The sequence below is a fragment of the Paramormyrops kingsleyae genome, chromosome 1 (assembly GCF_048594095.1).
Source record: "Paramormyrops kingsleyae isolate MSU_618 chromosome 1, PKINGS_0.4, whole genome shotgun sequence".
Taxonomy (NCBI): domain Eukaryota; kingdom Metazoa; phylum Chordata; class Actinopteri; order Osteoglossiformes; family Mormyridae; genus Paramormyrops; species Paramormyrops kingsleyae.
Genome location: NC_132797.1, coordinates 51600483 through 51669556, shown reverse-complemented (window position 1 = coordinate 51669556; position 69074 = coordinate 51600483). Strand labels below are relative to the sequence as shown.

Sequence of the window (69074 nt, the reverse complement as noted above, 5' to 3'; positions counted from 1 at the left end):
ACAACCATGCCACTCTCAAAATTGCTTAAATCACCTTTCTTTCCCATTCTGACATTCAGTTTGGAGTTCAGGAGATTGTCTTGACCAGGACCACACCCCTAAATGCATTGAAGCAACTGCCATGTGATTGGTTGATTAGATAATTGCATTAATGAGAAATTGAACAGGTGTTCCTAATAATCCTTTAGGTGAGTGTATATTTTCTAACATAGCATTCTACTATGAAATTACATGAGGTATAGAAGTTACAGCCTGCATAAAGAGTTGCCCTGATTTTTCTATTATCAATACAGCGGGAGACAGAGAAACACACTCACAAAGATCCAGTAAGGGAACAGCATGAGAAACAGAACAGTGATCCCTCAATACCATAGCAGCACCAGTAGGGATGGTGTCCAAAACTATGAAGAATTCCTTGGGGCTTATAGGAGTACCGATAGCATTGAGAAATTCTGAATAATTACAGAGATGACAATTGTTATTTATTAGTTGAGTGAATAAAAATATATTGTTTTTAAACCAGTTCTCAAAAAATACATAACTCAAAAAAATTAAAGAAACACTTATTAATCAGAGTATAGCATTAAATCAATTAAACTTCTGGTATATTGACCTGATCAGATAATTAGCAGATGGGGTTTTTAATCAGTTTCAGTTGCTTTAGAGTTAATGAAATTAACAACAGGTGCACTAGAGGGGCAACAATGAGATGACCCCAAAATAGGAATGGTTCGACAGGTGAAGGCCACTGACATTTTTTCCTCCTCTTTTCTGACTGTTTTTTCACTAGTTTTGCATATAGCTATGGTCAGTGTCACTACTGGTAGTATGAGGCGATACCTGCACCCTTCACAGGTTGCATGGATAGTCCAACTCCTCCAGGATGGCGAATCAATATGTGCCATTGCCAGAAGGTTTGCTGTGTTTCCCAGCACAGTCTCAAGGGCATGGAGGAAATTCCAGGACAGAAGCAATTGGACAGGGCCGTAGAAGGTCCCTAACCCATCACTAGGACCGGTATCTTCTGTTTTGTACAAGGAGGAACAGGATGAGCACTGCCAGAGCCCTACAAAATTACCTCAAGCAGGCCACTGGTGTGAATTTCTCTGACCAAACAATCAGAAACGGGCTTCATGTGGGTGGCTTGAGGGCCCGACGTCCTCTTGTGAGCCCTGTGCTCACTGCCCGGTACCATGGAGCTCGATTGGCACGATCTGTGATTCTCACAGATGAGAGCACGTTCACCCTGAGCAGATGTGCCAGACGTGAAAGGTCTGGAGACTGTGGAGAACGTTATGCTGCCTGTAACATTGCTTGTCATGACCGGTGTGGTGGTGAGTCAGTGATGGTCTGGGGAGGCATATCAATGGCAGGAATACACAGACCTCTACGGGCTAGACAACAGCACATTGACTGCCATTAGATATCGGAGTGAAATCCTTGGACCCATTGTCAGACCCTACACTGGTGCAGTGGGTCCTGGGTGCCTCATGCAGCAAGAGAATGAAGGCAGTTCCTGGAAGATGAAGGAATTGATACCATTGACTGGCCCCCAAGCTCACCTGACCTAAATCCAATAGAACACCTCTGTGACATTATGTTTTGGGTCCATCTGACGCCGCCAGGTTGCACCTCAGACTGTCCAGGAGCTCAATGATGCCCTGGTCCAGATCTATGTCAGGCACCATACCAACTACTGAGTATGATTTTGAGTTGCTCCAATGAAATTTCAACAAAATGGACTAGCCTGCCGCATCATTTTTTCACTTTGATTTTCAGGGTATGTTTGAATTCAGCCCTCTGTAGGATAATTTTCATTTCCATCAAACGATGTGGCATCCTTTTGTTTCTAACACATTACCCAGTCAGTATCAGTATTGATATCCAGCATATTTTTTTCCCTTTAAGATCTGAAGTGTTTCTTTAATTTTTTTTTGAGCACTGTATATTTGAATTTATAAAGGACGTTCCTGTTGTTCCAAATAAAATATTTGTATGGGGAAAACTGTGCTTATAGATAAGACACCAAGACAGCAACATTTCTCTATGAAAGTTTGATGGGTATTTTAAAAACATAATAATATGCAAATAGAAAGTTTTAGACCACCTGCTTTAGAAAAAACATAAGAAATAGTGTTCCAAATAGAAGCCAAGTCCTTTTAAAACTTTATTTTAGGTTGTAAAATCTATAAAATTTAGCATACCATTTTGTCAGTATTCATTATTACTAGTGCTGTCAAACGATTAAAATTTTTAATCACATTAATCAAAGGGTTGCTGTGGATTAATCTCAATTAATCATGATTAAATTTCATTCATTTTTAATCTATATTAATTACATTTCATTTTGTATGAGCAAACAGACTCAAGAAAAAAGGGAATATATATGCACTTAACATGTTTATTGAACATCTGAACACGAGTCGGATGCATTCCATCTGCCACAGAAGTGCAATACCATAGACCCATATCAAAAAGCAAGATTTTTTGCTTAGCCGGACAACTTGTCGGATTTAAGGTACCACAGTTTAAATGGTCTTCATCTTCGTTCACTTACAATTAGCCCGAACTACCGTAAATCCGACAAATAATCCGACTAATCATGAAATTCAATTCTAGCCAGGTTAATTGCCATTGTTAGCAATATCAGTTGATAACACATTATGCGCGGTGCTTTACGTAGCAACACGTCCACAGATAAGTTGGACAGTATAGTGTGTGCGACCGATTTAATGAGCCACAAATGAGAAGCAGTGCTTAAACAGTATAAAACTACAACTTTCCCTTCTGTTGATAAAGGGCGCAGCCATCTTGGATTCTGAACTCCGCTGTCCGGCTTTTCTGCTCAGGAACCAGGAAATGACGCGCGGCGCATTGGAGGAGCCGTGGGCGGGGTCTGGTCAGCAAGGCGGAGCCAAGATGCAGCCAGCGAATGACGACGAGGGAGGGAGGTCCGGAGCGGAGTCGAAGGAGCGGCGGAGGAATGAGCAAGGGGGCAGACTTCCGAAGAACCCGTAGGCTTCCCCTGGAAACTTACGGCACATAACACAGCGCACCGCTCATGGAACTTGTGCGAGCACAGTCTTATGAACTTTGTTGAACTTTGACCGCTGCTCGCTGTGACGCATTGTCTCGCGATCAATAGAAAGTTAGAAACAAGGCACCGAACCGGGCACAGAAAACTAAATGGAGGAAAAACTTATATTGTCCCTGTCTGAGTTCCCAGAGCCATATCACACAAGCATAGAATCTTTTTGAATGTGAAATATACATTGTCGCTACTGACCGCAAGCCAAAATGACAGGAGAGAGTTTTGAAAACCATGCCTACTCTTTGCGCAGAAGCCTCGCGGCGAGCACAGCGCATGCTGCGTTCGGTCTGAAACCAACTTTAGCCTATTAAGGACCATATAAGCCTGATTAAGGTAGGGTTGGAATGAAAACATTCTGGCAAAGGGGGCACCAGAAACAGGATTGAGAACCACTGCCCTATCCCTAAGACTAAGCCCAGACATCCTGTGGAGGAATCTCATTCTTTCGGTCGCTACGCATAACAATAGGTGAGGCTAGGAGCATAGACTGACAGGTAAATCAAAAGCTTTGCATTCCAGCTCAGCTCCACATTCGCCACAACAGAACGGTACAGCATCTACATTACTGCTGATGCAGCATCAATCTTTCTGCTCTCCCGCTCCCTTCTTCCCTCACTCGTGAATCAGACCCCAAGATACTTAAAACTCCTCCACCCGAGGCAATTGATCCCCACCAGGAGAGGGCAATCCCCCCTTTTCCAGTAATGAACTACGGCCTCAGATTTGGAAGTGCTGATCCTCATCCTAGCCACCTCACACTGCATGCGGTAGGTCACAGCCTGACGAGGCCAACATCCACATCATCTGGAAAAAGACGTGACCCCCTCTGCCCTTCAGCTATGCGTATGAGTTCTGTCCATAAAAGTTATGAACAGAACCAGTGACAAAGGGCAGCCTTGGTGGAGTACAACACCCACTGGGAACGAGTCTGACTTACCAAACCAAACTCACTCTCATTTTATATTGGGACCTGATGGCTCATAGAAATGGATCCTGTACCCCACACTACTGGAGCATCCCCCACAGGACACCCTAAGGGACACAATCATTTGCCTTTTTCAAGTCCACAAAACATATGTAGACCAATTGGGCAAACCCTCTGGTATCCTTGTGAGGGTAAAGAGCTGATCCTGTATTCTGCAACCAGAACAGAATTCGCATTGTTCCTCCTGAATAAAAGATGCACCAACAGCCAGTTCTAGCTGATGATTGGTTCGTCGAGGGTCCTGCCTTCGACTGCCACCTGATCTACATTGCACCCGACTCCCATGGTTTTGGCAGCAGGTGGAATTCTCACAGGATGGCGGATCCATGTTACTCCTTCGGGTGATGCCTGGCTAGGTCCCATGGGTGGAGGGGCAGCCACCAGGTGCTCGCCATCAGCCCCCCCCCCTCCCCCCTGCAGCCCAGGCTCCAGAGCAAGGGCCCGGTCTCCCCAAAGTGCACAACATTTTCAAAATATAATGGTCCTCAATCAAATATTACATAAGGAGACCTGTTTTCTGGGGGATAGGCAGTGTTAAATGAGAGTTCATATCAATTAACTGATAGTTTAGGTTATAGCAAGTTACGTGAAGTTATTATATATGAATATGCCTTACTGAATGAATTTAGGTCTATATCATAAGAACATTACAGAGCAGTAAAATACCATGGGTATGAAGCATGTAATATAAGGTTATTTGTAACCATATGTAGCAGAGCAGTCCACAAGACCCTGAGTCCAATGAATAACTGAGTACCAGAGCATGTGAGCGGAGTGGAGCGGTGAGAATTTCCGCTCCTCGTTCACGAGGCTGTTGACTCCGCCCGATCCTCTGCTCTTATTCGCACTAAGCCGCTCCGCTCAACACCGCTCCTCACTCCACTAAAATTTCCTCCCGCTCCAGTCAAATCGCTCCACGCTCACTCCAGTTTAAAAGAGGGACAAATAATCTGCATGCCTAACAAACGTCACCTTAAACCGAAGCCTTATATCATAAAGAAATATGAGCAACGGCAACATTGCCAGTCAGAACAGAAAATATTTATTTTTAAGCAACTTATAGGCAACAACGGACGGGTTTGGCAATGGCATTCCACACAAAAATAGGCTTAAAAATAAAGGAATCAGTGGGCTTAGTAGCCTAAAGAATATACAGGCACATTTTAAATTCCTCAATTTTTTTCTGTTGATGCTGCTGCTGCGTCTCTATAAAATAAAATTTCACTGACAGCGTTACGTGAAATTAAGAAAAATCCTATTAGACCTACTTTGAATGACAAAACGAATTTGATTACCAATATTTACTTTATAGACTTTTATACTTTAATTTACTTTATAGACTTGGTATGCTGCAACCATATAAAACTTGCTCACGTTTTGCTCTGGCTTCCGCCTGTTTGCGTAGCACATTCTCATGTTTCTGAGAAAAGTGATTCCAAAGTAAATCTTTACTCACTGAAACAGTTTCACCACATTGTTGTTCTTGCTCTACATTATTGTCATCTATACATTTAATAATTAAGAATAGTACACTTGTATGATCTATCAGTTTCCTTTGTGAAATACTTTGCGAATTCCATCTCGGCCAATTTGTGTAACAGTCTTGATAATTGTACAGATGAATTCTTGGTAGATCTGGCCACGCCTCAGAGTCTTAGTGTGAGCCGTATCGCAGCGAAACTGGAGCGAGACAGAGCGACCGCTCCAGCCTTAATTAAAAAACCGCTCCGTGCTCTGACCAAATTCCGCCCACTCCGCTCCTCGCTCACGCTCCGCTCCACTCCGCTCACATGCTCTGCTGAGTACACAACCCCAGAAATTTCACCCAGGGAATGTACCAAGAATGGTGGAATTGGGTCCCAAGCACAGAGGTTCAGTGAACCGAAGTGGGCCATTAGTATTTTTATTACACTCCAAAACAAAATAATCATGTACACAAAGAAAAACCACTCACATTAGGGAGCTCAGGAAGTAGCATCAATTAACCCACCCCAGGCTGGGCCTTTGTAAATACTCAGGTGCTCTGGTGCTCACACGTTCACACAAGGTGGGCTAAAACTAAGTGATCTACACCACACAAAGTGAGGGCCACCACCACTAGCAGGGAGGAATCTGATCTGGCAGCTCTAGGCCACCAACCCTGATACACAGAGAAGACAAAGGTGTTAAATACCACCTTATGCCCCCTGATGCCTTCACTACTGTCCAAGGTGAATACGAAACAAAATAAACCCAAAAAGAACAAAAGAAAAAAAAATACAAATACAAAATAATCAAAACACCCCCAATCACAGGGCAATCATAAAAAAAGAATAACGAAAAAAAAAAACTAAAAGAAAAAAATCACTGCATACAAAGCAATTAACTAATTAACATGCAGGCTGCCCTACAAAAGAAAATCACAATTAAAACAAATGATGTAAAAAGTCCAGGTATCACCCGCCCGCACAGGGGTACTCCCTGCACCAACACCAGTCGATGCAAGACAGCTTGGCGCACATGGGTGAACCACAGAGATCACGTCGTATAACCATCGAAAAAGGTATAAAAGATAAAACAGCAGCAAACTTGAAATATATTATAGCAGTCAAAATTGCATTAACATTACATGAATCCCACCAAAACAGTACAATTTAGCTGCTGCAAGCTTACATGAACTACAAAACATCTCGCTACTGCGCATCATGCTTACTGCCAAACATCCCGACATACAACAGTGATTTAAAGGGACAGTTGAGAAGTCGACACCTCTCCTCGAGCCGACACCTTATCATGGTGGAGGGGTCTGCGTGTTCCAATGATCCCAGGAGACGAAGTGTCGCTCATTAGACCCCTTATAATGAGAAACAACATGGACACACGTTTTCCCTCCCCCGGACGTGGGTCACCGGGGCCCCCCCAGGAGCCAGGCCTAGGGGTGGGGCTCGATGGTGAGCGCCTGGTGGGTCCCCCCTCCAAATGGGCTCCCCACCTGTAGGAGGGGCCAAAGGGGTCAGGTGCAATGTGAGTTGGGCAGTGGCCGAAGGCGGAGACCTCGGTGGTCTGATCCTCGGCTGCAGAAGCTAGCTCAAGGGAAATTCCATTGTCACCTCTCTGGCGGGGAAGGAGCCTAAGTTGGTGTGCGAGGTTGTAAGATTCCTACTAGATATAGTCAAGCTCACCTCGACGCACAGCTTGGGCTCTGGAACCAGTCTCCTTCAGGGGGGTTGGACCCTCTTCCACTCTGGAATTGCTCGCGGGGAGAGGTGCCAAGCAGGGGTGGGCATACTTATTCCTCCCTGGCTGGGTGCCTGTGCATTGAGGTTTACCGCGGTGGACAAGAGGGTAGCCTCCCTTCGTCTTCAGGTGGGAGACTGGTTCTGACTGTTGTTTGTGCTTATGTGCCAAATGGCAGTTTAGAATACCCACCCTTTTTGGAATCCTTGGAAGGGGTGTTGGAGAGCACTCCTCCTGGGGACTCTCTTGCTTTGCTGGGGGACTTCAATGCTCATGTGGGCAGTGACAGTAAGACCTGGAGAGGCGTGATTGGGAGGAACGCCCCCCCCCCGATCTGAACCCGAGTGGTGTTTTGTTATTGGACTTCTGTGCTCATCATGGATTGTCCATAATGAACACCATGTTCAAGCATAAGGGTGTCCATATGTGCACTTGGCACCAAGACACCCTAGGCCGCAGTTCAATGATCAACTTTGTGGTCGTGTCATTGGACTTGCGGCTGCATGTATTGGACACTCGGGTGAGGAGAGGGGCGGAGCTCCACTGGTGGGGGAGGAAGCCGGTCACGCCTGGCAGGCCCAAGCATATAGTGAGGGTCTGCTGGGAATGTCTGGTGGAATCCCCAGTCAGAAGGAACTTCAACTCCTACCCACCAAACATCAGACATCTGTCAGACGTGCAGATCATATCTAGATGGGGTCGGTCGGTCCAGAACCATATCTGGATGTCTACACGATTTGCAAATCAGATGCAGTATCTGCACGTCTAACACTGACCCCTCTTGAACATAGATGTGTATTTCAAGCTGAATGTCTAGGTAGGCGACTTATGGACATTTGCAGACAGATCGTCAATTCCATGTAAACATTGTCAGCGTCAATTCTGGTCGTCTTTTAATGTTTTAAAATGTCCAAAAATAAACTGCTACATGTAAGCAAATCCCATAATCGCAATCACAACAGAACAATTGGCCAAGTTCTGTTGCCGGAGCGCAAAAAAAAAAAAAACAAAGCCAACACTGTCGCGCATGCGCTCTTGTGAGCGCGGGAACGACTTCCATTTTGCAGTAAAGTGGCTGTGAGAAACTGCACATCGTTGAGGACAGTATAGTGGACAGGTTTTTTTTTTTTTATTTTTTTTATTTTTTTTTTTTATTCCCTCCTCCACCCCCCCCTCTGCGGGGGACTACTTTATCTGTATCTATTTATTTATTTATTTATTAATTTATTTTATTTTTATTATTATTTATTAATTTATTTTTTATTTTATTTTATATTTTTATTTACTTCCTCAAAAGAAGGAGAGGGAGGGGGGGGACAAAGGAGAAGGAGGGAAGAGAGAGAGAGGGAGAGAGGGGAATGGAAAGAAAACAGAAAAAAAACAAAAGAGAAAAAAAAAAAAAAAGAAAAAACAAAACAGATAATCTGCTTCCATGCCTGCTGAAAAGAGAAAGACAACATACAACATCTGTACTAATCACAACGACCATCAAACGTTAAATGTTGTTGAACAGCACACACAACCAGCCTTACAACCCATGCCCAGAAACAACAGCCGATCAAGACAGTGTGTGTCCGTGAGCATGTGTCCGTGAGCACCTGTGTGTCAGCGCGCTGGTGTTCCTAAGGTTTCTCCATGTAATTGTCTAGTAGTGTGTGTGGGGAGCCACAGCCCCGCCCACCCAGGACATGAAGTCGACACAGAGGAGACCCGGGCCCCAGATATCCAGAGGCCCCCCAGGGCACGGGAACCCCAGGAGAACCACCGCAGGGACAATTGCAGCCCCCACCGAGAAAAGGGCAGAGGAGCGCTCCGGAGGGGGGCCATCCGGCAGCCACATCGCAGGAGCCCCAGGGGGCCGTGGCAGCGAGCACGCAGGCCCCGCCAGTGGCCGGCCACACCAGGGCAGACCGGACCCCGGGCCCAGAGATCCAAGGGCCCCCCCACCCCCCAGCCAGGGCCCCGACAGAGCCGGAAGGGCCAGGCCCCGGCAGGCAACCGCCGAGTGTGAGCCAGCACACACCAGAGCATCCAGCCCCGGACATCGAGAACCACCAACGCATCGGCGGCCGGGGGCCCCATCCACCAGCAGGGAGTGTGGCGGGGGGGAATAGAGCCTGAGATGTTATTTCAGGTGGAGTCTAAGACCCAACCTGACACATACGTATAGACAAACAGGCGTACACATACACAAGCATACGTTCCCACCCTCATGCACACATAAACAAATATTCACCCATTCGCCCAACATGAAGACACAGAAATGAACGCCGTACGCACATTCACACTCCCCATATATACTCTATACTCCGAGATCTAGGCACCACCGCCCCCAGAGGGGCAATCCGCCACCAGACCTCGGAGATGGATCCCTTTTTTCCTCTGGCATGGGGACAAGAAGACCACCCCGGACCCCACAGCAGCCGAGAAGCCCACCAGCCCAGACCCTGACCGGACGGCCAGCTCCTCCCAGCCCCCGGCCCCAGATGGTGAACAGAGAACGGGGGTGTGAAAAGACCCCATGCTTCCCTCCGCCCTCTCATAGTATAGTGGACAGGTTTAAATTTTAAGGTAAGTAGTATTTAGCATTGTTTAGTTGTGTACATTGTTTAATAATCGCATTCCTGACTTTTTGCAAACCAATATGTCCACATAATTAATCTGAAGGTAAGACACACATCTGTACATATGGAACTCCAAAGTGTTCAAAAGTATGAAATATATGAGAATGATATTGTGAAATACAGCTCATTCTTGTGAAATATATTGCATTATGTTATACAAATTTACTTATTGTGAAATATGATTTCATATTTTTAAATATATTTTTAGCGCTAAAAAAAAAAGCCGACACCGTCGCGCATGCGCTCTTGTGAGCGCGGGAACGACTCTTCCATTTTGCAGTAAAGCGGAAAACGTTAAGTATTTCATCATTCAGCATCATGAAATGATGAAAAACAGCATTATGAAATAAATACTGACTTTGAAAAAAAAAATTAAATCATATTTCACAATAATAAGTAGTGCTGGGCAATAAAACTTTCTTGATTTTTTATTGATAAAAAATGAGGACGATCACGATGATACACACAGACTATAAAACTCGATCAACCAAGTTTGCTCCATTTTAGAGAATGCGCTGAGACAGACAACTTGATGGCCTATCGAGCAGAGGTTTACTGAACACCAGCACAACAGCCAATCACCGACAACGTTGTCATTTTGCCCATCCTCCCTTAAAGAAGCAATGGGTGCGTTCGACTTGGGCTTAGGTCTGTCTGCAGCTGACGCGACAAGGAAAGCGATCTGCCGGCGGCTGCAAGGGTGGAGTATAAACTGACTGAAGCCAAGTCGGACAACTTCTACTCCTCGTAGTCTGTGAGACCTGACTGCAATGGCAGCACTGCCAGGAGGGTGTCGATAATGCTGCATTCCATTTGCCCTCGAAACTCGGATTCCGAGTCGGATTCCGAGTTTTGAAGCCGGAAGTGACGACATGCACGCTCCCGTCTCTCAAAGATCCGAGAAAGTTGTTATTGTCATGTACAGAGTACAATGCAATTCTTACTTGAATGCCTTCTTCACAGACTGGACGATTAAACAAATAAAGCAGCGCAACATTACAGTAACTAACAATAAATAAACCACTAACTTATGTGTACTGTTAAAGCATTTATGTAATTTATTTAAACTTTATTTTACCAGGTAAATGAACTGAAAACCAGTTCTCACTCCTTTACGTGCTTTTCGGGAGAAATAGCAGATAATGCATTGGAACTTCCTGGGCTACAAACGTCATGCGTGTGACTAAAATCTTCAGCCAATAAGGGCAAAGTTATGTCGTCTTGGAGGCGGTTCCAGTTTTTGCTGCACGGTCTGTCTCAAGTCGTCTTGCTCTCGCGAGGATTTTGTACAATGTGACATGGTGACGCGTGGTGACGTTTTGCAGCGCCGGACAAAAAAGTCTAACCATGATTTGGCATTTTTTTGAATTAGCGTTTTTTGTTTGTTTTAGATACTTTTCTACCTCAGAATTTAAAAAAGTTTTTAAGAGACCAAGAATAGAGGAAGATACTTGTTGCAGTTAGTTGTGTCCTGCTTTTTTTTTTTTTTGCCCTTTAACATATTTGCAATATTATACAGTTTTGCACATTGTTACATTATTACATCATATGGTTTTGTTCATTTGAGCTGTTTCTTTGAATACTTGAAAATCAATAACCTTTTATCATTTTAATGGAATTTTGTATGTAAACAGTAAAATTTGTTGGAAAATAACTATTTATTTACTAATATTGTTTATTTCAATGTATTCATTCTATTTGTCAGAATAGTGTTATTTTTATTATTTTGATTATTACATGGAACAGCATTGTGAAACTATAACACTGATAATTATCGATATCGGTCAAAACAGGAATAAATATCGTGATAATTTTTTTTTGCCATATCGCCCAGCTCTAATAATAAGTAAATTTATATAACAGAATGCAATATATTTCAAAATAATGAGCTGTATTTCACAATATCATTCTCATGTACACTCACCTAAAGGATTATTAGGAACACCACACTAATACGGTGTTTGACCCCCTTTCGCCTTCAGAACTGCCTTAATTCTACGTGGCATTGATTCAACAAGGTGCTGAAAGCATTCTTTAGAAATGTTGGCCCATATGGATAGGATAGCATCTTGCAGTTGATGGAGATTTGTGGGATGCATATCCAGGGCACGAAGCTCCCGTTCCACCACATCCCAAAGATGCTCTATTGGGTTGAGATCTGGTGACTGTGGGGGCTATTGTAGTACAGTGAACTCATTGTCATGTTCAAGAAACCAATTTGAAATGATTCAAGCTTTGTGACATGGTGCATTATCCTGCTGGAAGTAGCCATCAGAGGATGGGTACATGGTGGTCATAAAGGGATGGACATGGTCAGAAACAATGCTCAGGTAGGCCGTGGCATTTAAATGATGCCCAATTGGCACTAAGGGGCCTAAAGTGTGCCAAGAAAACATCCCCACACCATTACACCACCAGCAGCAGCCTGCACAGTGGTAACAAGGCATGATGGATCCATGTTCTCATTCTGTTTACGCCAAATTCTGACTCTACCATTTGAATGTCTCAACAGAAATCGAGACTCATCAAACCAGGCAACATTTTTCCAGTCTTCAACTGTTCAATTTTGGTGAGCTCGTGCAAATTGTAGCCTCTTTTTCCTATTTGTAGTGGAGATGAGTGGTACCCGGTGGGGTCTTCTGCTGTTGTAGCCCATCCGCCTCAAGGTTGTGCGTGTTGTGGCTTCACAAATGCTTTGCTGCATACCTCGGTTGTAACGAGTGGTTATTTCAGTCAAAGTTGCTCTTCTATCAGCTTGAATCAGTCGGCCCATTCTCCTCTGACCTCTAGCATCAACAAGGCATTTTCGCCCACAGGACTGCCGCATACTGGATGTTTTTCCCTTTGCACACCATTCTTTGTAAACCCTAGAAATGGTTGTGCGTGAAAATCCCAGTAACTGAGCAGATTGTGAAATACTCAGACCGGCCCGTCTGGCACCAACAACCATGCCACGCTCAAAATTGCTTAAATCACCTTTCTTTCCCATTCTGACATTCAGTTTGGAGTTCAGGAGATTGTCTTGACCAGGACCACACCCCTAAATGCATTGAAGCAACTGCCATGTGATTGGTTGATTAGATAATTGCATTAATGAGAAATTGAACAGGTGTTCCTAATAATCCTTTAGGTGAGTGTATTTCATAATACCTTTGAACACTTTGGAGTTCCATATACATAGGCTATAGTTATTAAGTGTAAATTGATGTAGTTTAACTGTTTTAGATGGCGTACTTGAGATTGTGGAGAAAAAGGAGGAAAGAGTTGGACCATCATCTTCATCTTCAAGATTCTGACAGTGACTGTGAGCATGTTCCTGGGACTATAAGTGAACTTGACAGAGACACTGACAATGTACCGGGACTGGATTTGATAGTGACTGTGACCATGTGCCTGTGAATAGTAAAAGACCTAGTTCTGATTCCTACCCCAATATTTGCAATGATTCTACAGACTCAGAAGAACAAACAAATGGTGAATCTGGACAGACTGTGACCCTTGAAAATGACTTGAGACAATGGGCTGTAAAAAACAGAGAAACACATAAGTCTGTCAATGAGTTACTAGCCATACTACGGAAGCAGGAGCACCTGTTGCCAATAGATTCCAGGACACTGTTGGCTACACCACAAGCAAAATTAACTGAGGCAAAATGTGGTGGTCAGTACATGTACTATGGCCTGGAAAAGGGTATTTGTCGCTTACTAAGTAAGGTGCAGGGCAATAGTGTAAATCTAAGGATTAACATTGATGGGATTCCACTTTTCAGAAGCAGTAGTCTGCAGTTTTGGCCGATATTAGCAATGTTTGGCCATTTTGATCCATTTATAGTAGCAATTTTTAGCGGTGGGACAAAGCCCACCCCCTTGGGGAGTATCTAAAGTATTTTTTGTCAGAGTACAAACATCTTAAGCAGACTGGCATAATACACAATGGGAATTTGTATTCAGTGCATATAGAAGCACAAGTGTATGATGCTCCAGCAAGAGCATACTTAAAATCAATCAAGAGTCATAACTCGTATGATAGTTGTGAAATGTGCACAATTAGAGGTCAGTTTATAGATGGAAGAGTAGTTCTGCACACCTCGACCCAGGATTGCACTCCTCGGACTGACCAAGCCTTCAACAGGCTGCAGTATGCAGAACACCAGACAGGTATTAGCCCGCTGATTGATGTAGGGATACCATGATGCCAAGTGAATTTGCTAGGCAACCACGTGAGTTAAGGCAGTTTCTGCTTTACACTGGTCCTGTTGTACTAAGAAATGTCTTGAGTCCTGAAAGGTACAAGAATTTCTTGACGTTGACTGTGGCCATGTCCATCATGCTTGAGTCGGACAATGCAATACGGAACTCGTATCTTCAGTTATTACATGATCTCATGAAGCACTTTGTTGCATCTTGCACTGTTCTCTATGGTCACACATTCTGTGTTTACAATGTTCATGGACTCCTTCATCTCCATGAAGATGTTGCACAGTTCAACAGATCGCTCAATGACATTTCATGTTTTCCCTTTGAAAATTATCTTCAATGTCTGAAGAAGCATGTGAGGAATGGGAGAAGTCCTGCTGAACAAGTGACCAGGCGATTCTCTGAAATTAAGCATGCCCATGGGATTGGGACACTGCGCACCATTCACCCAGTTATTTCCTCCAAACCAAAGGATCGCTGTTTCCTCTTAAAGGACAACAGTTTTGTATTTGTGTGTGAGACGAACACGGATGGGTCACATTTATTTATTTTTCCTGTGTTGCCCACCACCACCCCCCCTCTTCGGAGGACAACTTTATTTTACATTAAATTCAGGAGCAAAGAGTTTGGCCGCTCCAAACTCACCCGTCCTAGTACCGTGGAAAAAAGGGGGGGGGATACAGAAACAACGATCGTAACAATAACAGACATTACTCACCATGGGGTGGGTAAAAAGAAAACAAAGCTATACAGAAATAATAATAATAATAATAATAATGTAGGTGGGATGGAGAAAACTGAGTGTAGGGGAATACAGAATACAAACAACCAAAAACTATACATCAAACAACAAAAATTATAACAACAATAATATCAATAATGATAATAATAATAATAATGTTAGAAATAGGTATTATATATGTATTTGTCACGTTCGGCTTGGAGGCGAACCAGGAAGCAGGCAAGCTGAGCCAAACTTACGGGTAGAAGGGGGTTTATTGGCTGACGGACAGACAGGCACGGACATCTACGGACAATACAATGACAGATCTGGGGTACAATGACTTTGACACGGACTAAATACAAGAGACAGACTAAGGGTAACGAATCACAGCTGAGAACAATCAGGGAATCACACGAGGTAACGAGGTGGGCGTGGCACACATCGGGAGCGGACGGAGCGGGGCGTGACAGTATTATATACACTCACCTAAAGGATTATTAGGAACACCTGTTCAATTTCTCATTAATGCAATTATCTAATCAACCAATCACATGGCAGTTGCTTCAATGCATTTAGGGGTGTGGTCCTGGTCAAGACAATCTCCTGAACTCCAAACTGAATGTCAGAATGGGAAAGAAAGGTGATTTAAGCAATTTTGACCGTGGCATGGTTGTTGGTGCCAGACAGGCCGGTCTGAGTATTTCACAATCTGCTCAGTTACTGGGATTTTCACGCACAACCATTTCTAGGGTTTACAAAGAATGGTGTGCAAAGGGAAAAACATCCAGTATGCGGCAGTCCTGTGGGCGAAAATGCCTTGTTGATGCTAGAGGTCAGAGCCGACTGATTCAAGCTGATAGAAGAGCAACTTTGACTGAAATAACCACTCGTTACAACCGAGGTATGCAGCAAAGCATTTGTGAAGCCACAACACGCACAACATTGAGGCGGATGGGCTACAACAGCAGAAGACCCCACCGGGTACCACTCATCTCCACTACAAATAGGAAAAAGAGGCTACAATTTGCACAAGCTCACCAAAATTGGACAGTTGAAGACTGGAAAAATGTTGCCTGGTCTGATGAGTCTCAATTTCTGTTGAGACATTCAAATGGTAGTCAGAATTTGGCATGAACAGAATGAGAACATGGATCCATCATGCCTTGTTACCACTGTGCAGGCTGGTGGTGGTGGTGTAATGGTGTGGGGGATGTTTTCTTGGCACACTTTAGGCCCCTTAGTGCCAATTGGGCATCGTTTAAATGCCACGGCCTACCTGAGCATTGTTTCTGACCATGTCCAACCCTTTATGACCACCATGTACCCATCCTATGATGGCTACTTCCAGCAGGATAATGCACCATGTCACAAAGCTCGAATCATTTCAAATTGGTTTCTTGAACATGACAATGAGTTCACTGTACTAAAATGGCCCCCACAGTCACCAGATCTCAACCCAATAGAGCATCTTTGGGATGTGGTGGAACGGGAGCTTTGTGCCCTGGATGTGCATCCCACAAATCTCCATCAACTGCAAGATGCTATCCTATCAATATGGGCCAACATTTCTAAAGAATGCTTTCATTACCTTGTTGAATCAATGCCACGTAGAATTAAGGCAGTTCTGAAGGCGAAAGGGGGTAAAACACCCTATTAGTATGGTGTTCCTTTAGGTGAGTGTGTATATATATATATATATATATATATATATATATATATATATATATATATATATATATATATACACTGTAAAACTTTACTGTAAATTTACAGGCAATTTCTAACAGTATTGTACTGTATTTTTATAAACCAGTATCAGACTGTATATTTAACAGAAAGGCTGTAAATGTACAGTATTTTTCTGTTTTCACCCCGCAAAAATCGTAATACAGTATCAGGCTGTAAATGTTGCATTATGGGATTGATTTCCTTCGCGCTAAATTTCTTTAAAATGTGAGCAGAGCCAGTGCCACTAAAGCACGAACAAATAGGCACGTTGCATACTTTGTGAAGACATGCTCGTCTTTTAAGTTATTTTTTAATTTTATAGTTTTAAAGTGTGCCGTTTACACTACGGACGCAGCAAAAAAAAAAGACAGGAAAATGCAGCAAAAAGACGAAGATAATACATTTTGTCTGTGACGAAGAGAAATGAAGTTGGTAGCAGGTGGATAATTGTTTTCCTGAGCATTGACACGGTAAGACACCGTCGACTGTTTTATTCGATTGCATTTCTGAACTGTTTGCACGAGTGGAAGATTTTTTGGATCGGCGTGCTAATCCTGTCGTTTTCGACGATTGAACATCTAACTTTACATCAAAATTTTAATGCCCGAAATAAGTGTTGTGATTTAACGTAACGTTAACTTAGCCTGCAACGTTACACGTAATGTTAGGTTAAAACCCGAGTGAATAGTTCAGTCTGTTCTTAACTAACTTACTCACAAATTAACTTTGATTTATCTTTTATTATGTCATTCGGACGACCTGCATTTGATTGTCTGTTCATTTATATTTCAGCAGTTACTTTATCTGATAAAGATCGACCGAGCCTTACAGTTATAGTTCACAAAATTACATGGTGTCAGTTTTCAACGATAGAATATGTGAAATCGAAATGATAATGCTTGAAATGTGACGTGCTAACGTTATATGTTCCGGTCTGTCAGCGCGTTAATTGTGAATTAGACTGTACAAGTAGGTACCTCGGGTAAACATGCAGTTCAGTCTGTTCACTAGTGATGTGCGATACCACTGATTTCCTCTCCGATCCGATACCAAGTAAAATTCAGGCTGGTATCGACAATATACTGATCCGATATCGATACTGTGTACAAAAATGTTTGGAAAATCAAAATAAAATGTATTGTATTTAAAATTATAGTTTCATAATGAATACAAGACATCAGACTACTTGCTCTTAGTGTTTAATTATGAAGAATTACCATAACCAACATTTCAACAAAAACATTGAAATTTCACACTTTTCCTCATTCACAGGTTTATGTTAAGGAACAACAGCATATTTACAGTTTTTCCTTTAAGTCTGCTCCGTTTTTTGCTCACAACCTCTCCTGCCTTTGAAAAGATTCTCTCTGCAGGTACAGAAGAAGCAACGATTCCCAGGTATCTCACTGCAAGTCTGCTTAGGGCTGGGAAGGTTTATGCTCTTGCCACCAAACCAGTGGATCCTTATCTCGGGGAATCATTTTTTCCTCTGAGTACCGGCGTATTTCAATGAGTACATCACTGGCAGCTGACCGGTTATGCTGGCCTGACAAAACCTGAATGTCAAAATCTGTCCATATCCCTCCTTTTGTTGCAGCTGAACCTGAGGGTGCAGGACTCTGGCTAAACCCTGAGGTAGAAGGCCCTGAGGCAGAGCTAACAGTAGCTGTTGAGCTTGGAGTTAGAGTGGGCGCTGACTGTCCTGTCTGATAGACTTCCTGCATTTCAGTGTAGAGACGTTTTTTTAAGACCTCAAAATTGGCTTTGTCTCGAAAACCAAGGTGTTTAAACCTAACATCCAGAAATGTACTGGCAGCTCGACAGTGAATGCTCTCAATACCCCTGAATCTGCGCTGGCATTGCTGTGCCAGTTGTGTGGCAAGGAAGCTGCCCTGACATTCACATGCTGCTACAGCCCTTTGAATGAGCGACACGAGTGGAATCACTTTGGAGACTGAAACATATTTTTCAGATGACACTTCCCATGTTACTTCTTCAAATGGCCGTAGTGTGTCGACTGTTTGCTTGATGAGGGATAATTCTCCCACATTTAAGCACAATGCATTCTTTCCTAAAAGGCAGAGGGCTCTGGTCACAGCTTCATTTTGCTCACAGAGCCTCTCCAACATGTGAAAAACAGAATTCCAGCGAGTATCTACTGACTGAATTAGCTTGTGTTCTGCCCCTTTCAACTGTTGCTGAATATCCCTGAGCTTCTCTGAGGCCCTTGTGCTGTGGTGAAAAAAGGACACGATTGCACTGCATTTTTCCAGCACCTGCATCACTTCTGGGACAGCTTTTACACTATTCCTTACAACTAAATTCAGTGTATGTGCCAGACATGGATGATGCCTCCATCCAGCTTTGTGCACTGCACCAACCATATTTGCACCATTGTCTGTCACAACTGCAACCACCTTCTCTGTTATGCCCCATTCTTCTGTGATTCGCTTAAGCGCTGAGCTGATATTATCTGCTGTATGCTGCCCATGGAAAGTGTGGGTTTCCAGAACAAATTCCCTCATTTGCCAGTTTTCAATCAGATGACATGTTACGGTCAAAAATGCTTCTGTGGACACTGAAGTCCACATATCAGTGGTAAGGACGACACTAGAAGCATTTTGCAAAGATGCCCTTACTTTGCCTTTGCATTCATCAAACATATTAACAAGATCAGTCTCTGTCAGTTTTTTTCTTCCTGGGAGTTTATATTTTGGGTCAAGAGCTCTCACAAATCTCTGGAAACCTTGGTCCTCCACTATGGACAGAGGCTGGAGGTCCTTCACAATCATCTCTACAAGGCATCTCGTCAGTGTTGCTGCTCTTGGGGAATCATCTACAAAGAATATAAAATACACAGAGCAAAACAAGTGATGGGGCTACACTGCACTGAATGTTTAATAATATTTAGATTCAGCTACTGTATGTATGCAGACTCTCAAAATACCCTACACTAAGGGGAAAGGAATTGATAGTTTACATACATTAACTCTTTTATATAGAGTGTGACTAATTGAAATTGAGTTAAATAAATAAATATCACATACTGCATAAGTTTGTCAAAACCTACATTTTAAAATATTCAATTAGCCATCAGTCAAAACAAATGAACTGAGTGAAAATAATACAGCTGAGAAATATTTTATAGATACATATTATCCATCTTATGTATGAAATATTTTTCAGTTTTAAAGCCCACAATACCTGTTTTACTGCAAGTACTCTGTATATTTTAATGACACCTAGCCTATGTAATCCACTTTAAATGATCTACTCTACAGACAACCTTACCTGACTAATCTAGTCCTACTGAATTGATGTGAGGTGAACTCAGGGACACATATTAATCCAAGCTGAACTCATACAGCTATTTATTGTAGCATATATTTATTTCATTACTTATTTCATAACCATATATATTAATATAATATATATTTTCTCCCTCTGTACCTGGATAGTGCCTGCCTGCAGCACCAAAGGACTCCGCAAGAGACTGCTGTCTGACCCTAATGGCACCTGTCCCTCTCTTCTCCTCCTCTTCAGTTCGCCTCAACATAAGCTCGTCATATTCTGTGTTATAATTTACTCTGAGGTGCTTGACGAGGTTTGTGGTGTTGCCACAACACCTTACTGTCTTGCCGCATGTGTCACAAACCGCGTCTTGGCTGTTTGTGGAGGTGAAATAGCTCCACACATGACTCTGTTTACGCTCAGCCATTGTTGCGAGGGAGCACACCAACGCGCCGTGATGCATTTATACAGCCGTATTACGCATATGACTGTGACAGGCGGAAGAGAAAGTAGTTCCTTCCAATTTACACGATCCCAATAATATAGTTACTTTCCACTGTGTTCCTGTTAATGATAAACTACACATTTACCCCAAATGACTAAAATATCGATATTTTAATATGAGAATCGATTCTAGAACATAAATAACTGGTATTGGAGGAATTGATATTTCAGTATCGATCTGCACACCACTACTGTTCACAACTAACGTTATTCACCAATTAACTTTGGTATGCCTTTTTAAACGTAAAGATTCATCATGCCATTTGCACGACCTGGATTTGATTTTCGATTCATTTTTTATTTCAGAGTAATCTGATGAAGATCGATCGAGCGCCAAAGTAAGTTAATCTTAAAAGTTAATTTTACAGTTATAATTAACTTGTTCATAAAAATGATGTGGTGTCAGTTCTGTGATAGTGCATTTGAATCCGTCTTATCATACTGTCAGCACATGAAAATGCATAGTCATGTTCCTAATGCTTATTTTAAATGTGGTATTCCTGATTGCCCTGCTTTTAAGGCTTATATATTTAGGGATCACAAAAAGAGGGACACAAAGACGTCTGCTGAGCAATTAGGTAATGCTTACACTCCGGGCTCTATCCGTGCCTGCGTGGCCGGCCCCCGGGGGGGTCCATGACCCGTCGGGGCTCTCCCGGCCGTCTGGGGGCTCCGGGGCGGCGTTGTTGTGGCCTCGCACACTCACTGGGAATCATTCCATGTTAACCTGCACACTCATACATACACTCACAACACACAAACATACACACATACACAAATGCGTACACACACACATACACGTATGCGTACACACACACACATACACGTACATATGCACACGCACACACATACACACACTTTCATATCAACACACATACACTTAGAACGCACACACACACATAGACATGCACGCACACATACACACAGGAGAGCCTAGGGCTCTCATCCCCTATTTTACCCCTGTTTCTCCTTGTATGGGTGTGTGTGTGAGAGTATGTGTGAAAGTTGGTGTGTGGCTTCCACTCCCTCCTCTTAGATGCAGATACGGGTACGACAATATTTAGACAGTGTTCCTGGTGGTCTGCTCATGCATATGTATGTGTGTATGTGGATATATATATGTATGTGTATGTGTGTGTATATGTGTATATATATATATATATATATAATATGTATTTTTTATTTTTATTTTTTCCGCTGGTATTAACGTATTTAATTCCAGGAGCAGATACTGACACAAGCACATTCCCATGTCATAATAGTACCACTGGTTTCTTTGTGTGTATACTGTTTGTGTGTGTCCCTGGATCTTATCTTTCAGATACAGCAGCTGGTGTGATGATACGGTGTAAAGCAGCAAGATGCAGAAGCTGTCCTCTTATTACTCTTTCTTTTTTGTTCTACTGTTTATGTATTATTCCTCTTTCCCTGTCTCTCTCTCTGACCCCCCTCCTTATTTTATTTTTATTATGCATCTATTTATTTTTCTACTTCCTCTGTCTCTCACCCCTTTCTCTCCTTTCTCACTTTCTCTCTCTATCTCTTTCCCACTAACCCCCCCTGTCAGCTCCGGCTTTGTGGCGCAATGACATACAACCGATTAATAAAGAGTATACCTCAAGTAACAAGAGGAGCTTAAATCCGAAGCTCCACTTGGCAAAATAAAAGTGTTGGCACAATAAAGCACCCAGACTAACATCCTGCTTGCTAAACTGCCGGACACGACAGGGGGGAAGGAAAAAAAAAAAAAAAAAAAAAAAAAAAAAGGTAATGCTTACACTTCAGTCTGTGACATTGGTGTCTGTCAGGAAAGATGTAGTGATTTAAGAAACTTCATTTTACACCTGAAGTCTCATATCAAAGAAGGCACTAGAGTGCCTTGCCCATTTAAGTGTAATAAAAGCTTTTCTTTTGCATCAACACTGACCTCACATATATCCAGGTATCACTGCAACTCCTCAGCAGATAGGTTTCGCCATAATATACTACATTTGAATTTTTCAGTGCAGAGACCAAATGGTGAGGAATGCAATGTGGCTGAAGACTCAAATGCACTGTCTGATTTGTTTATGGATTGTGGTAGGGCTGGTCCAAATACCATTTTTTGAGCTTCGAGTATTCGGTAGTGATCAACATCGAATATTCGGTGGGAGGGGGCTGAATATATTCTTATCTCTAATAAAGGCAGGAATCTCTCTGTGTGTGTCTGTCTGTTGCATTTTTATGTCGAGAACCGTTCATCCAACTGCTGTGGACACAAGGGAGTGCAAAGTCGCATTTTTGTGTAATATGGATACAGGCAAGTCGCGACACTTTCAGAATGAATAAAATTTTAATAAATGACAGAACAGCACGAGCGAAAGCCGGGCGCTACATGCGGCCCGGGCAGGGTTTATATTATTTATGAACGAATACTGTACTATAATACAAAACAATAACAGGTGTGTTAGAGCAATACTTTAAATAAGGTAGCCCAACATTTATCAATTAACGAAGTTCAACGAATTTAATAAATAAAGAACACGGCAGCAGCATACTTTCAATAAAGTCACACATTTTAATTAACGAACAGTTTAAATAAAATTAAATGAATTCCCTTATAGAATAAAAACAGAAAACTTGTTGTGCTGTACACTCTAAAAACTGATGGGTTAAAAACAACCCAACATGGGTCATTTCCCAACCCAGTGCTGGGTTAAATATGGACTAACCCAGCTTTGGTTGTTTCAATCCAGCAAGGTTGGGTTAAGGGCTTAACCCAACGTGCTGGGTTGCATTTTAAGCCCAAGTTTTGGGTTAAAATTACCAAATCTCTTGGTCAAAATCACCTCAACACTGGGTTGAAAATGAAATCTATAAGTCTTAATTGTAGACTATACATTATAACTTTATGCTGAAAATCAATTTAAGGCTCTTAAATGCACCCAGCCACCCACCAACCGAAAGTAAAACAATGTAATACACAAAAAGATTCAATACTTTTATTTCTTAACAATGGATTTTTTTCACTTTTAAGATTGTAAAAGATCAAAAAATGTCATCAAAAACTAAAACGGGATAACTTCCAATTAGTCTCATGAAATATTGACATAGAGGATTAATTGAAATATTAACATCCATGTATGCGATTAAACTAGTACAGTACAAAAAAGTTCAGAAAAAAAATCACATTCACATTAAATCACATTAAAATACGCTGAACTTCCAATTACAGCTTTCCATGGAAGTTAAAAATATATAGAAAAATCTAAATATTTGTAGATGACGCTAAATAGCATCCAATTTTAGGCTTCTGTAGAACTGAATGTGTGATTGAAAAACTAGGGCTGACTTCTAATAGTCGAGGATTCGACGATTCGATTCGTAGACGTCTGATTCGACTATGAACCTCATAGTCGAATAGTAGGAAAGTGTTATGTAACCAATGAGAAGCAGCTAGAGGTCGACCGATATATCGGCCGGCCGATATATCGGGCCGATATTTAGCATTTTTTAATGTATCCGCATCGGCCGATATCCGAGTGCACTACGCCGATTTTCAGACAAGCACGTCTGCGGGCAGCCCAGTGTTATTGTTGCTGTGGAACACGTGACCCATGCTGCCTTGTGCAGGACCACAGCCAGAAGTTTTGGAAGAGTCCTGGGATAAAACGGTAAGGCTTAAATTCTGATCTTTCAATGACCTGTTTATTTAAGTAGTTTGCTATGAAATGTTGCTTTAAAAGAAAACGCGAATTACGCTATTGGGAACTGGGGTAATGATAATGAGCCTTCAACCAACTGTAGCTTACAGGTAACATTAAGGATCATTGATTCTAATCGAGTTCGTTTTGTGCGCTTATTGGTGGGCTCACAGACGTTTTTTAATCGTTAAAAATCATTTTAATTGTTAACATTTTAATTATTACCATATCAGCCCGATGTTATCAGTTATGTTTTTTTCTTGTGTCGGAGAGTTTCACTCTGTGAGTGTGTGGGGCGGAGCAGGCAGCTCTCAAATACTGCAGCGTGTGTGAGAGTTGCGTTACTCTGCCCTGATCACAGACAGCGCCGTCCTCGGAGACACAGAGCTGCTAAGAACAATGCATGGCGGAGAAAAGTGTTTGTTCGAAAGCGTGGTTACCATTTACTTGAGCTGATGCTGACAATGGTCCTTCTGTGCAACTTTTTTTCATTTGAGACCGGAGATTGAAACAATTTTTCAGACGTCTAGATAAAAAGTGCATGACTTTGCGCAGTTAGTTTCCTCATTAAACATGTCTATCCTTTATACGGGCTTATACGTAGACAACGTCACAATCACTAGGGGCTTATGTTGTCCTTGCATACAAGGCTGTGCAATACGACAGTTATTTTATTTTATTTTCCGGGATCACTAGATTCTGATTGTGAATTTGGCTTTAAATGAATAAAAGGTATTTGTTACACACCATGTTTTTCTTTTAGTTTTTTTTAACTCTTTTGTTTGAAATGGAAAAAATCTAGCTGCTATCTAAAAAAAGGTTCGACTATCAGTCGACTACGGCAAAATCGAACTAATCAGATTCGACTATGAATATCCTTAGTCGAAAACAGCCCTATGAAAAACCAAAAAATAACATTTTGAAATAACATTAAAATAGCATTGGGTGTGAGCTATGCAAAAACGTGTGTTCTCACCATTCGTATTGCTGGGGACTCATCTCCAGGTAGCTCATACACAACAGTTTGCAGGAATTCCCATACTTGTGCACACTGCTTGAGATATTTAATATCAAAGACATAGAATGCTTTAAAACAAATGTCCACAGCCCCCAGCAGCATACTCTGCTCCATTGCCTGTCCATTGATTATCACAAAGGCTAGCGAGCACATGGCATTTTCACCGAGCACCAGAACAAAGGGGCATGGTTGGCTCTCCTCGGCTTTGCACAAGTATTCAGCCATATTGGTTCCAACCTGTTTAATAGAAATTATATGAGACTACACAAGGAATTTGACAGTAACGTGTGCAGTTCACAGCAGAATTAATGACTTCAAAAGATGTCCACAAAAGTAGCGACATTTCAGGTTTTACTACACTTTGGGGACAATTTCGTCCTCAAATGTGATCTATGCAAATAGACACACACACACACACAAAATCAGCTTGACTTACAGGCTGTAGATGAATGAAAGCCTTTCTGGTTTCTGTGAAGCTTGGTTAGAACATTTTTCTCCTGAACTTGTATGCTGATGTTGGAAGTATCACTGGGAGCACTTGTAGAGCAATGTCGCCTTGTATGCCTGCAAATTAAACAAATCACATTATTACCAAGACAACTGGCAATTATGTATAATTTTACATTTGTGAAAATAACTGATGTCATATTTCATTTTGTATAACAAATAGAGTACAGTTTTCCTTATACATACAATATGCTAAACTGCTATACCTGCTGACAGAGAATCAAAGTTTGAAATCAGATGTAGAGCTCGCTTCTCTCTGCTTGCAAGCTGAAGGATCTTCTCTTTGAAGACTGGCATCCAGTTCACAGTGAGCTTTTCATCACAGTTAGGGTACAAAGTTGAGAAGTCCTGAGAAATCTACAAGTACAAGAAATAAGATGTCAAAGCAAATATTACATGGGAAAAAAAAGTTTTTACAAAATATAAACCAATCCTGGTCTATCATTTCCTCTGTAAAAAAGACAGTATGCTAATGCAAGCTGCCAATCATAAGGTCACAATAGCAAAAGGAAGTCAGGAGAGAAGCTGGCACAGAACACTAACGATATGTGAAGAAATATAGGTTAAGGAACAAAGAAAACCTTGCCTTCCAATAACTGAAATGGAAAAAGAAAAAGAACATTAAAACAGGTTGCATAAAAACTCATAAATCTGTTTAAAACTTTTTTTTGGCCCACTGAAAGAGAGATTATATATTAAACAGAAGAAGGTGATATGCACATACCTTCAAATTTGGGAATTAAAGATGCTAAACTCCATTCAGTCAGCTTGGTTCTTACAAAGTTATCCATGTCACTGCATAAAAAATACATTTTAACATTGTAAAAATTCTTAGTAATGGATGAAAATGAGGTGGCTCGGGCATCTGATTAGGATGCCTCCTGGACGCCTCCCTGGTTAGGTATTCCGGGCATGTCCCACTGGGAGGAGGCCCCGGGGAAGGCCCAGGACACGCTGGAGGGACTATGTCTCTCGGCTGGCCTTGGAACGCCTCGGGATTCCCCCAGAGGAGCTGGATGAAGTGGCCGGGGAGAGGGAAGTCTGGGATCCCGAGGCTGCGAGGATTGCTGGGATTGCTGCGAGAGAGTGGTGTTGAGCTGCAGCGATTGTTTGGGATTGTTTTTTGGAGTGTTTTGAGTGTTTGTGTGCTTTACCTGTTTACGTGGGTGGCTGTTTATTTCTATTTATTGTTCTTATTTCGGTCAGCGTGAGTGCTTGTCTGTCCTGTCTGTTAATTAACAGCGCGATTTTTCTGAGCGGCGTTTTTCTGTCCGCGTTTAAACTCCGTAGCAAACACCCGCGGGGCAATAATAACTAATAATATCTAACGTCGGTATCGCTACCCAGCGTCGGAAAAGGACAGTTGCTCCTGAGCTTTGCTCGGTCGCCAGTCGGGGCCGGGAGGACATTTTCCACTTTTTTCCCGCTCCGGCAGTAGCCTACTGTGAGGGGGTTTTTGTGGTTTTTCGACCTCCCAAGAGCAACTTCGATTTCGGCTTGTTTTTAGTTCATACTTGGTTCAGGCAGAAGTTCTTCTGGTAAGTAGTAGTAAATTTATCAGGTTTAAAATTTTAAATAAAATAATAATTAAGTTCCGTTTTAACACAAGTAATAACTTATTTTAGTGTACTCCGCACGTTACTGCATTTATTGTTACGCAAATTAATCTTTATAGTTAAATACACTATATAAATTTACTGGGCTGGGAGTACGGGGTCATAGTGAGTTAGTTAATTATGGGGCCGGCTCAGTGTTGCGTTTGCAAGATGTTTGCCCTTCTGGACGTTAGTGTCCAGTCGGACTTCATCTGCGAGCGATGTAAGCTAGTGGACTCACTCATGGTCAAGGTTCGCGACCTTGAGGAGCAACTGGCTCGCATCCAATTCAACAGTGAGTTAGATGAGCTAGTTGATACGCCGTTTAGGGAGATGGTGTGTACGCCACTAGCGGGGGGGATGGAGAATGAAGAGCAGAGAGGTCGAGAGAGCTGGGTGACCGTAGGTCGTAGACGCAGGAAAAGGCGTACACATATTACAGAGGCGGCATCACCTGAGGTGTCTGTGTCTAACAGGTTTCAGGTGCTTCCAGCTTTAGAGCCGGAAGGGACTGGGGAAGCAGGTGGGCCCTTGGGCACTGAGGAGCCCCCTCACCCCAGAAAAAGGGAGGTTGTGGTAGTGGGGGATTCAATTATTAGGGGAGTAGACAGTTATGTGTGCACGCGTGATAGAGGGTCCCGTACGGTGTCTTGCCTGCCTGGTGCCCAGGTAGGAGACCTTCCAGATCGTGTGGACAAGCTTTTGGCCCCAGCTGGGGTGGATCCAGTTGTCGTGGTGCATGTTGGCACCAATGACATAGGCAAGGGTAGAAGGGCTGTTCTGCAGGATAAATTTATAGAAGTCGCCAATAAGCTTAGAAGCAGAACGTCCATGGTGGTATTTTCTGAAATACTACCCGTGCCACGCGCAAGTCAGGCTAAGTTAACTGAGATAAGGAGATTAAATGCGTGGCTAAAAGGATGGTGTAGGAAAGAGGGGTTTAGGTTTATGGGGCACTGGAGGACCTTCTGGAACAGGTGGGACCTGTTCAAGCCGGATGGGTTGCATCTGAACCGGAGGGGAACCAGTGTACTGGGAAGGCGTATTTGTAGAGTAGTTGAGGAATGTTTAAACTAGGGACTGGGGGGGCAGGGAGGTTAGTTAAGTATGTAACTGGGGGGAAACGGAAAGCCCCAAAAAATCATATTATAAGTAGGCACTGTAATAGGCCTACCCTTTGTTGTCTGTATTTAAACGCCAGGAGTATTAGGAATAAAATTCATGATTTAGAGGCTCTTATCTCATCAGACTCTTATGATATTATAGCAATAACTGAAACGTGGTTGAGTGATAAGGATGGACAAGAATATAATATGGATGGTTACACATTGTTCCGTAAAGACCGTATAGGTAAGAAGGGAGGTGGTGTTGCAGTATATGTAAAGGAAAACTTGCAGGCAAGGGAGCTTACTGATATAAGTAAAAGTACGGAAGCTATATGGGTAAAATTAGATGCTACAAACTCAAATAGCCTAATTGTCGGTGTTTGTTACAGAGCACCCAATGTAGCTGCTGAGGAAAGCAGATTGTTATACAGTGATATTAGGATTATGAGCAATAAAAATGATGTGGTAGTTATGGGTGATTTTAATCTACCGGGGATGCAGTGGGACATTGTTGCTGGCTCTTCTGAAAATGAACTTGACATGGTGGAATTAGTACAGGATTGTTTTTTTACTCAGTTTGTTAACACCCCTACCAGGGGAGATGCCATTCTTGATCTTGTTTTGTCTAATAACCAGGACAGGATTGGTAAATTAGATGTTTTAGAACCACTTGACAGTAGCGATCATAACATGGTTAAATTTGAGGTTAAGTTTAGTGCCCGAAGAGCAAAGTCCAAATCAAAAATATATAATGTTAGGAAGGCTAACTTCAATTGTATGAGATTAAAACTAGAAACTGTGAACTGGATGGAGTTAATTAACAAAACTGTTGAAGAGGCATGGGGATTTTTTAAAAGCACATTATTGCAAGTACAAGAGGACTTCATACCTTGGCAAGCTTAATAAGTCTCCTGATAATCTTCCAAATCCACGACGGATTAATCGCCTCCGCCCCCGGAGTTTTTCCCCACTAAACGTAAGTATATCACTATGGCTCCTGTCGTTTGCTCCGAGTGCAGTATGTTTAGTTATTCTTCTCCCGTCATTAGCGGTACGTTTGTCTGCGATAAGTGTAAGCTAGTTGCCAGGCTGACGGAGAAGATCGCAGACTTAGAGGGACGCATCCGGACGTTACGGGAGATTCAGGAGAGTGAGAGTTTTATTGAAGCAGTGTTAGCGGCTCCGGATATGTCCGCTATAGTGAGTCAGTCTCCCCCCGCTCCGGCAGCAGGGCCTTCGCAGCAAGGCGAGTGGGTGACGACCCGGCGGCATAGCCGTAAGTCCAAACAGGACCCACACCGGCACCATTCACCCATTCGCGTTTCCAACAGGTTCTCCCCACTCAGTGAAACACCCACTGAGCCGCCTGTTGAAAGCGCTCTGGTAATCGGCGATTCTATGCTAAGAAACGTGAGAGTAGCAACTCCAGCGGCCGTATTTAATTGTCTCCCTGGTGCCAGAGCGACCGACATCTTATCAAACTTAAAAGTGCTGGCTAAGAGTAAACGTAAGTATTCGCATATTGTTATCCACGTCGGCACAAATGATGTCCGATTGAGGCAATCGGAGATCACTAAAGCAAATTTCATAGCGGTGTGCAGCCTTGCGAGGAAGATGTCCGCGTCAGTAACATGCTCTGGCCCTATCCCTGCTAGACGTGGCGACGAAATGTACAGCAGATTATCGTCGCTGCATCGCTGGCTGTCGGAATGGTGCCCGATAAATGGTGTGGGTTATATAGACCATTGGCGGACATTCTGGGGTAGGCCTTGGCTTTTGAAGAGGGACGGTATTCACCCCACGTGGGCTGGTGCCGATCTCCTGTCAAAAAGCATAGCTCACAGTCTTAGGGCAGATTGCTGACTAACCAGAGCCAAGCCAAGGCGGCAGGTAAAACGGCTTAACCGACCGCCTGCTAGTCGCTTAGAGTCGTCACCCAGGCTTCATATTATTGAGACTGTGTCTGTTCCCCGCGGTTTTAATCGTGGGGGGTCATTCCATCGTAGTTCGTGTCTTGCAAACCTTAGAGAAATTAGACCTATTTCAACTCTGGATAGTAGGTGTAATGCAAACCTAAAACTTGGACTCCTGAACATTAGATCGCTGGCTCCTAAGACATTGCTCGTAAATGAAATCATTACTGATTCTAATCTTAGTGCCCTATGTCTTACTGAGACTTGGCTAAAACCGAATGAGTTCTTGGCACTAAATGAATCCACTCCAGCTGAGTATAGCTATAAGCATACTCCTCGACCCGATCGCAAAGGTGGCGGAGTTGCTGCAATATTTAAGACTGACCTAGGAGTGCGTGAAAATACTGGTTATAGCTTTAGTACGTTTGAATTTATTATTCTAAATCTTGCAAGCACATCTAAGTGTAGTTCTACACCTCCAATCACCATTGCCATTGTGTATAGACCGCCAGGCCCCTATAGCAATTTCCTTAAGGAATTTGCAAATTTCTTAACAGGCTTGGTGGTTACTACCGACAAGGCCTTGATTGTAGGTGATTTTAATATTCATATGGAAAATGAAAGTGATCCAGTAACAAAAGCATTTACTGCCATTCTTGACTCTGTCGGTGTACATCAGAATGTAACTGGGCCAACTCATGCCTGTAACCACACCCTAGACCTGATTCTTAGTCATGGTGTCCTGGTAGAACACATATCAATTATCCCTCAGAATCCTCTACTTTCAGATCATTACCTTTTAACATTTCAAATACAACATAACTCCCCTAAGGCCCCAGACCAGAGGTATGATACTAGACGTTCCATAGCCTCATTATCCGCTGCAACTTTTCTGGAACAGCTCCCACAGTCCTTTAACCTAACCTCTGAAGTGTCATGTGTAAATGAACTTGAACAGGTAACTGTCAACATGGTAGAATCGTTTCGTACCACTCTTGATCATGTAGCACCACTCAAGAAAATAAAACATAGAGATAAGAAACCTGCCCCCTGGTACTCTAACCGTACACGTGAACTTAAACAAGCTTCACGAAAGCTAGAACGCAAATGGCGGTCAACAAAATTAGAAGTTTTTAGATTTGCCTGGAAAGAGAGCCTGTCTAAGTATAGACATGCACTAATGACTGCTAGGTCTATGTATCTCTCTAAACTAATAGAAAATAACAAAACCAATCCTAAATTCCTATTTGAAACTGTATCTAGGTTAACAAAGAATCGTTCAATGTTAAACTCACAAGTCCCAGAAGCTCTTGGTAGTGATGCCTTTATTGCGTTTTTTAATAATAAAATAACCACGATTAGACATACCATCACGAGCACGCCCACGGTTGCACACAACCACCAATCCTCTGCTAGTGCTAGTGTTATTAGTACTAATGATAACATCTTGGAATGTTTCACTCCTGTAGTGCAGACAGAACTCCTTCAGTTAATTTCCTCTTGCAAACCCACCACTAGCCTTGTTGACCCAATACCCACCAATCTACTTAAGGAAATTGCACCACTGATTAGCACTACATTGTTAAACTTGTTAAACTCATCTCTTAGTCTTGGATATGTTCCTAAATCTTTTAAAATGGCTGTTATTAGACCTATCCTAAAGAAACCAAATCTTGAACCTAGTGACTTAGGAAACTATAGACCCATCTCAAATCTTCCCTTCATTTCTAAAATTCTTGAGAAAGTTGTTGCTCACCAGCTGTCCTCCTTTCTTCAAGATAATAATGCTAACGAGCTATATCAGTCTGGTTTCAGACCCAATCATAGCACAGAAACGGCCTTAGTCAAAGTGATAAACGACTTGCTTATGGCTTCCGACCGTGGCTGTATATCGCTATTATTCTTACTGGATCTAACTGCAGCATTCGATACTGTAGACCATAATATTCTTTTGGACCGGTTGGAAACATTGATTGGCATTAAAGGGACAGCACTACTGTGGTTTCGTTCGTATTTAACTGATCGTTACCAGTTTGTCCATGTAAACAATGAGTCATCCATAGCCACTAAAGTAAGATATGGTGTCCCGCAGGGATCAGTGCTGGGCCCCCTACTGTTCAATCTATATATGCTACCGCTTGGTAACATAATTAGAAATGACAGTGTTAATTTTCATTGTTATGCTGATGATACACAATTGTATATATCTGTTAAACCTAGTGACGCATCCCAGCTCTCTTCTTTAGCCGACTGTCTGCTAGACATCCGTTGTTGGATGGCAAGGAATTTCCTCATGTTAAATACTGAAAAAACTGAGGTTCTTTTAATCGGTCCTAAGGAGGCCCGCAATAAGTTTGTGAACCCCAACCCTAGCGGCCTCCCTACTCAATTTAAAACAGTGGTCAGAAATCTTGGTGTCCTGGTAGACTCCGACCTCTGCTTCAGTGCTCACATAAATAGCATTACCAGTACGGCATTTTATCATCTACGGAACATAGCCAAGCTTCGGAAGTTGCTGTCCTTTCAAGATGCAGAAAAACTAATACATGCCTTTATAACTTCTAGATTGGACTACTGCAATGCCCTCCTTTCGGGTTGTCCATCTGGATCCCTACATAAACTTCAGTTAGTACAAAATGCAGCTGCCAGAGTTCTAACAAAAACTAAAAAATTTGATCACATTAGCCCTATCCTGTCTTCCCTGCACTGGCTACCGGTCAAGTTTAGGATTGACTACAAATTATTACTATTGACTTACAAAACTCTGAATGGCCTTGCACCACAATATCTCAATGATCTTCTGGTCCCTTACAACCCTTCTCGCCTGCTTCGTTCACAAGGAGCAGGATATCTATTAGTTCCTAAAGTAGACAGGGCTACGGCAGGCTGCAGAGCATTCTCTTACAGAGCTCCGCAGCTGTGGAATGGTCTCCCGGCGGATGTGCGGGATTCAGGCACACTCTCGCTTTTCAAGTCTAGATTAAAAACGCACTTGTATAGCTTAGCGCAGTGGTTCCCAACCTTTTTTAACTCACGGCCCACACAGCCAAACACATATGTTTCCGCGGCCCACTGCAAAAGAATTTAAACGATCCCGCTTTTTGTGTTGGGTTAACTAAGTACTCGGAAGCAAGGCTGTTAATTGTCTTTATTGAATAAACTGGTAATTTATTTCATTATATATCAAATTATGATTTATTTGATTTTGACTAGACATTTTTTATTATATTAACAATATTACAATTTCTATTAATAATAATTGGCGGCCCCCCTGCAATACCGTCGCGGCCCACTAGGGGGCCGCGCCCCACAGGTTGAAAACCACTGGCTTAGCGTATAGGAAACCTAGTTCTGGTTCCAGCTAGTCCCTCACTCCCAGTCAGACTAACAGTATGAGGTGATGAGCTGGGTGGGGATTGGTGTCATTGGCTTTGGATAAACTGAGGCGTCAGTGCTGTCACTCTGGCTCTACACTAGAGTGCTGATGTTCAGGGAGTCCCCATGCCTGTGTTTCCGCCTGTCTCTCCCTCTTTCTCATGCTGCTATACTCAGACCTGCCGGAGCCTAGACGAATATTGCACTCGATCATTTTGCTTGCACTGCCTCTGATTTCCTCAACTCTGGCTAATACACAATTATTCTTACTTCCTCCCTCACCCCTTCTGGGGTGTGCTCCATGGAGCACAATGTCGTTGAAGAGTTTATGCCTCTGCGGCCTGCAAGACAACTACCTCAACCTCCGGCAACTACCCTCCAACCTGCCTGCCCTTGGCTCAACACGATGCCTCGCCATCCATCCTGCGGCTGTGTGTCTATTAATCCTGCCATCGTGCATCAAGCACCACGTGCCTGCACCGGTCGGCCGCTGCATTGAGACATATATTTCAACCCCTGTATTAGCTTAGTCATTTCATCTTGTCTGTATTAGCTTAGTCATATCATCTTGTTTGTTTGACTCATCTGCCGGCCCCTGGAGGATGGGCTCCCCCTTTGGGTCTGGTTCCTCCCAAGGTTTCTTCCTCTTAGGGAGTTTTTCCTTGCCACCGTTGCCTTTGGCTTACTCAATGGGGGGTCCTTACGAGGCAGAAATGTAAAGCGCATTGAGACAATGTAATGTTGTGATAATGCGCTATATAAATAAAATTGAATTGAATTGAATACCTGTTTCTAGCAAGAATAAATCAAGGAAATTGCAACCTAGGTGGTTTAATAGGGACATAAAGTATAAAGTAAGGAGGAAAAGGGCTTTGTTCCAGAGATGGAAAATAACTGATGATGACATAATAAAGCAAGAGTATCTAAATCTACAGGCTGAATTAAAAAATGACATTAGACGAGCTAAAAGGAATGTCGAAAGGAAGATCGCATTGGAGGCTAAGGATGACGTTAAAAGTTTCTTCCAGTATTTTAACTCTAAAAGAGCTCTAAAAGCTGAAATCACTAATCTGCAGGATAGTAAGGGTCTTATAATTGAAAACGACATTGGCATAGTAAATGAGTTCAATGATAGTTTTGCACGGGTATTCACTGTTGAGGACACTAGTAACTTACCAGTTCTTATTACTAATCCAACATCGTCTATAACTAATATATATATAACTGAAGCTGATGTTTTGCAAAGCCTAGCTAAGCTCAAAATAAATAAATCACAGGGCCCTGATGGCATCTTACCTATAGTGTTAAAAGAGATGAGGGATATTATTTGCCAACCCTTAACATTACTGTTTCAAAAATCCTTATCTGAAGGTGTGGTACCTTCTGATTGGAAGCATGCCAACATAACGCCCATTTTCAAAAAAGGGGATAGAAGTAATTTGTCAAACTATAGGCCAATCAGTCTAACTTGTATAACTGGTAAAGTTATGGAGGCTATAATCAAAGAGAAAATGGTAGATTACCTGGACTCAAATAACATTTTGAGGGATAGCCAGCATGGATTTAGGAGAGGTAGATCCTGTTTAACAAATCTGTTGGAGTTTTTTGAGGAAGCTACTCAGGAAGTTGATGATAAGAAGGCCTATGATGTCATCTATTTAGATTTCCAAAAGGCTTTTGATGTTGTTCCCCACAAGAGGCTCTCACTTAAACTCAAAGCGACAGGTATTTTAGGAACTGTAGCGACTTGGATTGATAACTGGTTAACGGATAGGAAGCAGCGAGTAGTTATAAGAGGCTCGATGTCACAGTGGGCCTGCGTTCATAGTGGGGTACCGCAGGGTTCAATTTTAGGACCACTTTTGTTCCTTATTTACATAAATGATATAGACACCAATATATACAGTAAACTGGTGAAATTTGCAGATGACACCAAGGTGGGTGGTGTAGCAGATACTGAACTAGCGACTCAGCAGCTACAGCGGGATCTTAATTTAATTAGTGACTGGGCTGACACCTGGCAGATGAAATTTAACATAGACAAATGTAAGGTACTCCATGTAGGGAGCCGAAATATAAAGTACAGGTATTTTATGGGACCTACTGAAATAAAGGTAGCTGATTATGAGAAAGACCTTGGTGTGTATGTTGATGCTTCCATGTCTCATTCTCGCCAGTGCGGGGAAGCAATAAAAAAGGCCAATAGGATGTTGGGGTATATCTCCAGGTGTGTGGAGTTTAAGTCAAGGGAGGTAATGCTAAGATTATACAATTCCTTGGTGAGACCTCACCTAGAATATTGTGTACAGGTTTGGTCACCATATCTTAAAAAGGACATAGCGGCCTTAGAAAAGGTGCAGCGTAGGGCCACAAGAATGATTCCTGGTCTTAGAGGAATGTCATACGAGGAAAGGTTATTTGAGCTAAATCTGTTCAGCCTCAAGCAAAGGAGACTGAGGGGGGACATGATCCAGGTCTATAAGATTCTAACAGGTTTGGATGCTGTTCAACCGAATAGTTACTTCAGCATTAGTTCAAATACAAGAACTCGTGGCCATAGGTGGAAATTAGCGGGAGAACATTTCAAACTGGATTTAAGGAAGCACTTCTTTACACAGCGTGTAGTCAGAGTATGGAATAGTCTTCCTGATAACGTAGTGCAAGCTGAATCCTTGGGTTCCTTTAAATCAGAGCTAGATAAGATTTTAACAACTCTGAGCTATTAGTTAAGTTCTCCCCAAGCGAGCTCGATGGGCCGAATGGCCTCCTCTCGTTTGTATAGTTCTTATGTTCTTATGATTCCCTGCTGAGACTGCTGCCCCCGCGACCCGACCTCGGATAAGCGGGAGAAAATGAATGATAATGGATGGATGGATGAAAACTAGATGCATCCTACGGTTAGAAATAGAGCTAAAAGCTCGTTATTTGCATGATCCGTGTCGAGTCGATGTGCTGTAACGTCTATTAGCCTAATTTATCAAATTCAGACAGTATTTAGTAGGCATTTTATCGTCGCCTCTTTTCCTTAAAGTTTGCTAATTTTGTCCACTTGACAATAAAATCTGAACAATCAAACTTTTGGCGCGCTCCACAGCAGGCTTGACTGAATGTAACTCCCTCCAAGTTGGAAAACGGACACAAGGCGTTCTTGATTTTTACTGGCATTTATTGCACACAGGTGCCACCAACGATGCCGTGAGAACTGTACAAACAACATAAAATAATCAATTTCCACAGTAAATTGTTCTCATAGAGAATAAACAATAAAGCACATTATTAAACAAGATAAAACACTCACAATTTTACATTTACAAATGTTAACATATTACACTTGACTACCATAAACTCGACAGTTCTGTCACAAATAAACATCTTATTTTTCTACCACAACATATAAAATACAAATTGCATACCTCATTGGCCGCATTAACTTGCAGGGGTTAATGAAAACACAATTTACAGTGTCACTCCTTTTCACTGCTGGAAAACTTCGTTGCATGCTTCTGCATAGCTCTACCACCGAGTGAGAGAGGAAAGCATGCTGCGCTCTATCGAGTGTGGCGTGCAACTGAAAATATTGTCAACCCCAAACAACAGACTGAACATAGGTTCCACCCTGGAAACATTCTGTAAACCCTTCAAATGTGTATTTTAAACCGACAATGTATACATTAAATCTAATATATTAAAAATAAAGTATTTTTAACTTATTTATTGTAACTTAAACCTTGAAATTATCTTAAACTGCATAACTGCTGCTGACGGCAGCCACACTGAAAAAGATCGGATGATAACGCAGGGTTAAAATAACGAACTGAATTTAAGTTAATTACAATATATTCCCAAATATACCAATAATGTTAACGTCCCCACATTTTAAACGTTCTGCTTTCCACAGACCTTTAAAGTGCATTCACAGTTTTTGTGAGTTTTCTTCAGACATTTTTAAGCGAAACAAGATGGCTAAGTTAACTATAGTATTATTGGTTTAAAAATTCAGATTAAATCATCACAAACACAGAAGTATAAAAAGTATTCATTCGGTACACGACGAATACTTGTCCCGTCACAGCCCTATATAATAGCCCTAACAGCAAGGTTAACTTGGGAATACAAAATAACTCACTTGTTTTATAAAATATGAAAATAATACATTCGACTAAGTTAAAAATTAAAATATGTACTTATATGTATGTAGTAAATGTGTGGTGAAAAAAGACTTGCGTATAACGTTACAAATGCAACCACTTTGAACAGCACCTCTCCCTCGCCTTGGCGCGCAAACAGTTACGTGACGCTCCTGTTCCCCTTCAGGTCCGCATTCTGTACCTAGCACGCTGGGTTACAGTTATTAGGAATTGTCAACCCTATTTGGGTCAAATTAACCCAAAGTGCTAATCCAGCATCCTCTACCCAGCATTTGGGTTGTTAAAACAACCCAGCGTTTTTAAGAGTGTAGTGGTAGGCCAGTTTCAAATCGCATATTTGACACACTGCCTTTGTTTTGTCTTCAGTCAATTTAAAGTGCTCCCACACAACTGAGCTCTTCGGCATTTTTGTCTTCTCTCTGAGATAAAGTAAATCCATGGGCGTAAATCCCGGGGGGGACGGAGGGGACATGTCCCCCCCTATCCGAGGGTTGTCCCCCCAAAAAAAAATATTAAAAAAAAATAAAAATCGCACTATCTATTGTGAAAAATATATGTATGTATACCTAAAATAATTCTGTAAGTAGAAAAAAAAACAAACGTAAAAAATGCGTTTAGAAACAGTTGAGTTCCCCCTCCCCTTCCTCACAGTGGTTTGGCCAACTGACTGCTTTCCCAGGTCATCTCACCTACTCTACACACACGAATCAAGTGTGTGGCTGCGGCTCAATTAATGTTGAACTCCAGTAAGTAGGGTATTTTATTCACTTTAAATAAAGCGATTCTCTTTAATGTAGTTGATGCAGACTCATTCATAAATTAGTTGCGGCAAAAATGCTGATTACCGATGTAATTTCCCACGAATCTGCTATATTAGCGATTAAAATATTACTTATCTAGTTAACGTTAGCTTGTTTACAATAGCTTGTTGCATAGTGCACTGCAACTAACACGCCAAAGCCATTTCCCATGCATTGTTTTATTTGTGATGACTTGGCATAATGTTAACTTAACATTAACGGCCACAATTAGCATATTGTTTAGCTCTGCATTTACTAAATGAGCGCTCTGTGCTACGTCCGAACTCACCCCACTGTATTTTTTTTGTATAATCAATATCTATTATGCATTTAAACAGTCATGTTTAAATTTTATTGTATGTTGATGGCTTGACTGTAAACAACATAACAAACAATGCAATAAATAGTTTTGAAGAAAAATCTGCTTTGTCATTGAACCTGCCATTGACCTGCTTTAATTGTCATTGAATTTTGTCATTGAACCATGCTACAATAATAATGATAGAAGCAAAGTTTTTCATTGTGGGGACATATCTATATAAGTACAATTTGACTGTATTATTTGTGTCCCCTTCAAAAATTGCTCATGAGAAATTTTATATTTATTCTCCCCCACTACTGTTAAATGAAATTTACGCCCATGAGTAAATCACGATGTTGGCGTTGCCGCAAGGGCTAGTCATTTAAGCGCGAATGAGAACCGTTTCGCTGGGATCGATGTCACGTGTTATTTTTTTTTTTCTTCCGAATATTCGAATCTCAAAATGAAAACTCGAATGCCATCCCTCCAAACGAATATTTGAATAGTCGAATATTCTGGTCCAGCCCTAGATTGTGGTGAGAGTGAAGAGCAGGTGGATATTGCACTATTGCCAGATAATGCAAATGAATCACTTTTTTTTGAAGAATATGGCTCTGTTTTATCTCAAATTGCAGGCAAAGCACATTCTCCCATCATCTGTAATTCAGTCAGTAATTGAGGGGCTGCAGGACATCCATGATATTAGCCAGTCTCATTTGCTACACATGGTAAGTGAAAAATTAACTACACTTGGCATTTCTGAAACTGATGTAAAGAATGTTGTAGACATTATGAAAACTGATGATCTTTTTCGGATGTGTAATACCCATGCACTACACACTGATAAGAGGAGAAAGTCTTTCTATAAAGCCAATTTCAAGTATGTTGAACCTGTCCCCATCTGCCTTGGTAAAAACGAATCTGGCAAGGAAAGCTTTGCTCAGTACATTCCCATTAAGCAAAGCTTAGAAGCTCTGTTCTGCTGTAAATCAGTTATAGAACAACATAAAAATTCACGATCTACAATTAAAGCAAATGATGTCCTCAGTGATGTATGGGATGGCAGTAATGTTGATGACAATGTGCTGTTAAAAGATGATACAGATTCGTTGGCTTTAATCTTGTATCAAGACGCTTTTGAAGTGGCAAACCCACTTGGATCTGGCAAAAAAAAGCACAAAATTCTTGCTGTTTACATGACACTTGGAAACCTGTTGCCTTACTGCAGGTCAGGAATTGACCACATGCAGCTAGTTCTGCTGTGTAAGGAACAAGATTTTAAGTTTTTTGGCCAGGATTTGGTTTTTGCCACTCTGGTACAAGATCTTAAAGACCTCGAGGAAAATGGGGTTCTGTTAGCTGATGGAAAGGTTCACAAAGGTACACTCTGCGCAATAGCAGGAGATAACCTTGGATCCCATTACATTGGTGGCTTTGTGGAAAATTTCAGTAGAAGTAACCACTTCTGCAGATTTTGTGAAATTGACCGCCAAACATTTCTTTCAGCACCCCTGACAAAGGCATTAACAAGAACTGTAATGTCATATGAGCAGAATCTTAGGGATTTGGATTCAGGTGCAGCTGAAATTGCTGTTGGTGTCAAATGCAATTCTCCATTTAATGACCTAAAGTACTTTCACGTATGCCAGCCAGGATTACCTCCCTGTCTAGGACACGACCTTTTTGAAGGTGTTGTTTCATTTGACCTTGCTTTGTATGTGGATCACCTTGTAAATCAAGAGATGCAGTTCACTTACACTGAACTGAATCACCGCATTAGCCAGTTTAAGTATCTGGGGAATGATGCACGTGATAAACCAGCTAACGTTACTCATGGTACTGGGAAATTAAGTGGACATGCAGTACAAAATTGGTGCCTGCTCAGGCTTTTACCTCTTTTGGTAGGGGAAAAAATTGCCAATCCAACTGAAAATGAGGTGTGGCAGTTAATACTTCAACTTAGACAAATAGCAGAGCTCATCTGTGCTCCTGTAATTACAGTCGGTCAGATTGCTTATTTAGCAGTTCTAATTGAAGAGTATATTGAGACTATTAAGATGTATTTTCCAAGTCATCCACTTAAACCGAAACACCACTACATGTCCCATTACCCTGAACTCATTAAACGTTTTGGTCCACTCATTCGCTTGTGGACACTGCGTTTTGAGAGTAAGCACTCGTACTTTAAACAGTGTGCCAGAAAATTGCACAATTTCAAAAACCTGAGTGCTACATTGGCAGAAAGACATCAGCTTCTGAAAATGTTGTGGCAGAGAAAGGGACAGAATTTCATGCAAGTGACTACAACGATGACATTCAAGGATCTGTTGCATGCTTTCACTTTGAACCAGGGAATACACTGGCATCAAATGAAGTGACAGTGAAGGGCACACTTTACAAAAAGAACCTGCATGTCATTTTGCAGAACAATGATGAGGGAATTGTGTTCGGGAGAATTCAGTTAATTCTTGTTCATAACAATTCCAGTGTGTATTTTGTCACACAAAAATGTCAATCTTTTTGTCTTGTAGACCAGGGAGTTCATTGCTTGACATCTCAAGATAAGGGTTATTTGTGCATAAACCAAGACAGCTTACTGGACTATTATCCACTTCCTAAATACTCTGTGTGGCTTGTCAGTTATTGTTCTCCACCATTCTTTCCCAACTCTAGAATAATGTCTGGATTGAAAGAAGCATTGAAAGATGCAGTACTGTCAGTGTTGCCAAGCCTGTCTCCAGATGTTATCAGTCAACTGGTTGAGAAGCTCACGAATCAGGGAGTGGAGGGTTTAGATGATTTGATTTATGTGAAGGAAGATGACATTTTGGAGTTCATCAGACCTATCCAATGCAGGAAACTTCTTAGTGCCTGGCAAAATCAAGGTAGAGATAAGATTGTTTATTTTAAAAAAGTGATCATTTAAAATGTTACATTGCATTACAGTACTTTTTCTGACAGATGTTTTTGTTGTACATAATTTACAGAAAAACAAAACCAACTGTAGTTTTGCAACCAGTTGATGTTCTCCCATTGGTTCCCTGTGAAGCCAGCACTACTCCTGATGCACGTCCATCATGCTCCTCAAGCACATCAGCAAGCAGTCCAGGATCAACTGGTGTTTCACATTCATGGGCTGAAAATTTCAAAGTTCCCTGGAACTTAATGCCTGCAGGTATACAGAGTGCTATTGAGAATGACCAGAGACCTTCCCCAGCTGACCGACGACAAATGATTAGGATCCTTGCTGATGAAATGAAGAAACATGAGGAAAACCCAACCAGATCACAGTGTCTAACTGTTACTCAGCAAATAGTCAGAAGGTATCCAAAAGTGTTTGCTGACATGGTAGGTGACAGGCAGATTGTGGGTGGATATGCATCTCTTCTGTCACAACTGAAAGTACGAATAGAGCATCTTAATCGAAAAAGTAAACTCAGTCATCATATGACACAAAGGAATGAAATTGGAAATACTAAAAAACGAAGTTCCACTGATTCTTATGGCTGTACAAGCTGGCAGCCTATTCTTCCACCTGGTGAAAGTTACGAAAGAATTGAAGTTAAGCGCCAAAGGATGGAGGAGATACATCATCATGAGGGAATCTCTGGAGCACAGAGAGGGGACATTTGCAAACTCATGGAAGAGACCTATTGCCTCCAGCGTAAGATGATTAATGAAATCCCGTCCCATACCATTGCAGATATAAGAACCAAATGGCCATATCTCTTTGCACAGAGACATATATATGGCCATTTTGAGATGCTTACTGACAAAAAAGTGCTCAGACTTTTGGAATCATCTATTCAGGAGGGTGGACCAAAAATTGTCCAGTTTTTCAAAGAAAAACCAACTAACGAGGATGTTCGGAACACACTCTCCAGTGATCAAAATGATGTTGTTGCTATGGTCCTACAACTACTTCTTGCACACTAGAAATTAGATGGTCTTATCCTTCTGACAGATGTAAGTAGAGATTATTCAAAATTTCATATTGATTTGCAGCATGTTTTATTGTTTGTTTCTGCTGATGATGGTTGTACTGTTTTCTTTTACATTTTTTTCAGGAATTTGCAACACCTTCGGATGTCCAGCAAGCGTTACCTTTGCCAGAAAGTCCACGCCTTATAATTCTTGGTAAGTAAACCTTAAAGCGATACTTTAAGGCAGGAAACAAAATTACATCATGTTTTTTTATGTTAGTGGAATTGATTTTGAAGGTAAGCTGTCTTAAAGGCAGAGTAGATCATTTGGAAAAGGCTAACATTTGCCTGCTACCAAAGCATTTATACGATCCCTCCCTCTAATGAATCACCATTCAAAGTCATGCCTCCAAAACACATGGGTGCGCTCGTAATTTTGAAAACATGAACAGTTCCCGATCACATGCTGGGTTACGCTAATGGTGAGCTAACGCGTAAAGTGAACACAAACTACATAAGTAACATATGTTATTACACAACCCATCATAATCGGAGCAAACAATGTACCTGCCTGTCTTTTCTCCAGCGTGTAAATGCAACACACGTTTAGCGTAGTATGTGTAGGATCACACATGCACATATCACAGGGCCTAAATTCCAGGTGGCCTTAGACAAGGCCGAGCCTGGTACGAGAGGCACCAAAGGGGGGTTACACACATAAACACACACACACAGATAACAAGGGAGACCAGCACTCCAACTTTTATTGTCCAAAGATTTAGGGACCTACAGACAAGCAGAGTGGACTTCACGGACAGGGGTCCCTCGACTTGGCACACAACCTCCTCCCCATACATTCTGCCTTACATTTCACTCACCCAACAGACAAACACCCTAAAGGAAGTTTCATTTAAGTTTGGCTTTTGTATACCCTGTATATTGTTTTACTCACGACTACTAGTCTCAATATACAGATACGTTATGTTTGTATGTGTCCTTAGACAATCTTAGTGTTTTGTGTGCCACCCTTATAACCATGTTCACGGAGTATCACCTATTTTACCCCTTTGTACTTGAACACATATAAATTTAAATAAATAAATAGGTATAGCTACCATTGTATGTATGTTCTCATGGTATACCAGAAGAATCTGGAAAGTGAGTGTAACCAATGTGTCCTAACTTTTAGAGAGTCTGCTTTGTTAAAAACCCCCCCTTCCAACATTCCTTTGTGGTCCTTATCTGATCTTGGTGGACGGTTACCAAGTTTCTTTGTTTCTACCATGCTATGTTAAAAGAACTGAATTTAGGTGTATCTTATCCATTCTGGAGAAGATGAATTGGCATAAGCCACACCAAACAAAATATGTTGTTTCCAGATGTGCAACTTATATTGTTATTACCACAAACTAACGGCCACGCCTATCTATGGATAAGATGTGCTGTTTGTAATATGAATATTTGATGTAATATCTGCACAAAGTGTAACATCTGTTGAGGTGCAACCCAAAACACCTGTATCCCATACTGATGTGAATGAGTCACATAGATAAAATAATTAATTGTTTAATCAATTAATGCAGATGGTATGAGGTATGTACCTGTGAAGCTGGTATGACATATTTGGTGTCAAACTGATGGAAAATCACTCCTGATTCCAAATCTGGTCAGTGATTACCATAAAAGTGGATGTATCAAAAGTTATAACAGCTTAATGAAAATCATCAGTAAAGGGAGAATCAGTCGGGCCATAAATCCCAAAAGGACTGATACAGACCCCCTTCCGAAAGCCCGCCAAATGGATGGCCAGCCATTGGGCCAGGAGTCGATTTCCTGGTCATCCCTATTCATGAACTTTAGACCATAAAAATCTAGCACCTCAGAACAAAGGTGCGCAGAGAATAACCTCCAGCCCAAAGAAGAACATCAGCCGGGGCAAACAGATCATCAAGCGCAGAAAAGACCATCAGCCCCGGAGAAGAGAAGCCCACAAGAACCCTCCGGTGAAGGCCCAGCTGAACAGAGAACAGCACCCAAGACAAAGCTTCACCAGGAGAGAGAATCCAAAGGGGCTCCACTCCACTGCTCCAAACGCCGCGCCTTCCTGAGTGCCATCAGCTCAGCAGCTCTGCCATCAACCCCCCCCCCCACCCCACTCTTCAACCAAGTAAACCAACTTCCTTTCATTCTAACAACTTAAGCTGTTCTATTAACCTGCTATAAGACTTTAGGGTCGCCTGAAACCTCAAACTCGCCTGAAACATCGCGAGACTCTCTCTCATCGGCCGTGAGGGGGGCTTCGCTACCAATTGTTTACATTACCTGGTGACGCAGCTCGGTGGACGAGCCTTCTAACCCAGGTTACTAAGTGATACTGGTAATTAGTGAAGCCCATTTAAGTCTCACATTAACAGACTCACGGGGATACAGCAATCGAGTTTGGAGGAGCCGACCATTCGGCATAACAATTGATTAATAATCAGCATTACATAATAATTATTTAAACTTTAATTAATTCAAACATATTGGTGGAGATTTTAAAATTTACCTGAGCTAATAATTCCTACATATGACCGTTTTTGATCTACTTTTTTTTTTTTTTTGTGGCAGTTTCAAGAGCTGTCTTTCTTTTTGTTGCTCCTTTGGAACTGCCACTTGGAGGAACAGAGGTACCTGCACTCTGTCCACCATTGTCCTGCTACATGCACATCACACATGAGCACAATTGATAACGTATAATACACATGACGAATCATTGCCCTCGGTCCAATGTTTTTTGATCCTATATCTTTCACACATGATATATATATTATAATAATACCGATGTTTCACTTTACTTATTGATTGCTATCAGGATGTTAAGAGACTTCAAACCAGCATGACAAAAATGTTTCTGGACAGGATTGCCTACCTTGCCTTTATCTTGCTTTAGCATTACCTCCATTTTAGCAAAGAAGATGTTCCTTTATATGGTGAAAAGTTCACTGCTACAAATGGAAATATACATTATGGTATTTCTTTGTGAAGTGTTTGTCTGGTTAAAAGAAAATTAAGTAATGAATGCTGCAGAAAGCTATACTGTAGTTCTTTTAACAGTTATGTTGAATAATTTATAAACATCTAAATAACATAACAGAAAAAGAAACAGTAGGTTTTTTTAGTTCACATGTTTTATTAATCCTTTTTTCATTTTCAGGTCAGTCTCTAAGCAACCAGCGGTGGATGTTGAGCGTGGAAGGTCAGGTTGTGTGTGAAGGAGAGCAGCCCAACATTGTCTCTGGTCTTGCAGCGCTGTTTGCCTCATTTTACAATTTTAACCTCCAGTATCAGGAAGAGGCAGCATGCACCCTTGAGTTTATTCAGAGGTTAGACACTTACGCATTTGCCATTTATATACACAGTGCTGCTCAAAAATGTACACCCCTCTTGCAGAATCTGTAAATAGGTGGATAATTTGGGAAAAATTTATGTTTATTTTAATGTGGTCTTGCACAGAGGAAGTTATTGTTAAACAGAAATGTTAAAGTTCACACAAAAAAACTGAATTTCTAAAAACAACCCAGTGCAAAAGTTTAAACACCCCTGATTCTTAATACTGTATGATAACAATGAATGTTTTGTCATAGTTGTTTAAGGGTTTATTGTTTGTCCTGAGTCATTTATCTGTCCACTGGTTTTGAGAAAAATAATCCAGAATCTTTTTCAGCATTTCTTGATGTTTGAATTATGTCCAGTATTAACAGTATGATGTTACGGTTCATCTTTATACATTAAAGACAATCAAGAGACATACACAACTATTACAACAGATAGAAACATTCAGTGATGCTTATGAAGGCAACACTATTCATTTAAAGTGAGGAGGGTGTAAACCTGTGAAAATGATGTAAATTGTTATTGTTTTGTATATATATTTTATTATTTAGTAATGTCCTTTAGAACATTTAAAAATTCATATATGTTTTTAAGGACATTAAATATAAAAAATTACACCAAAACCATTTTAATATTTCAGATTTTGATTTTGAACAAAATGTTTTTATATATATATATATATATAGATCTATATATATATATATATATATATAGATACAGTCGAACCTCGTTACAACGTACCCCGTTTATAACGTTTACACCAATACAACGTTCAAATTTCGATGTCCTGAATTCGCGTAATGCATTATTCCATTTGCCGGTATCGCTTAGAACGTACACCTTTACAGCGTAAACTTCGATATAACGTATGATTTTCAGAGGAAAATAGGCAAACTGACCTTCGTTACAACGTACAGCCTCATCTTCCGAGCGCGCGCACAATTCAGAATCGGCTGTTGCCGGCCATCTACATCGCTTAGCAACGCCTAACTGTATGAACCTATCCTCACGAAGTATTCCACGCCGGCCGGACTCCTTGCATGCAGCCCCCGTTTTTTCATGGTTTTGCATGGTGTCATGCTGCCGCATATCAAGCAAGATGCCTGCTAAAAGGAAACGGATTTCGCTGACCGACAAGGTGGAAATAATTCAGAATTATACATGGCAGCCTTATACTGCCGACGCGAACTAAGTTCTGAAACTGTGTGGTTATTGGGGTAATTGTGTGACATATAGTGAAAGAAATTAACAAAAGACAGATGTCTAACACATGTATCGAAATTTATCTCAGCCAATTGAATCATATACAGGTGCATAATTTCGGTTTGACATTAGGTTACAGTAAGGCGATTTGAACGATAAGCCGGCAGTGGATTTTGCGTAATGTCGGCTGTCTATGAGTAACTGATATTAACCTAGTTTGAAGAATATAGTTCCTATTATATTCTTCAAACTACACAAGCTGTATGTCATAGTGTCAACTTGAGGGGTGTTTTCTAAAAGTTTTTTTATATACATTTTGTGTTCTATCATTCATTTTGAGGGACTTGGTTACAACGTACTATGGTTATAACGTATGTAGGAATTAATAGCTCAAATAAATTTTAATATTCTCCACCAATATGTTTGAATTAATTAAAGTTTAATTAATTATTATTTAATGCTGATTATTAATCAATTGTTATGCCGAATGGTCGGCTCCTCCAAACTCAATTGCGGTATCCCTGTGAGTCTGTTAATGTGAGACTTAAATGGGATTCACTAATTACCAGTATCGCTTAGTAACCTGGGTTAGAAGGCTCGTCCAGCGAGCTGCATCACCAGGTAATGTAAACGATTGGTAGCGAAGCTCCCCTCACGGCCAATGAGAGAGAGAGTCTCGCGATGTTTCAGGCGAGTTTGAGGTTCAGAGCGTGTAGCAAGATCGCACAATGGCAGGAACTTATTATGAGACACACAATGACGGAGGCTAAAGTTGTGTAAAAGACATGCATTTATTCCTAGCTAACACTACAACTGACATAAGACAGACATTACACCTAACACAAACAACAAACACGAAATAACGGAATAAAACAAACAATGTAATTATGAAAATGCAATGACCGGATTTAAATGAGTAACCTGAAATGGGAAATACTGTTCTGCAAAGCAAGCACAGTTTGTGGAAACACGACCCTAAAGTCTTATAGCAGGTTAACAGAACAGCTTAAGTTGTTAGAATGAAAGGAAGTTGGTTTACTTGGTTGAAGAGTGGGGGGGGGGGTCTTGGCAGTTGATGGCAGAGCTGCTGAGCCGATGGCACTCAGGAAGGCGCGCCGTTTGAAGCAGTGGAGTGGAGCCCCTTTGGATTCTCTCTCTTGGTGAAGCCTTGTCTTGGGTGCTGTTCTCTGTTCAGCTGGGCCTTCACCGGAGGGTTTCTGGTGGGCTTCTCTGCTCCCGGGCTGATGGTCTTTTCTGTACGGCTGCTGGGTGTTCTCTGCGCTGGTTGGCGGTTGTTCTGCGCTAGTTGGTGGTTGTTCTGCTCGCCTTTGTTCTGAGGTGCTAGATTTTTATGGTCTAAAGTTCATGAATAGGGATGACCAGGAATTCGACTCCTGGCCCAATGGCTGGCCATCCATTTGGCGGGCTTTCGGAAGGGGGTCTGTATCAGTCCTTTTGTGATTTATGGCCCGCCTGATTCTACCTTTACTGATGATTTTCATTAAGCTGTTATAACTTTTGATACATCCACTTTTATGGTAATCACTGACCAGATTTGGAATCAGGGGTGATTAACAATCAGATTGATACCAAACATGCCATACCAGCTTCACAGGTACATACCTCATACCATCTGCATTAATTGATTAAACAATTAATTATTGTATCTATGTGACTGATTCACATCAGTATAGGATACAGGTGTTTTGGGTTGCACCTCAACAGATGTTACACTTTGTGCGGATATTACATCAAATATTCATATTACAAACAGCACATCTTATCCATAGATAGGCGTGGCCGTTAGTTTGTGGTAATATCAATATAAGTTGCACATCTGGAAAGAACATAATTTGTTTGGTGTGGCTTATGCCAATTCATCTTCTCCAGAATGGATAAAATACACCTTAATTCAGTTCTTTTAACATAGCATGGTAGAAACAAAGAAACTTGGTGAGGTCCACCAAGATCAGATAAGGACCACAAAGGAATGTTGGAAGAGAAGGGGGGGTTTTAACACAGAAGACTCTCTAAAAGTTAGGACACATACAAACATAACGTATCTGTATATTGAGATTAGTAGTCGTGAGTAAATCAATATACAGGGTATACAAAAGCCAAACTTAAATGAAATTTCCTTTAGGGTGTTTGTCTGTTGGGTGAGTGAAATGTAAGGCAGAATGTATGGGGAGGGGGTTGTGTGCCAAGTCGAGGGACCCCTGTCCGTGAAGTCCACTCTGCTTGTCTGTAGGTCCCTAAATCTTTGGGCAATAAAAGTTGGAGTGCTAGCCTCCCTGGTTATCTGTGTGTGTGTGTTTGTGTGTGTAACCCCCCTTTGGTGCCTCTCGTACCAGGCTCGGCCTTGTCTCAGGCCACCTGGAATTTAGGCCCTGTGATATGTGCATGTGTGATCCTACATATCCCCCCTTTCGGCTGATGATGGCATTGCCATCATTCAGGCGACGGAAGTTGAAACAGGATCACCACCATGCAACGAGGCATTGTTGACATCCCATTGTTTGGCACTCTGGGTGGCACAGTGACAGGATGGACAGGGAGGATGCGCAGGGGCTGGCGCCTGGCTTCTGGGACCGCGAGGAGTGGTGAATCTTATGTCGAACAGGTTGCCAACGGCTGCTGCAGCTCCCAGCTGGGTGCTCAGGAGCCTCTTGGGCCATCGATTGGACTCAGCTTGGGTCACGGTCGTTGGGTTACTGCTCCAACCTGTGGGTAGTGTCAGCGGCAGCATGATGCAGGGCCTCCTGAGTCCATCTGACACCTGTCCCACTAGTTTGGGGTCTCTCGGGCAGGTAATGGCTCAGTTGACATCGTCCGACGAATACTCTTTCTGTGTGGGTACAACAGTTAGTAATCAAGAGACCGGGCTGTCCCCGGACGATGGTGCTAGGCGGAGGCCCAGGGAACGCCGTGTCAGACTGGAGCCTCAGCCTCCTAGCCAGAGTAACGCTAGTAGCGGGGGCAGCATCATCCTAGTAATAGGGGGTAGAAAATAAAGACCAGATTAGGATTGAGGGGGTGAGTCGAGACTCTGAATGTTGTGCACACCGGTGCAAAAGGAACAGGAGAAAGAAATAGTGGGCAACAATTCTCGGCCAGAGAACAATTGCAAAGAAATAAACGGGACAAAGAAAATTGCAAAACCGGATCCTCTTCAGTAATTTCCCGGGCACGCGTGAGCCACCCCAGGTCCTTACCAAAAACAACAACCAAAATAAAATGAAAAGCTATCAAAAGAAAGAAACAGATAAGTACAGCAAAACTGAAAAGGTCACCCAGATATCAGTAGTCAGGCCCACCACCTTAATCTACCCTATCTGTGACCATCCTTCCTCCCCTTTCTCTTTGGTCTTTCTTGTTGAGGTTTTGGAGGAGATTTCGGCTGGAAAAGTTGTCTTTCTTTTGGTTGGAATGTGGTTTATTCCAAGCTGCTGGCTTCGTCTTGAGAAGGCTGGTTGGTGGGTGTTTCAGGCTTTCTTTGGGCTTGGTATTTCTTGATTTGATTCCGATGAACCCACTTGAGGCATGTTTCTTGGGTGCCTTTGTTGGTTCGGATTCGGTAGGCCACAGGTGACAGTTTGTCCACGATCTCATGTGGTCCTGACCAGCGTGGTAGAAGCTTCCTGGAAAGTCTTTGTGCTGAGTTTGGTTGCACAAACCTATAGTACCAGATTTTGTCTCCCACTTGGAGTTCATCTTGTGAGGTTTTCTGGTCATAGTAGGCTTTCCTGCCCTCTGCGGTTCTTTGCAGGTTTTGTTGGGCGAATGCAAAGGAAGCTCTCAAATGCTGGTGCAGGCTGTCCAGATATTGTTGTGTGGTGTAGGCTGTGATGAGATTGTTGTCACCAGGTTGGTAGAGCAGGTGGAGAGGGAGTGTCATTTGTCGTCCCGTCATCAGTTCGAAGGGGGACACTCCTGTGGACTTGTGGGGTGTGGCTCTGATTGCCATGAGCACCAGGGGCAATTTCACATCCCAATCTTTCTGATTGGATGCCACATATTTCTTGAGCATACCGACGACGGTCCGGTTGGTCCGTTCTACTTGGCCGGATGCCATAGGATGGTGGCTGATGTGGAACTGGGCTTTGATCCCCAACAGTTTCCAGATGTCCTGCATCACTTCGGCTGTGAAGTGGGTGCCTCGGTCTGAGTTGACTTTCAGTGGGAGGCCAAGCCTGGAGAACACATGGTTCGTGAGCAGATATGCCGTTGTCTGGGCTGTGTCGTTGGGTGCCGGGAGGCATTCTACCCACTTAGTGAACTGACAGGTGACTGTGAGGAAGTATTTGTTTCCGCGAGCTGATCTCGTCAGGGGTCCTACCCAGTCAATCTGTAGATCTGACCATGGGAAATTGATACCCCGTCGCTGCAGAGGTGCCTTGTGGTTTGGATCTGCTGGTTGAAATTGGCAGCAGACCAGACATCCTTTCACATATTCTGTTACATCCTGTCGCATGTTAGGCCAGTAGGCTACTTGACTAAGTGCCTCGTAGGTTGTTTTGGCATTGCGGTGTCCTGCACAGGGTGCGTCGTGGGCGTACAGTAGCATGACCCCCCTTTGTGCCTGAGGGACCACGAGCCGTGGTGAAGTGTGGGCATCAGGGACATCAAGAGGTACGCCCTCGGCAAGATGAAGAAAGGGTAAAGCCATCATCAGGTGATGGAGGTCAGGAAGGGATGCCTGATCAGTTGTGGAGATCGAGTTAGCAGAGAGGTCGCGGAGGTGATCGCAGACCTTGTTCAGCACAGCATCAGTGCTGAACAAAACTTCCAGCAGTGAAGTCGCTGGCGGCGAGGCAGGTGCTCGGCTGTGGCTGCAGGTGACGACCTGGACAGCATGGGTGGGTGGGAGGGGACAGTCACCATGCAGTGCTCCTGCTTTAGCGAGTGCGTCCGTGTGGTCATCGTATGTCTTGTCCAGTCCTAGGAGTCTGGAATGACAGCTGACCTTCTTCCAATAGATCTGCGTGTTTCGTGCGGTAATCAGAGCATCGCACGTATGCAGGAGGTCTTTGTGTTTGACCGGCTTGTTCCCTGATGTCTTGAAGCCATTTCGTGTCCAGTGAGGGAGATGGCACATGAAGCTGAGACGTGCATAGCTGAAGTCTTTGCAGATCAGCAGGTCCTTTACTTCACGTTCGGAGGCCATCTCCAGGGTGATTAAGATTGCTGCCAGCTCTGCGTACTGTGACGTGTGAGGACCAAGCTTGAGCTGTTGTGGTGGGACAGGGTCGTCATTGAGCCACAGAATGCCAGCTCCAGCTTTCAGGGTCCCCTGATGTTTGAATGAGCACCCATCTACATAAATGGTGATCATGTCTTGACAGACATTTTCATCAAAGTAGTGGTGTTGCAACGGTTCCATTGGTGTGCGCGTGTCCACAATGTTGGGTGCTGCTGGTCCCTCCTGAGAATAGCTGTGGCAGCTGGGTGACTGTACTGCGTCAGGCAGGGCAGTTATGTCATCGATTGTCAGGTGTTGGTCGCCAGCAAGCTCCACGTGACATACAGTCTCTTTTGTCACTGGTGACTCTTCTACTTCCATGGTCATTACCACATCTGTGACTTCCATGCCTTGGAGCCACATGCATTTCCCGATCTTGGGGCAGAAGGATCCCAGGGTAGGGTCCTGCCTGCACAGGAAGGAGTCATGATGCTGGCATGGGTCTCTTGCGTCAAGACACTGATCTCCAGCTGCGTTCTCTCCATGGTGTGGAGTGAGGTCTGAGGAGACAGCCAGGTTTTGACATTCCCATGTGGCTGTGTCAGGTGTCCACAGTGGCAGCGGTTCTCTAACTTGAGCCCAAATTTTCTGATGTTGGAAGTCTAACAATGGCTCGAACCGGTTCATCAAATCTTTCCCAATGAGGAATGGAACTCAAGTTGGGAAATGTATACAGGGTGCATTACATTCATGGGGCCGATGGACAAATTGAGGGGGATCATGTGATCCATCCTGGTGCCCACTGGTGAATATGCCTGCACGTCCAAAGAGCATTTCCTCGGCTGGAGGGTTTTGTTCTTCTGGGCGACTAGGTGCTGCACCTGGTAGAAGAGACTGGCTGACATGAGGGTGATGTCTGCTGCAGTGTCGATGAGGGCCTCGAGGGTGAGAACATCTTCCAGGGTGACTGAGAGGTAGAATTTCTTGGCTACCCCCCTTTCCATCAGGTCACCCAGAAGCTGTGGCACAAGGGCCTGGTCAGGAATTGGTGAGGCATCACCCCAGTAGGGTTGGTGCTCTTCTGAGTCACAGCTTACAACCAGGACAGCGCTGTCAGGCACTGGTGGGGGCTCATCTCCTTGATCAAGCTCTGTGTTGGTGACGGCAACATCAGGTGCTCTTACTGGGCATGAGTCAGTAGCACTTTCTAATTGAGGTGGGACTTCTTCAGTTGTTCCAATATCTCTGGTAGGGAAGGCCAATGACTGTTGAGTGTCATTTGGGGCTGACCTCTGAGGGAGTTTGTAGGCATTGTCTGGCGTGGGTTCAGGTGAGGGTTGTGGGGTCCTGTGTGATTTGTGCATCCGTCCTAGTCATTTTGGATCTTTCTTCCGAAAGTCCTCTTGACCCTTGAGGGGATGCTGAGTAAAGAAATCACGCAGCAACTGTAGTAGATTAGACTCCTCTTCTTCCTTGGTTTGTCCAGGCCTCGAGTCTGGATCGTAGCCTCTCCTTCTGTCTTGCCAGTTCTGTGGTGGATTCCGGCGGGAACTTGGGGGAGAGCTTGGTTTAGGAAACTGGTTTCCCTGTCGGTCTCTCCACTTGTTCCATGGCTCCATTGGTCTTAGCTTACCCTTGTTAAGATAGCGCCGTGTCTCCCACCAGTCTGGCTGAGTCTTTGACTGCTGTGGGGGCGCACCAGGGTAACGCTCTCTGTGGCTTGCTGCTCTCCAACCTCGGTCATGGATTGGTGTTTGATGAGGAGGGTGGCCACCTTCCAACGCTAGGTTGGGATCTGTCGTGCCAAGGTTCAGCACTGCCGGAGCCTTGGTTGCCTTCTCAGCTGCTGCTCTTTGTTTGTGGTACGCCTTAATCGCCAGGTCTCGCAGTTGTTGACTTGTCATGGTGCGGGGACAAGCCATGAGCCCCAGGTAGTGGTTAATGGTTGGGTGGAGGTTCCGAAGGAAGAGAGCCTTGAAGTTCGCATCTTCTTCCATGTCTGGCTCATTTCTGGACCCAAAATATGCCCGACGAAGGCGATTGTAGTAGGCTTGGGGAGCTTCTTGTCTGCTCTGTTTAACATCGAAGGCGACGGCGATACCTTGTTCTGACTCAGGATCAGCAAACTCCCGAGTCAGTGCTTCGTGTAGCAGCATGGCGTTGGCTTTGATTCGACTAGGTTGTCGATCCAAGAAGCTGCGGACCTCCAGGCTAGATGTGATCCTGATGAGGTAGACTCTGTCCTCATTGGTCACATTGTCCAGTCTTTGGAGGTGGAAGTCAATGTCTTGGAGGTAGGCATGAATGTCGTGGCCTCCTCTGGGATTCGGGGTAAACGTGTTGATATTCCGAGCTACTTTATCAAGCTCCTTTGTGGTAGCACGGTGCTGGTGTAACGTTCGCTTTGGTAGGCCTGTTCCATCTGTGGTGTCTTCTCTGAGAGAGACCTTCTGGGTTCTTTGTTCCTCAAGGTCTGGTGAGGGGCAGGGAGTTACCTCGTCCCGATGAGAGATCCCCGTGTGCCTTGGGAGCGACCGCACTGTTAGAGATGACGTCGGTCCCATTGCTGATTCGTAGGGTGTTCTGAACTTCATCTCATATGCTTGCTTCAATTCCTGTCTCACCTGGTCAATCTCTTCTGCGTCAGCCCGATGTTTCATTCTGGCATCGGTGAGCTGTTCCTGGGAGCTGATCAGTTGGTGATTCATCTTGTGCAGACGTCTCTGTGCCTCGGCCAGATGGTTTTCCAGGGCCTGGATCTGACCATCCTTTTTCTTGAGCTCCGCGTGGGCTCTGTCCAGCAGGGTGTCGGCCTGGTCCAGTCTGGCTTTGAGGTTTTCTCTGGTGGCTCTGGCTTGCTGTTCTTGCTGGTCAGCTTCAGCTCTGAGCTCTTCCAGGGCGTGTTGAAGCTTTTTGCTGGTGTGAGGCATCTCGCCTTCTTCCGTCTCCTCCTCCTCATGGGGTGGAGAGCTTCTCTTTTGGAGTTCTTGCTCCAGATTCCCAATGTGATGCTGGGCCTGGGCAGCATCTCTCTGTGCCTCTGCCAGTAGTCGTTGGGTGTTTTCCTCCTGCTGTTGGAGTGCTTGCACCCTTTGCTGGAGACGGGACGTTCCCTCTTCATTCATCTTCAGCCTGGCTAGTAGTTTGTGTGCGAGGGAGCCGAGTATTTTGGTTAGCTCTTTACTCCCGCATTTCTGAGTGGGTGGCATGTCCATAAGTTCGGCAATGTCGTCCTCAATTTGGTCAGCTTCTTTGGACCATGTGAGATCGACATGACCGGGCGGAAAGTTGGGAGTCACATCTTCAGACCAGATACCAAAATCTTTCCACTGGTCCAGTGGGCTTTCCATGTGGGTCATTGTGACTCGGTCAACAGGAGGGTGGCCGCAGATATCTGTTATACTCAGGCTGGCTGTTGCCTAGGTGGGAGGCCTAACACCTAAATCTGGGCGAACAAATTAAACCAACAAAATAAAATAAAGTAGAACTGGGGCCTGTCAATGGGTAACTGGACGGGTGTAGTGAACCACGGGAATAGTTACCCACGACAAAATAAACAAAGCAAAATTGTTCCCTGGGAGAAGTTGTTGCAGGTTAGAACAGTGTGAGTTACTCTAGAGCCTGAGAGATGCCCTAGTGAGGGGGAAAGGATAAAGCCTTATCCTGGAAATTGCAGATCTGTGGCTATTGACAGTGTCAGAAGACCACAGGAGAAGTTTGGAACAGGAAATGAGAAATAACAGCTTCAAACCAATGGGACTGCATTCAAACGTAGCTTGCTGTTGCAGATCAGATTATCCCTGGGTTGGGCTCGGTCGTACAACTCCGCTTTGACCAGAAGGGGGACCACTAGCAGGTTCTGCTTTATTTGTCCCTATATGAGGTGTTGCGGTGTTAAGCTAGTCATGCAGTGAGAGAGGTTTGCACGCTGTCAGGTGTCCCTCCTGAGTAGGGCACATCCCACAAGCTCAATCCCCGGCAAGCAGGCCCAAGTCCAGCTCCCACTCCCCCGATCCCCAGCACTGTCAACTTGGAAGGGGGTGTTCTGTACGCACAACTGAAACAACCCAGGTGGGGCTCAGCTTATCGGGCGCACTTTTGGCCCTGACTCGAACAAGAGACGGCGCAACGGCACTCGGGTGTCACCCAACCGATTGAGAGTCCAAGCTAGGGCTGTTCTCCTGAACTTCGCCCTAGACGAGGTCCTGCTCAAACTTGTAATGACCTCCCGAGATACCTGCCAACCTTGCCCTTAATGAGTCAGCGGGTGCAGCCGGGCTGGCGCGCTTTTGGGCGTCCAATTGCTGAGAACTCCCCTTCGGTTCTGACAAACTGTACGATCGTAAGCAGTGACAGCAGAGCTACAGGTAAGCTCAACCAACAGAGAGCGAATGGTAAGCACTCAGCACAGGAAAAGCTCAACTGATCACATCCAAAACCTCAATGCCTCCCTGATGTGTAACTGGTTTACTGTTATTAATAATGGTTGAACTTCTATGCAAGTCTCCTTGTTGGGGGAGAGAGAGTGAATGAAAGCATAAAATGAAATAAAACCTAAAATAAATCAAAAAGGTAAAACAGAAATCAAACCAAATTAATTGTTTCTTATTGTTTAATTGTAAACATCAATTAGTTATGCAGCAATAACCTAATTAGATGTTAATGTGTTGTGATCTAATCGATTTGGTCTGTGAAGTTGATTCCTGCTTTCAGGCAAGAACCTGTGTGTCCAATTATGTGTGTTGGTATTACCGGTGTTGACCACTAGAGACCCAACTCAGATGTTGTTACACTACTATGGCTGACCACTAGAGATGCAATTTCGAAATGGAGTGGTAGTTCTATGCCTAACCACTAGAGGCGCAATTTCGAAATGGAGTGGTAGTCCAATGCCTGACCACTAGAGGCGCAATTTCGAAATGGAGTGGTAGTCCAATGCCTGACCACTAGAGGCGCAATTTCGAAATGGAGTGGTAGTTCAATGCCTGACCACTAGAGGCGCAATTTCGAAATGGAGTGGTAGTTCTATGCCTGACCACTAGAGGCTCAATTTCGAAATGGAGTGGTAGTCCAATGCCTGACCACTAGAGGCGCAATTTCGAAATGGAGTGGTAGTTCTATGACTGACCACTAGAGGCTCAATGGGACGTTGCTCCCTTTGTGGGGGGGGTCCCAGGTACGTGAGCCTAAGGGGTGGGGTCACTGGTGACCCAGGAGAAAAAAAACAAATGGCGTCAGGCAGGCCTTCAGGGCTCTGACCTTTAAGTGGTTAGAGTGGCATTCGCTGACTGCACTCGTAACCAAGACGGTTGCTAGGCGATTGCCGACGCTAGATGAGTGACATACACTTTTAACGTATGCACACGCCGCTTGCGGCTAACTTCTGCGTCTTGCGCAGTTTAAAACCCCTTAAAACAATTGCTGAAGCGAGACAGCGCTCGCGTTACGGCGACAGATCTAAATAGCGAGTGCACTATATCTCGTCGCAAATGGTGCTTAACCACGGCGGGTCTCAAGCACTGCAGACTCCCAAATTCTAAATAACACACACACTTGGCTCACAGCGCAAAGCGGTGTTAAACTTGCTTTGTCTAAAGCAGGCACACACATACGAGAAAGATCCTGATAGGTAGCTAAGCTATCGGTCTTATCTCAGGGAGTACAAACGCAACAGAATTCAGGTTAGATCCTCTTAACAAGAATTCCTGTTCGCTAATAGAAAGAGAGATCTCTGCCAGGATTTATAGAAACGGAGAAACTCGTCCGAATCGTCCTGGAAACAACGCGCTATACCTGAGAATCTCGTCAGATATAGGGTTTAAATTTACTGCAGTTTAAAACGAATGAAAGCTAAAATAAAATAACCGAAAATAAAACAAAAGAAAATAACTACTAATAATAGAAATAAAAATAATAAGCCCGTATAATCCCGCTTAAATGCCTTCGGACTGCCGTGAGTGCAATTAATCCTCAACTTTGCAACCTGTTCACAGTAGCGCTTATTCAACTGCACGTTCGGTCATAAAAAGTTTAAACTGTGTGCTCACAAAAAGTTTGAACCTTGTGCCCGCATCCTCCACCATTAATGTAGGAATTAATAGCTCAAATAAATTTTAATATTCTCCACCAATATGTTTGAATTAATTAAAGTTTAATTAATTATTATTTAATGCTGATTATTAATCAATTGTTATGCCGAATGGTCGGCTCCTCCAAACTCAATTGCGGTATCCCTGTGAGTCTGTTAATGTGAGACTTAAATGGGATTCACTAATTACCAGTATCGCTTAGTAACCTGGGTTAGAAGGCTCGTCCAGCGAGCTGCATCACCAGGTAATGTAAACGATTGGTAGCGAAGCTCCCCTCACGGCCAATGAGAGAGAGTCTCGCGATGTTTCAGGCGAGTTTGAGGTTCAGAGCGTGTAGCAAGATCGCACAATGGCAGGAACTTATTATGAGACACACAATGACGGAGGCTAAAGTTGTGTAAAAGACATGCATTTATTCCTAGCTAACACTACAACTGACATAAGACAGACATTACACCTAACACAAACAACAAACACGAAATAACGGAATAAAACAAACAATGTAATTATGAAAATGCAATGACCGGATTTAAATGAGTAACCTGAAATGGGAAATACTGTTCTGCAAAGCAAGCACAGTTTGTGGAAACACGACCCTAAAGTCTTATAGCAGGTTAACAGAACAGCTTAAGTTGTTAGAATGAAAGGAAGTTGGTTTACTTGGTTGAAGAGTGAGGGGGGGGGGGTCTTGGCAGTTGATGGCAGAGCTGCTGAGCCGATGGCACTCAGGAAGGCGCGGCGTTTGAAGCAGTGGAGTGGAGCCCCTTTGGATTCTCTCTCTTGGTGAAGCCTTGTCTTGGGTGCTGTTCTCTGTTCAGCTGGGCCTTCACCGGAGGGTTTCTGGTGGGCTTCTCTGCTCCCGGGCTGATGGTCTTTTCTGTATGGCTGCTGGGTGTTCTCTGCGCTGGTTGGCGGTTGTTCTGCTCGCCTTTGTTCTGAGGTGCTAGATTTTTATGGTCTAAAGTTCATGAATAGGGATGACCAGGAATTCGACTCCTGGCCCAATGGCTGGCCATCCATTTGGCGGGCTTTCGGAAGGGGGTCTGTATCAGTCCTTTTGTGATTTATGGCCCGCCTGATTCTACCTTTACTGATGATTTTCATTAAGCTGTTATAACTTTTGATACATCCACTTTTATGGTAATCACTGACCAGATTTGGAATCAGGGGTGATTAACAATCAGATTGATACCAAACATGCCATACCAGCTTCACAGGTACATACCTCATACCATCTGCATTAATTGGTTAAACAATTAATTATTGTATCTATGTGACTGATTCACATCAGTATAGGATACAGGTGTTTTGGGTTGCACCTCAACAGATGTTACACTTTGTGCGGATATTACATCAAATATTCATATTACAAACAGCACATCTTATCCATAGATAGGCGTGGCCGTTAGTTTGTGGTAATATCAATATAAGTTGCACATCTGGAAAGAACATAATTTGTTTGGTGTGGCTTATGCCAATTCATCTTCTCCAGAATGGATAAGATACACCTTAATTCAGTTCTTTTAACATAGCATGGTAGAAACAAAGAAACTTGGTGAGGTCCACCAAGATCAGATAAGGACCACAAAGGAATGTTGGAAGAGAAGGGGGGGTTTTAACACAGAAGACTCTCTAAAAGTTAGGACACATACAAACATAACGTATCTGTATATTGAGACTAGTAGTCGTGAGTAAATCAATATACAGGGTATACAAAAGCCAAACTTAAATGAAATTTCCTTTAGGGTGTTTGTCTGTTGGGTGAGTGAAATGTAAGGCAGAATGTATGGGGAGGGGGTTGTGTGCCAAGTCGAGGGACCCCTGTCCGTGAAGTCCACTCTGCTTGTCTGTAGGTCCCTAAATCTTTGGGCAATAAAAGTTGGAGTGCTAGCCTCCCTGGTTATCTGTGTGTGTGTGTTTGTGTGTGTAACCCCCCTTTGGTGCCTCTCGTACCAGGCTCGGCCTTGTCTCAGGCCACCTGGAATTTAGGCCCTGTGATATGTGCATGTGTGATCCTACACGTACAAATTCTTAATGTCCCCCGAGGTACGTTGTAACGAAGTTCGACTGTATATAGATATAGATATAGATATAGATAACTTGCATTCATGTTATTCGGCCTTTGTTCAGCAACTGGGAGTACACAGAAGTATGCGATTTATATTTAAAGCAGAACATGGTTAACAAAGACAAAATGGAAACTTTTGTTTGATCCACGTTTTGTCAGTAAAGTGCAATGACTGTAGCATAAAATTTTAATTTTAGTAACTATATCCAAACAAATTCTTGAAAGACATCTCTCGTTAAGAGAGAGATATAAAAATAGGCATAAACATTATACTAATTTTTGTTTGTTTTTTGCCTTGTAGACGCTTTCTCGACATCAACCCAGAGCGTGGATCTAAAGCCAAGAAAGGGGAAGTTACGTCAAAGAAGACTGGCCAAATTGTGCAAAAAAAGGTTTCCTCTCTTCTGAGAAAACTTACAGACTTTGAATGGAATTTTTAGACACTTCCACTATCCACTGTAATTGAACTAAAAGGAAGTAAGGTATAATGCTGTTAACAGTATACAAAAGTACAGCTGGCATTTCTTTATATAATGCGTTTTTTTCCTGCTGACTTTCATTTTATTTTTTGCACAATTTTAAAATAATTTAAAACCTTTCGATTAATTAGAAGTTAATTTGTGGACAGTATTTGTTAATGTTCTGTTAACTGTTCAGTGAATTTATTTCGTACAGCTGACATTTCAACCAACATTTTCTGGGCTTTGCTTTTGAGAAATAAACATGTTAAGTTCTAAGACCTTTGTTTTTTATTTCCATTTGAGACTACTGATAAGGAAAAAAAAGTTAAATTTTCTTGTTTTAAGGAAAATTATATTCTGTGTAGAAATACAATTTAATGCAATATATAACACATTGTAATATTGTAAAATTAAGTAGCACAACAGTTTAATACAGTACTTAATAAAGGCATGCTGCCAGAATGTAAATTAAAATTGAAATGTAGTTTACAGTTGTGGTTCTGTAAAAAAACAGAATGTGGCTGGCAACCCAGCTGCCAGTATTATACTGTAAGTTTTACAGTGTAGTGGGGATTATTTTGTAATGAATAAAGCTGTAAATACATAAATTACGTCTAAAGTAAGTCTATGTGTCGATGTCTACACCAACCATTTCCGGACTGTATTTTCACCTTAAACAGACGTCCTATAGTTGTCAAAACTGAACATCCTGAGGACGTCTAAAAAAGATGTCATAAAAACTTTCATCCTGCACCCTCTGAAGACGTCTTTTCTACGGTAGGCCAAGACATCTAAAAGACGTCATTTCAACATCATATTGTTTGCTGGTTACCTCCGGCAGAACTTCGCCCCTGTCCTGGGGAAGACGTGGAACATTGAGTCCGAATAGGTCATGTTCCGTGCCTCCATTGTGGAGGCAGCTGACCGGAGCTGTGGCCATAAGGTGGCTTGTGCCTGTCACACCGGTAATCCCCGAACCCACTTTTTCTTGGCCTGTGGGGCTCCAGACAGCTGATGAGTACCAGCGGTCCAAGAGGAACACAGCTTCAGTAGTGGCTGAGACAAAAACTTGGGTGTGGAAGGATTTTGGCGAGGCCATGGAGAACAACTTCCGGAAGGTTTTGAGGAGATTCTGGTCCACCATCTGGTGGCTCAGGGCAGAGAAGCATTGCAGCATCAATAATAATAATAATACAATAATAATACATTTTATTTATACTGCACTTTACATTACCAAAAATCTCAAAGTGCTTACAGAATCAAAAAGCAAAAAGGAACAAAAAACTTATCAAGACTAAGATTTTAAAAGAAAAAAGATTAAAAAACAATTACAATGAAATGGTTTAATAATTAAATGCTTTACTAAAAAGAAATGTTTTTAATCCTCTTTTGAAACTGTCAGTAGATTGCGATGCCCTCAAAGTGTCAAGGAGAGCATTCCACAGACGAGGAGCAGCGGCACCAAAAGCCCTATCCCCCATGGTGCTTAATCTGGTTCTGGGTATTTGAAGTCGGTTTGAGTAGGAAGAGCGAAAGGAACAAGGTTTGTGGAATGAGTAGTTCTTTGAGGTAGGGAGGGGCATTTCCATAGATACATTGATGGGTGAGAAGAGAAACCTTATATTCAATCCTGATGGAAACGAGAAGCCAATGAAGTGAATGAAGAATGGGAGTGATATGTTCGTATTTCCGCACTCTCATCAGGATCCTAGCTGCAGAGTTTTGAATGTATTGAAGCCTCTGAAGACTCTTGTTAGGAATCCCAATGAGAAGTGCATTGCAATAATCCAGTCTGAAGGAAACAAAAGCATGGATCAACTTTTCAGCATCTGGTAGAGTGAGAGTAGGTCGGAGTTTAGCAATATTACGGAGATGGTGGAAGGAGACCTTGCAAAGGTGATTTATATGAGATTTAAAGGTGAGGTGGGAGTCCAATTTAACACCGAGGTTAGTGACTGATGAGGAAAGAGGAATATTATGACCGGAGAAAGTGATACTGGTTATGGATGAAGATTTAACCTGGTGGGGGGTACCTATCATGATGGCCTCAGTTTTAGAACTATTTAGCTGGAGAAAATTGTGGCCCATCCACTCCAAACAGATGGCAAGTCGAGATGATGATGATGACAATGACTGAGATGATGATGAAGGTATGGCCGCAGCAGTTGTTTTAATACACAGCTGCGTGTCATCAGCATAACAGTGGAAAGAAATTCCATGGCGACTGATAACCTGACCGAGGGGAAGGAGGTAGAGAATGAAAAGGATGGGGCCAAGGACTGACCCCTGAGGGACCCCACAGGTAACTGTATGTGGATGTGATCTGGAATGTCCAAGGGAAATGTATTCTGTTCAATTTGTGAGATATGACTTAAACCAATTAAGGGCAGTGTCTGTGAGTCCGATGTTGTGGTGAAGCCGATGAAGGAGAATACTATGGTCAACTGTATCAAATGCAGCAGACAGGTCAAGGAGAATAAGGATAGAGGGAGAGCCAGCATCTGCTGCCATGAGAAGGTCATTTGTGACTCTTAGCAGTGCTGTTTCAGTGCTATGAGCAGAACGGAAACCGGACTGGAATTTTTCATACAGATTATTTTGTTTCAGATGATGCTGAAGTTGGACAGCAACTGCTTTCTCCAGTACTTTCGATAAAAATGAGAGATTAGAGATGGGTCTGTAGTTTGATAGGATATTTGAATCAAAAGTGGGTTTTTTGAGCATCGGTCTGATCACAGCCTTTTTTAAAGCAGGAGGAACATGACCAGCTTGGAGAGAGTAATTAATGACTGAGGGGACCTAGTGCAGAGATATATGTTTTCACCAAAGTGGTTGGAAAGGGATCCAGGGAACAGGTAGAAGGTTTCATCTTCCTGACAATATCCTGTACCTCTTCCAAAATGACTTCAGGAAAGCAATTAAAGGGGTGATCTATGACAGGCAGAGCATATGTTGAATAAACAGTACGAGTGGAGGGACCAGAGAGAGCAGAGCGAATGGATGTAATTTTTGAACTAAAAAAAGCCATAAAATTATTGCATTGTTCTTCAGTGGTGGCTATGGGTGGAGGAGATGGTGGTTTGAGAAGGTAGTTAACTGTGGAAAAAAGCTGTCTGGAGTTTCCTGGACTGCTCCTGATGGCATCAGAGTAAAACTGCAATCGTGCTTCTTTAAGCAACTTTGCATAAGTCTTCCGGTGCTCTCGATACATTTGTTTATGGACGGTGAGGCCAGTGGCTTTATAGCGACGCTCAAGGACCCGTCCAGCTCAGGACTTGGTGGGTCAGGGGAAGGAATACTTCGAAGACCTCCTCAATCCCACCAACATGCCTTCCAATGAGGAAGCAGAGTCTGGGGACTTGGGGGTGGACTCCACTATCTCTGGGGCGGAGGTCGCTAAGGTGGTTAAATAGCACCTCAATGGCCGGGCCCTGGGGGTGGATAAGGTCTGCCGGGAATTCCTCAAGGCTCTGAATGTTGCAGAGCTCTCCTGGTTGACACGCATCTGCAGCATCACATGGACATCAGGGGCAGCGCCTCTGGATTGGCAGACCTTCAAGAAAGGGGGCCAGAGGATGTTCCTACTATAGGGGGACCACACTTCCTCCCTGGTAAGGTCTATTTGAGGGTCCTGGATAGGAGGGTCCGCTGGATTGTCAAACCTCAGATTCAGGAGGAGCAGTGTGGTTTTTGCCCTGGCCATGGAACAGTGGACCAGCTCTATCCTCTTGGCAGGGCCCTGAAGGGTGTGTGGGAGTTTGCCCAACCAGTCTACGTGTGCTTTGTGGACTTGGAGAAGTCATTTGACCATGTCCCTCGGGGAGTCCTGTGGGGAGTGCTCCGGGAGTATGGGGTGCCGGGCTTCCTTATAAAATTGTTTGGTCCCTGTACGACCGGTGTCAGAGCTTGGTCCACATTGTCGGCAGTAAATCGGACTTTTCGGGTGAGGGTTGGACTCCGCCAGGGCTGCCCTTTGTCACCGATTCTTTTCATAACTTTTATGGACAGAATTTCTAGGTGCAGCCAGGGCGTAGAGGGTGTCCGGTTTGGTGACCTGAGAATTAGGTCTCTGCTTTTTGCAGATGATGTGGTTCTGTTGGGTTCATTGGACCGTGATCTTCGGCTCTCACTGGAGCAGTTCGCAGCAGAGTGTGAAGCGCCTGGGATGAAAACCAGCACAAGTCCAAATCCAAGACCATGGTCCTCAGCCGGAAAAGGGTGGAGTGCTCTCTCCGGGTCTGGGAGGGAGTCCTTCCCCAAATGGAAGAGTATCTTGTGGTCTTGTTCAGGAGTGAGGGAGATCGAGCAGTGATGTGGGTGCTGCATCGATCTGTCATGGTGAAGGAGCTGAGTCAAAAGGCAAAGCTCTCGATTTACCAGTCGATCTCAGTTCCTACCCTCACCTATAGTCATGAGCTGTGGGTAGTGACTGAAAGAACAAGGTCGTGAATACAAGCGGCCAAAAGGGTTTCCTCCACAGGGTGGCTGGGCTCTCCCTTAGAGATAGGGTGAGGAGCTCGGTCACTTGGGAGGGACTCAGAATAGAGCCGCTGCTCCTCCACATCGAGAGGACCTAGATGAGGTGGCTTGGACATCTGGTCAGGATGCCTCCTGGACGCTCCCCTGGTGAGGTGTTTTGAGCATGTCCCCCTGGGAGGAGGCCTAAAGTGTGCCAAGAAAACATCCCCCACACCATTACACCACGACCACCAGCCTGCACAGTGGTAAAAAGGCATGATGGATCCATGTTCTCATTCTGTTTACGCCAAATTCTGACTCTACCATTTGAATGTCTCAACAGAAATCGAGACTCATCAGACCAGGCAACATTTTTCCAGTCTTCAACTGTCCAATTTTGGTGAGCTCATGCAAATTGTAGCCTCTTTTTCCTATTTGTAGTGGAGATGAGTGGTACCCGGTGGGGTCTTCTGCTGTTGTAGCCCATCTGCCTCAAGGTTGTGCGTGTTGTGGCTTCACAAATGCTTTGCTGCATACCTCGGTTGTAACGAGTGGTTATTTCAGTCAAAGTTGCTCTTCTATCAGCTTGAATCAGTCGGCCCATTCTCCTCTGACCTCTAGCATCAGCAAGGCATTTTCGCCCACAGGACTGCCGCATACTGGATGTTGAGAAATTGAACAGGTGTTCCTAATAATCCTTTAGGTGAGTGTATATATATATATATACAGTATAAAGATAAAATGAAAGAGAAATCCATCATATTAACACATCATTAAAAACTATTAAATTAAATTAATATACTTGTTTTAATATCTAAATTTGGCTTTGAAATGTTTCTATGGACACTATTACTGATACTGTGGAGACTTCGAATGGTTGTTCAAGGTGAGAATAGTGGGCCTAAAAGCAAACCAATAAGGGTGAAGACTGGTGGCAATTAAAATCAATGTCCAAAATGGATAAATTAGAAAAAAGTAGTGTGTCACAGATATTGACCTGGAGACAGAAATGTGGTTCAGAATCCCATATCATCAAGAAAGTTTAATTTAAGGAAGCTATTATGCAGATGATAATAATAATAATTATATAATATCAAGAATGACAATAAGTGTCACATCTCAATCATTCCGATCCTCGCTCTGTGCCTACAATTCGTGACAGAATAACCAGACTCAACAAGAAGAACTTACTTGAAGAGTAAGAAGAGTAAGACGATCTTACTGAGGCAGCATACCTCAGTCTAGTCAATGAGGTGATATACTGGCTCAGACAGTCCAGGAGGACCCCACAACTCAAGCTATTCAGTCGAGGGATAACCTGGAAGAGATCTCCTCGTCCAAAGACTCCACTGTGTGGAGGAAGTGCGAGAAAGCCTTCTGCAGCTGAGGAGTGGAGTAGCAAAGACAATGATCAGGCAGGTATCCCTGGACTGTGGACTGCCTTGTTCTCTGTTAGAACTGCTTGAACCATCCCCGGCTCTGACTAAAGCCGCAGGTAAAAGAAATGGAAAAATCGAGAGGCAGACTACTCAGGAATCCTGTTAAAACACCACGCAAACCCTGCTTGCTTCCCAGTGGTTAAACATGAGGTGTATCTGTCACACCCATCTGTCAGGCGTGTTTGTCACACCCAGGTTGTCAGCCACCACTCCGCCCGAGTCTGCGTCTGACCTCCCCGCTGCCAGTCCGCTCAGATCTGTCCCAGTTCCTGCATGTGTCCCAGCTTCAGGTCCCGTCCCGGCTCCAGTTCCCGTGTCCGCTCCAGTTCCCGTACTGGGTCCAGTTCCCGTGTCCGCTCCAGTTTCCATCCTGGCTCCAGACCCTGTGTCCTGGCTCCAGTTCTCGTCCTGACTCCAGACCCCATGGCCACCCCGTTTTGGAAGATCCTGGCCAGGACCCTGTCTCTCTGCCTCTCGCAGAGGGAGAGGCCACTTACGCCAGGGTCAAGTAACACCCACCCTGCCCCTGGGTTTGCCTTCAGTCCACATTGCTTCTGCCCAGCAGCCGCTGAGGGTTCCTGCTCGACTGTCGCCTGCGGTCCCCCTGGCTCCTGCTCGATGGTCACCTGCGGTCTCTCCTGCAGTGATTCATGGGGCGTCTTCGATCCCACCTGTGATAACTTGTTGGTTGCCTGCGGTTCCCCCAGCTCAGCCTCATCAGTCGCCTAAGCCTTTGCCAGCTGTGGCTTCTCCTTCGCCTGTGGTGGCTTCATCTTCCTCCTCGCCTTCTCTGGTGACCACTTTGTCTCCCTCCTCGTCTCCTCCGGCAGTGTCTTCAACTCCCTCCTCGCCCCCTCTGATGTCACCTCCACCTCCTACCTCGCGGTCGCTGAGGGTTCCTCCAGCTCCAGCCTCGCGGTCACCTGTGGCCCCGGCTGCTCCTGCCTTCCCTCCGGCTCCCGTTTTTTTCCCTCCCTTTGTGCCCCCATCCCCTGGTTTAGTTCCCCTTGTGGGTGGTTACCCCATGTTCCCTCCTCGTCCACTTTGTTTTCCCCTGTTCGCATCTGGTTCTTGTCCCCCTTTGGTCAGTGTGCCCTCTGTTATCCCCTTCCTTGATTTCTTTGGGTCTCCTGTTCCTGTCCTTGGTGTCCCTGTTCGAGTCTACCTTTGTTTAGCTGGTGTCCTGGTTGTTGTTGTCTTGCTCTGTACAGTTTCTGTTTGCTTGTTAATGTCTTTTGTTTCCCCCAGGTGGTGCTGTGCTCTGAGTTCCATTGTGTCCCCTGTTTGGTCCCTTTAGGGGGACTTGCAGTAAGTCAGTCATCACCTCTGGCAATTACTACAACCTTTGTAGTCAGAGAAATTAATTTGTGTCATTTACAGTAGCTTTTCAAAAAATGTATTGAATTACAGTAAACTCATGGTTGGATATTTCTGAGAAATTCCACCTGTAGTAAGTCAGGGAGCACCTCTCGTAACCACTACAACCTTTGAAGTGAGAGAAATTCGTTTCTCTGGTTTACAGTAATTTACCAAAAAATGTATTAAATTGCTGTAAACATATGGTTGGATATTTCTGAGAAATTCCACTTGTAGTAAGTCAGTGATCACCTCTGGTAACCACTACAACCTTTGAAGTGAGAGAAATTAATTTGTGTGATTTACAGTAATTTTTCAAAAAATGTATTGAATTGCTGTAGACTTATTGTCATGTCGGCGGACGGCGCCGCCCCCAGGAATTAGTGCCACGCCTACCCAACTATTTAAACTCTTCATGGAGATCGCTCCTTGCGAGGTATTGCTAGTTATGACACATCTGAGCACTTCTAACCCCAGTCTCTGTTGCAGCTCCGCTCCGCCCGACTCTCCCTACTCCCTCTGCCCACGCCACCTACTCCTTCCCACCTCCCTCCTGACCAGCCCTGATCCTCCCTCGTGGCTCCTCCTCGTGTGTGTCATCCACGTCATCGGACAGATCTCCCGGTTCCCCGACTCCACTGCACCCGGCTTCACGACCTGTCTTCTGGATAATCCTCTGGCTTTGGTAAACGGTTTCGGACAGATTTCTGGCTTC

The 69074-nt window shown here is 43.3% G+C and overlaps 3 long non-coding RNA genes across 5 annotated transcripts; 2 read left to right on the top strand and 1 right to left on the bottom strand.

Annotated features, from left to right (window-relative positions):
* The first annotated feature begins 23180 nt into the window (after nt 1-23180).
* LOC140592625 (uncharacterized) lies at nt 23181-42672 on the top strand. Of its 2 annotated transcripts, none has more exons than XR_011992989.1 (4): nt 23181-24012; nt 39441-39533; nt 41479-41690; nt 41793-42672. It is a non-coding gene; the product is annotated as an uncharacterized lncRNA (long non-coding RNA). The 2 variants fall into 2 exon arrangements; XR_011992988.1 differs by lacking the exon at nt 23181-24012 and adding an exon at nt 38413-38450.
* On the bottom strand, nt 23327-37337 carry LOC111836529 (uncharacterized). The gene is made up of 5 exons (XR_011992990.1): nt 36970-37337; nt 26292-26362; nt 25774-25924; nt 25497-25624; nt 23327-25297 (listed from the first exon to the last, which is right to left on the bottom strand). It is a non-coding gene; the product is annotated as an uncharacterized lncRNA (long non-coding RNA).
* Nucleotides 42673-42679: 7 nt separating the features above from the next.
* On the top strand, nt 42680-61714 carry LOC140592627 (uncharacterized). Of its 2 annotated transcripts, XR_011992991.1 has the most exons (4): nt 42680-42771; nt 42873-42942; nt 45925-46093; nt 60947-61714. It is a non-coding gene; the product is annotated as an uncharacterized lncRNA (long non-coding RNA). The 2 variants fall into 2 exon arrangements; XR_011992992.1 differs by lacking the exons at nt 42680-42771; nt 42873-42942 and adding an exon at nt 45063-45397.
* The last annotated feature ends 7360 nt before the right edge of the window (nt 61715-69074 follow it).